General features: G+C 36.0%; 1 protein-coding gene and 1 pseudogene across 4 annotated transcripts; both read right to left on the reverse strand.

The window, feature by feature from the left end:
- Positions 1-21,811: 21,811 nt before the first annotated feature.
- Positions 21,812-39,540, reverse strand: LOC127083459 (uncharacterized). 4 transcript variants are annotated; one of them, XR_007788414.1, is made up of 11 exons: positions 38,865-39,540; positions 37,893-38,010; positions 37,420-37,516; positions 30,375-30,481; positions 29,429-29,551; positions 29,125-29,278; positions 28,513-28,573; positions 28,046-28,419; positions 24,503-26,102; positions 22,593-22,975; positions 21,812-22,263 (listed from the first exon to the last, which is right to left on the reverse strand). XR_007788414.1 is itself a non-coding variant. In XM_051023777.1 (10 exons), the coding sequence occupies exons 1-10, from the start codon at positions 38,990-38,992 to the stop codon at positions 22,729-22,731; spliced, it is 3,009 nt and encodes a 1,002-aa protein (XP_050879734.1). In that variant the 5' UTR covers positions 38,993-39,540; the 3' UTR covers positions 22,348-22,728. The 4 variants fall into 4 exon arrangements, 1 of the variants encoding a protein (XP_050879734.1); XR_007788413.1 differs by having other exon boundaries at positions 21,812-22,439; XR_007788415.1 differs by having other exon boundaries at positions 21,812-22,493.
- An 18,828-nt stretch (positions 39,541-58,368) lies between these two features.
- On the reverse strand, positions 58,369-59,647 carry LOC127079988 (uncharacterized; annotated as a pseudogene).
- Positions 59,648-72,089: the final 12,442 nt, after the last annotated feature.

Genomic DNA, 72,089 nt, shown 5'->3' on the forward strand with positions numbered 1-72,089 from the left:
GAAATTTGGTAGGATAGTTCCTAACACATTAATGTAGCATTTGGCTTTGGTCCTACTGATTTATAATGCACCATTACTGTTTACCATTAGATTGAAGTTGATGCATAATTGTAGGCTTCATTTGATGTTGTTTTTGCATGCCTTGTCATGTTTAATTAATTCCTATTGATCTACTAGTCCAAATGACTTGAAAATTAACATGTGGCTTGCTGAATGTCTTCTGGTTAGAACATAATTTTTGTGGATTTTTTGATGCCATTTTGGCATTTATTTGAATGTGATCTTGCTGGTTGTTTGTATGAGACTCCACATTGCATCTTTTGCCTTCCATGTTGCATAAATAGAGATAGGAGCATAGTTTGAATATGGGGCCAATTGGGATCCCTTTGTTATTGATATTACTTGAATTTGATCATGAATTGGCTGCTGTTTTAGGATTTTTCCATCTCTTTGACCCTAGGCTAGTCCTAGTGGTCATGTTACTTACATTTGAAGTGAATTGTGCCTTTTCAGGTTAAGGAGTTAATGATTAAGGAATTTGCTCCACATTATGGATTGTGTTACTTGACACATATGACTAATGTATTTGTTTTGTAGGATGTTTGGTTCATGTGAGCCTTGTGCTATGCACATCATTATTTGTATAATTGTACTTTGTTAATTGATTCTTATGTTATTATCTGTTTATGAATGGGATGCTGATTTTATTGGATTGTTTCCAGGTACCCTTTAGTCGCTCAGTTCTCTTAAGAACTTGCTTTGCTTTGCTTAAATAGCAACTTGCATTGAGGTATAGAACCTTCTTCTTCATGTAGTCTGGAGACCCGGCCTGTTATGTGGCCGGGCAAATTGTCTGAAGTCCTCCTTAAGAGGCATTGATTGTGTATGTTTATGTTTGTCCCAAGCAGGAAAAGTCCTCATTTGAGGCAATTGGTGGAAGGTAGAGATAAGTAGCCTATCTCCCACTATTCAGTGAGTCTTCTCCTTGCTCCCATTACATGGTTGTAGCATTGAGATCCAAACCCAAGATCTATCGAGTCTAATCGGGGAAAGAGTTCCATCTTTCTGAACTCCCCCACATTCTTATATTTACATGCTCTCTCGGACATGAGATAGAAGCAATGAGGCACACCCCTCATATCCTTTCATCTGCTTCACCTGAGCCCCTCAATGGCCAGGTTAAGAGCGACACTTACCTCTTACAGTGGACTTTCATAGTCAAACCCTTTTGCTTGAGCCTCATGAATGGTTATAGCGTGTGCTACTTGAATTTATGTGATTGATTACTTGATTCATTTATACATGATTATTTGATGGCCATTGTGAATTTACTATCATTGATCGCCGTTGTGCATTTATCATCTTTGTTTGCCATTAGTGCATGATCATTTCTTTGTCCTTGTGACATTGATGTTTTCCCATTGAGGAACCAGTTATAAGTCCCTGTGAGTTGGCATCTGTTCCCATGACATGGAAGAGATAGAGTGTAAGACCTCACTGGTCACTCATATCTTCTTTGCTCTTTGTTTGAGCATTGTTGTTGTATGTGAGGATTCATTGTAAGTCCCTGTGATGTGGCATTTGTATTCCTAGGATCATACTGTGGAGGTTAACATAAGTCCAGATAGATTGGCAGTTGATTTCCCTGTTTTGTTTTTTTGTTTTGTTCTGATGGAGATTAGTGTAAGTCCATAGAGTGGCTTCTGATATCCTTACTTGTTTTAGGAGACAGGTATAAGACCATTGAGTGGCATCCAGTATCCGCCTTTATTTACTTTCATCTGTTACCATGTTCATTGCTCATTTATAGCCTATTCCTAAGGACCCACTTGAATCATCTCCTATATGATTTCAAGAGGTGGACCCTTCTAAGAAGTTTTACATTACATTATTCCATCATTCACCCCATTGTGTCCTACCTTTTCACACATGTTTTAAAACTTGAAATAAGTGTTGTGCAAACATTCTCACCTTCTTTCTAAATTAGAAACTTGGACCATAAGTCCATGATTTTCCAAACTCCATTTTTGTAAATACTTCATTTTGAATTGACTTTAATCATACTTTGACCTTTTTGTAAATAATCCAAATAACTTCACCCATTCAAATGATTTTGTGGCTTTGTCCATGTTTGTTAAGCTTTCATACATTAGCTATAGGTTTGATTTACCCTAGTTGGTTGATATTAATCTCACCTATTTGTCCTTAGTAGATGAATTGTAAGCCTTCCTTGCCTATTATAGGGTTAACCCCTCTCTGGCAAGTTGAAGCCTTTCTCACATGGTGGACTAGTTGTTATATAAGGTTGAGTTTTCTCCCATGGGCAACGTAAGACCTTAGAGCTCGTGTTTTAAAATTGAACTCACAAATGTTTTGAAAATTTTTAGCCGAACTACGGCGTTTTGATCCTTACCTTTGATGGAAGGTACGTAGGCAACGGGTTCATCCGTTCGAACACAAAAATAACTAATTTGTACATTCTTTCCTCACCATCCCAATCGTGTTTGCACAATGCTTATGTCATAACAAAATAATAATTTTCAAACAACAAAGTGTGAAAAGGGCTCCCTAGGAGTACCTAGGACGCATTGGGTGCCTAACACCTTCCCTTTGCGTAATTTACCCCTTACCCCGATCTCTGATCTTTTTATTAGTTTTCTACGTGTAAAACTTCTTAGGTTTTTGTTCGCTTTTTAACCAATCCTTAGGATAAATAAAAGTGCGGTGGCGACTCTATGTTTATTGTATGCTTTGCTTATGATTTAATCAATAAATCATATAGTAACGAATACACCGCTACAGAAAAGTGGCGACTCTGCTGGGGAACACATCACCCATTCCTGGTGGTACTGCCTACTTTTCACCATTGTTGTGTGATATATTATTATTGTTATTTGACATATTTTTGTACAATTTGGGATAACTGTATTGATTGTAATGTTTGAATTGCTTGATATACAAATGCTGTTTGCTTTGGTGATCTCTGTGAGATGAGTTCTATACCCGAACTCGAGTGCACTATAGGATAGGAGAATGGCGTAGTCTTGTCGACTGGTGTGGAGTAGTCCTTAGCCAGTTGACTTGCGAGTCCATTCACTTGGTGGAGGTCATGTTGGATTAATAATGTCACACAAGTTATTTGTGGTTAGGCATTATTCTTTCAATCATGTGCCTTAGAAGCCAAGGACCTTAGTTTACCAAACCCATCTTGGCCTATTTTTAGGACGTAGTGCGGAGGTCGTTCAGATGTAAGTTCTGATGCGATTGTCACGCGATACTACACTCATAAGAGTTTCTCTTGAGAATATTCTTGGAATACGAGTATTCGTTCCTCCGATAATATTCGAAAGATGGAACGATGATTATGGGAACCTCTGATAGAACATGTCTGGCAGGTTTAAACCCTAGTACACTCCCTTTGGGTGGTTCTTAACCAAGACTCCATGCTCGTGACTCTCAGCAAACCCGTGATTCATGGTTGAGTCGTTCAAACATCGTTAATATCAATGGATCCCGGATCAGGTGTAAAACCTAAAATCCACCAAAGCGGCTGGTTGATATTAGGGATGTTGAGCCGGTTCATGTACCGTTAATATCAATGGAACTTGGGTGTCGATAAGGTGAAAACCTAAATCCACCAAAATGGATGATTGATATTAGGGATACAATGAGCTTTCCCACGACCTTTGTTTGGTGTGCTTTGCTTGATCCTTGAGTGTGATTGTTGCATTCATACATTCATGCATTCATCCGCATTCATATCATCAGATAAAAAGAAAATTTTCAAGGAACTCAAAGGAGTTTATTTGCAAAAAAATTCAAAACATGAAAAAACCGGGAAAATTTTTTCACCTGATGTATCTGATGAGATATCCTCATATACAATCAAAATGTCAATATTTCAAAGTTTGCAAATAAAACCCTTGAGTTCCTTTGAAATAAAAAACAAGCATATGCAGAAACACTTCATGCATCATTTGCATAGGCGAGTGTTTTGTTCCGGTCTCCCGTCCTGTGGTCTGACCCTGCGACCTTCATTTATTTTGAAGACGCACCTCGCCGGTATTATACCAGAGCCATTTCTTCGAAATTAATGGATCAGTTTGAACAAGAGAATTGTGAACTCAAGGAGGAATTTTCCCGACAGAGTGCATTTGATGGATAAATCCTGGGCTGGCATTGGCTACTGTTCTGGGGCAAATGATAAGCAACCTGAAGAGGAAGCTGCTGCTATCATTGAAGAAGATGCGGAGGATATGAGCAATTTTGTTATTCCTGGTGGTATCTGCCACAATTGGGTCGCTGTGGATGTTCCTACAGTTATCCATAGATCAGAGTAAATATGCTCACTTTGTTTAAAACCCTTCTCCCATGCCAAAAGGAGAAGTGATGACATTGTTTGGCTCACATAAACAATGATGTTTTCATTCAATTAATGCATTGTTAAGCATTTGTTTTCCATTTGTTTTCACTTTTTGCTTTTTGCATGAAATCAGTGATCACAAAAAACCTGAAGAACAAGAAAATAGCTTTTTCATCTGCATAAATGATTTGCTTGTTTAAATACAAAAGCTTTTCGTTATCCAAAATCATTATGCAGGGATTTCTAAACCCATTGAACATAATGATCCAACGCCATCTCCCAAATTTGAATTCCTTGTATTCGAGGCAAAGGAAGATGATGTTGAAGGGGATTCCTGATGAGATTACCCGCCTTCTTGAGCACCCAAAGAAGCTCATTCAGCTGTATCATGAGAATCAGCAGAACAGTCAAACTGGGGCATTACAAATGTAATGTAAAAAAAAAGGAAAAAAAAGAAAGAGAAGAGGGTGAAAAAGATGAAAAAATCAAAAATCAGGAATTTTTTTTCAAATTTCTTCAAAAGAATAAAAGAAGCCTGATACCCTCAAGTCCCTAGTTGACTAATGCTGAATGGATTCAGAGTCGGTATGACCAACTGAATTTGATTGAAGAGAAGAGATTGACTGCCATGTGTCATGGTCAGTTATATCAGCAGAGAATGAAGAAAGCATTCGATAAGAAGGTCAAGCCTCGTGTGTTCCGAGAAGGTGACCTTGTGCTCAAGAAAGTTTTGTCTTTCGTACCCGATTCCAGGGGCAAGTGGACTCCAAACTACGAGGGTCCATATGTTGTTAAGAGAGCCTTTTCAGGCGGTGCTTTGATGCTTACAACAATGGATGGGGAGGATTTCACTCGTCCTGTGAATTCAGATGCAGTTAAGAGATACTTTGCCTAAAAAAGAAAAAAAGTATATGCAAATGAAAAAACAGAATTGCTCGCTAAGTTGAAAACCCGAAAGGGCAGCTTAGGCAAAAATGAGCGTCTTGGTGGAGAACCCGCAAGGGTAATCCAGGCAAAAATTAGAGACTTGAAAAAGAAGTATATTTGCATCCCGCTAGATTGAGTACCTCACCCTGGGGCAATCTAGGCAAAAATTAGGGATTTGGCAAGTAACTGCATCCTGACGAGACTTTCTGTTTCACCAGCTGTCATTTTCGTCAGAAGATTCTCGAGTCATCGTCAACTGAAGCTTCGAATACATCGAGATTCAAATTGGTAGAGAAAGGATCATTATGTTCAATGTAGCCCTCTTCCAATATATATCACTGATTTCAAATTTGTACAGATCTATGGAGTCTTGCCATTTGCAGACTACCATTCCATCAAATAAATCTGAGCTTTTATCCGATTATTTGCACTCTTATTTGTTTCAATTCAACAAATGTTTTGCATGTTTTAATTGATAAAAATATCATTGTTTTAAAAATAAATTTTTCAAAGATTATTATTTTAAACAAAGTGAACATTCACGATGATAAAAGGATACTCAAAGAATTTCTCAGTGCTCTCCCAAGGGTGGCATGGTTTCCAACAGGTAAGACATTTGTTCATATTCCTGGTTTGGTTTGTATCCTTCTTCTCCAGATGTTGTTGTTGGGGTTGTTCCCCAAGCAGAGATTTGATTGTTGGGGTTGCTCCCTAAGCAGAGCTTCTGTGGATTTTGACTCCCCGAAGCAGAGTGGTGTATTGAAGACTCAGTCTGTTCTCCAGCAGTAGTCTCTCCCCGACTTGATTAATCAGTTGTTCAGAATTTGTGGTTAGTGGGTTGATATCCCCGTATCCCGTATTTTTCCCCAAGTGGGTTGCCAGCATAATTGTAAGTCGAGTTGTTGGTGGGGTTGTTCCCCAAGCAGAGTGTTGTTGAAGACTCAGTGTTCTCCAGCAGCAATTTTCCCTTATCATGGATGCTTTCCTTGTGGAATATTCGGCGGTTGATGGTTTGCCACCTTAGTGCCTCGTCACTTTCTTCAGTGGGTCGCTATGCCCAGACTTTATTGGTCTCCTTGGCACAGTAGAACAGTTATTGATATCCCCATTGCAGTCGCGAGCAGAGTTGTTGTCACTCTCCCCAGCGCAGTTGCCAGCGGATTTATATGTTTTCTCAGCACGGTCGCTTTCCTTTTGGAAGACTCGGTAAGTCAGTGGTTTGATACCCGGTACTTTACCTTTTCCCCGGCAAAGTCGCGAGTGGAGTTGTTTACTTTCCCTCTATCAGAATGGTTGATCTCCTCAGCAGAGCAGGATTTATTTTCCTACTTCGTGGTTGATTGGGTTGATATCCCAGTATTTTCATCCATCTCTCTCCAGCATTTGTCTGCAGAGCGGTTGTTGTGGCAGTATTGCCTGTTAAACCTCTTTCAATCCCTGGTATGGTCGGTTGATGGCTCCTTTATCCAGAGATTGGATTGATTTCCTGATTACTTTTCGATCCTCAGTAGAGCGGATGTTGTTGCAGAATCTGCTGATGTGATCCGTCAGATGTGTGTTCGCCCCGAGTAGAGTGGTTTGTTGCAGAATCTACTTGTTTGGTGCGTTTCCTTCCTCAGTGGGTTGTTCCCCAAGAGAGTAGTTGACAGTATCCCCAGTAGAGTTGCTTGTGCAGCCAAACTCTATCCGGGTGACCTTTGCTCCCTTAGTGGGTTGTTCCCCAATGGAGTTATGTTGGATCCGTTTCCATAGCAGTGTTTGCTAGGATCCCCTGCAGGACTTTGAGATTCTCTTGTTCGCCAACAGATTTGTCTTTGTGGCTCTTTGCCTGTTGTGACTTTCTGTGCCCTAGTTGGGGTGATCGTTGATCCATCACTCAGAGATTTGGTATTCTCTTGATATCTCTGATTCTTTTGCTTCTGCTTCCCAGCAGTACCCGCAGATCTTTGCTTTATAGCATGTGGATCTCCAGCAGAATTGGCTTTCCAGTTGGTTTTCCCTTGGAAGTGTAATACCGGACGTTTGATTCCTGGACCTGTTGTGTTAGAATTGTCTGTTTTGTCAGCATTCATCAAACATAAATCACGCATATTCATGTATATTCATGAAACATTCAGATATTCATGTTGCATTTTTGTCATATATCCCTTGTTTGTTATTCCCTGCTATGGTGATATAGATCTTTATAGATCTTCCTAAGCAGATGTCGGGTGTTAAATCTCTCCATATAGAGTCAGCCCATAAGCAGAAAGTGTCTGTCTGTCCTTCTGCAGTTCCCCACTGAGATATACCCTCGTGGATGACGGTTTCTTCCGTTTCCTCCCAACACATATATTGGGATGGAGTTTTCCTATTGAGTTATATCCTCATAGGACGTGTCTTGATTCGGTCTGTCTTTTCGGAATATTCCCGAATTGGCGTTTTGTCAACTATATCGTGCTTCCCAGTGGGTTGTTCCCCAGCGGAGTTTTCGGGCCTCTACCCTTATACCGGTAGTTGTAAGTCCTATTGTTCCTTGTCCTCTTGGCGGAATTTGTGGTTATATACCTTTCATTCCTCCGCAAGAGTCGATTTTGGCCTCTACCCTTATACCGGTAGTTGTAAGTCCTATTCTCCTGGCTTTCTTGGCAGAACTTGTGGTTATATACCTTTTAGTCCCCAGCCAGAGTTGTTGGTTTTCTACATGATAGTCGGTAGTCGTAAATCCTAATTCCCTGCTCTCCAACAGGGTTTGTGGTCTGTTATAAACCTCATTTTTGGTTTCTCGTGCAGATTCATGATTTATTCTATCCCCACGTAGAGTTTTTGGTTTTCTACCCCGTATTCGGTAGATGTAAACCCTAATTTGTGGTTATTCCCACCAGAGTATGGCTTCTACCCCGTATTCGGTAGTCGTAAGTCCTATCTCTTTTCCCCTAGCAGTGGTAACCTTTGTGGTTTGATCTGGTCGATGGTGGATTTTCTGTTGTTGTGGTGTTATCCCTAACAGAGTTCTGTTCCCGGTGGTGATTTATATCCCCAGTGGATTTTGTGGTCTTCTACCCCGTATTCGGTAGTTGTAAATCCTATGACGCTGTGATTTTTCTCTCCAACGGAGTAGTATCTTATGATACATGTGGATAATTGCCGGTTGCTAGCAATTTTATCCTTAGCTGAGTCTTTGGTTTCTTACCCAGTAGTCGGTATTGTTAAACCCCTTGTTTCCTCAGCTAGATTTTTGGTCTTCTGCCCCGTATTCGGTAGATATAAACCCTAATCTCTCCTTTGTGGTTATCTTCATTCAATATTCGATGATTGATATTCCTTCCTGCTTTGGATAGTTGCTCTTGAGTAAGCACTTGTATTCCCAACAGTCTTCTGGATCATTGCCGGATGCTTGCAATGTTATCCTTTTTGAAGTCGCCAATGGGTCTTTTCACCGTTTGCTAGTGATTTGTTCCCCGGATCATTGATTGTTTATCAAGGTATCCCCAGCTTGTGTGGATAATTGCCGGATGCTTGCAATTAATCCCCAGTAAGTCTTTCATTTACCCGTTTGTTGGTAATGTTGTTACACCCTTTGATTGGTCATCATTATATGCCTGTTTGGTACCCCGATGCCTTTCTTTTCGGTCGATTTATCCTTTATTAACCCTCATACCGGTTGTGGATAATCTTCCATGCGAGTGTATTATTCACGGTCTGCCGGTAATGGATAATATATCTCATGCACTCTTCAGTTGAAGCCTTGTGTGTTTCCCTGGTCGAGTAAGATTCGTTATTTCCCTTTGCGGAGTCGAATATTCCTTGTTGTTGGATGATTGCCGGATGCTTGCAATTTATCCCTTTGAGTTGTCTTTCGTTTACCCGGATGCTTGGTAACGATTGTCTCTCTTTTTGGTTAGTCACCTATTATATACTTCGGTATCTCTGGTGTCCTTTCCTTTCGAGTATATTATTCACGGTCTGCCGGTAATGAATAATATGTCTCATGCGCTCTTTAGTTGGAATCCTTTGTTGATTTTCCCCAGCTGAGCAAGATTCGTATTCTTTGTAGAATCGAATATCCATCCTTTAACCAATTTGTGGATGATGTGTGTTTTGGCATATATACCAATTCACGTTTTCGGTAGATCACCTATTATATACTTCGGTATCTCTGGTGTTTCTTACCATGCGAGTTTATTATCTACGTTCTGACGGTAATAGATAATATGTCTCATGCGAGTATCTTATCCACGGTCTGCCGGTAATGGATATTATATCTCATGTGCTCTTTGGGTTTGTGTCCCCAGTTTGAGTAAGATTCGTTTTCCCGTTGTGGATTCGAATGTCCATCCTCTAAGTTGATTTGCTTTTTCAAGCCCTCCTTTCGGATGATGAGTGTCTTGGCATATATACCAATTCACGTTCTGTCGGTCACCTATTATATACCTCGGTATCCCTGGTGTTCCTTTCTGTCTACTCCCTATTATGACCTTGGTCCCTTGTGGAGTCAGATTTCCTGAGTTTATGTACCTTTCCCAGGTCTTTCTCAGATGTTGGTTGATTGATATCTCTCACCCTTATACCGGTCTTAGATATTCATTCTTCCTGAGTTTGTTACCCTTATACCGGTAACACCTCATTCCTGTTGCTTTTCCCAGGAGAGTCTCTTTGTTAGACAGTCCCCTGCGGAGTTCCTTTGGTGATTTTTACCCTTTGCTATATGGGTGTTTATTCCCCAATGTATGCATCTTCCCGGCAGGGAGGTTCTATGTGAATCTTTTCCTGGTCCGAGTCCGGACTTTTATCCGAAGTATCCTTTTCTGGATAATTGAGTCAGCTTATGTCTTTCCAATGGATTTATTTTCCTCTGGAATTCTTTATTCCCCGGTGTGAGTCCTTTGCTTCCCCAGCAAGTTCTCCAGTCCGATGTCTGTTATCCCCACTCGAAGTCGTGACTTAGCCACGCTGTGTCAGTTTTGTTATCCCCAAGCAAAGTCGTGTCCTGCTCACGCATTCTTTTTCTGTATTATCCCCATAAGAGTCTTATTAGAGTCTCTGTTCTTGGTGAGTGTATTACTCCGATGGATCGTCTTTTCTTCTGTGCGAATCATATATTCCCCACAGAATTTGCTTTTGCATGCATACATCTGCATCATGAGGTCTCTTAGGGACCAAAATTTGTCTCATTACTATTATTTAAGCCCATTCTACCGCGTCGAGATGAAGATTTCTAAACTTCACTTCTCCGGCTAGAATGACCTTAAATAGGGGCATCTGTAAGACCCCAATTTTGGTCCTAAGATCCCTCATGGCCCATAACATATCATATCATAGCCTCAAGGATCATTGCATACCCTAGCTTCCCTTCTAGTGGGTGGGATACCTTGTGAGTGTGTTTCTTGATCACCAAGCATGTATTGCATTTGTATATCATTGCTTTTCATATGTTTGCGAACCAAAAGTACAAAAATATTGTCATTTAACCATGTTGCTTGCAGATGAAGCTGACTAAGTCAACACAGTCAAATCAGGCATTGAGCAATTGATGGTGACCATTCTTGAAGAATTTGGACACCATGATCATTCATTAAGAGTTCATATAACTTGTGATATCATTTGGAACCAAGATCCCATGTGAAAGAGGCTTGGAATTCATCAGAATTTGGCCCAGCCAACCAAAAGTCAACAAAAGTCAATTGTGGTCAACTGTGGATTTAATCAGTGATTTGATGATTGGAATGGGTTAAAAAGACCTCATTCATGTCTATATAAACTTCATTTGGCATTTCAAAGGCCAAGGTTGAAGGAACTGAAGTCAGACAGACAGTTTCCCGAAATGGCAAGTGAACCTGTATTTTCAGCTGCCCAAAATGGAAAGTTTCTCCCCTCAAGACAACTTCATCATACAAGCTTCAAATCAAAATTTGTCCAACATGAAAGTTGAAGATCTTGATCTCACCTTTCCAAAAAGTCCAAGAACTCAAAAATCCAATGTGTGGTTTGCAAGATATGATCAGATGAATTTCAAAAAAGACCCGTAATCGGGAGGGCATAACTACCACATGGATTATCCAAATCGCAAGTTCTTTATATGCACAAACTCCATTTAATGTGTACTTCAAAGTTGCATAATTGGATTTCGTGGAAAAGGCTCAATGCAAAAAGCCATTTTTGAAGTGAATTATTTAGGAAGAGGGGCAAAATCGTCCAAAAAGAGAAATATGAAGAATTGGAAAATATTGCCTATGCAACTAGCTTCCAAATGCTGTTTGTGATGGTTTCCAATTGAAAAATTCTGCAGAATTTGCTTCTAAGTATCAAAGGCACAAAAAGCCAATTCACACATAAACCATTTTCCCACTAATTCATTTTGCTTAATTATATTTAAACCTGGATTAGTGCTTGATATAGATACAAAAAAAAAATCCTAACAAAAATTAACTAATCACTCTCTCACAATCACAATCACAACTTCACATTTATTCTGCACAATCTAACAGAAAATAACAGAAAAAATTCTCCCAAAAATCCTCTCCTTTCTCTAAAAAAAAGTTTCATCACACTCTTGCTCAAATTCATCAAGATCTTGTGAATATTGGTGGAAATTTTCTGTTGATTTCAATTTTGCAGGTGTTGATGAAGTTCTGTTGATGAAGAACAAAGGGAATTGGTGATCGATTCGTGCCGTTGCGAAAACCTGCTCTATTCCATAACAGGGGACGAAAGCGAGTAACTCGAGATTGCTGGAGCTGCAAGAACGACATCGATAGCCTCCTGAAGCGATTGGCTGCATCTGTTTCACATCATCGAGCGTTGGAAGTCACCGAATCCGTCACTGCTCATCAAGAAAAGGTTGGATTTCGCATCGCATAATAGCTTCAATCGAGTTAGGGATTGTGTAGTACGTAGCTCATAGATTACGTGTCCATTTGTGATTTGTAATTTCGTTAAAGATTGAGGGAGAAATTCATGATTTAGGTTTTGTCGCCTTTTTTCTTTTCCTTCGACTCGAGCTGTGTGTTGATTGATTGATGAAATTGATTATGTATTTGCATTCCTGAGGAGAAACCGGTTCGACCGGTATGTGGTTCGTGAATTTCCATGGCCGTTTGTGCGTAACCGAGATTTCCAGCGAAGAACACCGGTGAAGACGATGAACTTCATAGCCTTTTTCTGGAAAATTTCGCTCATTGATCTTCATGACCGCGTTTGCACTTTCGTTTCCGTGTTTGTGGCGCAGATTCAATCTCGACCGTCCATCCAATCTAACTGAAACGGCAGCGTTTAGGCCTTGGCTTAAGTATTTACCATCTGTGCCATTATCATTCAATTAACTTAATAAATCCAAATAAATCTTAAATAAATATTAAATAAATATTAAAAACCTTAAAAAATCATATGTTACTCAATTTTAATCCAAAAAATTCAAGGATTTTTTTGTTGATCTTTATATCTTCTCTACTATTTTATAAGTATAAAAATTAAAATTGTTGCTTGGAAAAAATATTAATTGACATAGAGATACTTTTAATGTGTACATATTTCACATGAGTTACCATTTTAATTATAGAAACCACATGCTATATCCAAATTAATTGAAAATTGAGACATTGATTCTTGACATCCTTCTGGATTTTTTGACATAGGTTTCATAATTTTTGAGCCTATGGTTTATTATATATGATTTATTGAAATTGGATATGAAAAAATGTGACATAGTTTGATAGGCTATACTCCCCTAATTGTTTGCTATGCTTCCCATTGGCCAATGGCCTTGAATTTTTGCATGAAGCTTGTTTAATATGTTAACATCCCCTGTGAATTTTTGTGGATTTTTACAATCCATTTTCGATTTGATTCATATTTTTCCTTGCTGCCTACCATTTTTTGAACCTAGCTAGTGACACATTCTTATTCATGTTGCCATATTCTCATGCCTTGTCCAATGACCATGAAATTTGGTAGGATAGTTCCTAACACATTAATGTAGCATTTGGCTTTGGTCCTACTGATTTATAATGCACCATTACTGTTTACCATTAGATTGAAGTTGATGCATAATTGTAGGCTTCATTTGATGTTGTTTTTGCATGCCTTGTCATGTTTAATTAATTCCTATTGATCTACTAGTCCAAATGACTTGAAAATTAACATGTGGCTTGCTGAATGTCTTCTGGTTAGAACATAATTTTTGTGGATTTTTTGATGCCATTTGGCATTTATTTGAATGTGATCTTGCTGGTTGTTTGTATGAGACTCCACATTGCATCTTTTGCCTTCCATGTTGCATAAATAGAGATAGGAGCATAGTTTGAATATGGGGCCAATTGGGATCCCTTTGTTATTGATATTACTTGAATTTGATCATGAATTGGCTGCTGTTTTAGGATTTTTCCATCTCTTTGACCCTAGGCTAGTCCTAGTGGTCATGTTACTTACATTTGAAGTGAATTGTGCCTTTTCAGGTTAAGGAGTTAATGATTAAGGAATTTGCTCCACATTATGGATTGTGTTACTTGACACATATGACTAATGTATTTGTTTTGTAGGATGTTTGGTTCATGTGAGCCTTGTGCTATGCACATCATTATTTGTATAATTGTACTTTGTTAATTGATTCTTATGTTATTATCTGTTTATGAATGGGATGCTGATTTTATTGGATTGTTTCCAGGTACCCTTTAGTCGCTCAGTTCTCTTAAGAACTTGCTTTGCTTTGCTTAAATAGCAACTTGCATTGAGGTATAGAACCTTCTTCTTCATGTAGTCTGGAGACCCGGCCTGTTATGTGGCCGGGCAAATTGTCTGAAGTCCTCCTTAAGAGGCATTGATTGTGTATGTTTATGTTTGTCCCAAGCAGGAAAAGTCCTCATTTGAGGCAATTGGTGGAAGGTAGAGATAAGTAGCCTATCTCCCACTATTCAGTGAGTCTTCTCCTTGCTCCCATTACATGGTTGTAGCATTGAGATCCAAACCCAAGATCTATCGAGTCTAATCGGGGAAAGAGTTCCATCTTTCTGAACTCCCCCACATTCTTATATTTACATGCTCTCTCGGACATGAGATAGAAGCAATGAGGCACACCCCTCATATCCTTTCATCTGCTTCACCTGAGCCCCTCAATGGCCAGGTTAAGAGCGACACTTACCTCTTACAGTGGACTTTCATAGTCAAACCCTTTTGCTTGAGCCTCATGAATGGTTATAGCGTGTGCTACTTGAATTTATGTGATTGATTACTTGATTCATTTATACATGATTATTTGATGGCCATTGTGCATTTACTATCATTGATCGCCGTTGTGCATTTATCATCTTTGTTTGCCATTAGTGCATGATCATTTCTTTGTCCTTGTGACATTGATGTTTTCCCATTGAGGAACCAGTTATAAGTCCCTGTGAGTTGGCATCTGTTCCCATGACATGGAAGAGATAGAGTGTAAGACCTCACTGGTCACTCATATCTTCTTTGCTCTTTGTTTGAGCATTGTTGTTGTATGTGAGGATTCATTGTAAGTCCCTGTGATGTGGCATTTGTATTCCTAGGATCATACTGTGGAGGTTAACATAAGTCCAGATAGATTGGCAGTTGATTTCCCTGTTTTGTTTTTTTGTTTTGTTCTGATGGAGATTAGTGTAAGTCCATAGAGTGGCTTCTGATATCCTTACTTGTTTTAGGAGACAGGTATAAGACCATTGAGTGGCATCCAGTATCCGCCTTTATTTACTTTCATCTGTTACCATGTTCATTGCTCATTTATAGCCTATTCCTAAGGACCCACTTGAATCATCTCCTATATGATTTCAAGAGGTGGACCCTTCTAAGAAGTTTTACATTACATTATTCCATCATTCACCCCATTGTGTCCTACCTTTTCACACATGTTTTAAAACTTGAAATAAGTGTTGTGCAAACATTCTCACCTTCTTTCTAAATTAGAAACTTGGACCATAAGTCCATGATTTTCCAAACTCCATTTTTGTAAATACTTCATTTTGAATTGACTTTAATCATACTTTGACCTTTTTGTAAATAATCCAAATAACTTCACCCATTCAAATGATTTTGTGGCTTTGTCCATGTTTGTTAAGCTTTCATACATTAGCTATAGGTTTGATTTACCCTAGTTGGTTGATATTAATCTCACCTATTTGTCCTTAGTAGATGAATTGTAAGCCTTCCTTGCCTATTATAGGGTTAACCCCTCTCTGGCAAGTTGAAGCCTTTCTCACATGGTGGACTAGTTGTTATATAAGGTTGAGTTTTCTCCCATGGGCAACGTAAGACCTTAGAGCTCGTGTTTTAAAATTGAACTCACAAATGTTTTGAAAATTTTTAGCCGAACTACGGCGTTTTGATCCTTACCTTTGATGGAAGGTACGTAGGCAACGGGTTCATCCGTTCGAACACAAAAATAACTAATTTGTACATTCTTTCCTCACCATCCCAATCGTGTTTGCACAATGCTTATGTCATAACAAAATAATAATTTTCAAACAACAAAGTGTGAAAAGGGCTCCCTAGGAGTACCTAGGACGCATTGGGTGCCTAACACCTTCCCTTTGCGTAATTTACCCCTTACCCCGATCTCTGATCTTTTTATTAGTTTTCTACGTGTAAAACTTCTTAGGTTTTTGTTCGCTTTTTAACCAATCCTTAGGATAAATAAAAGTGCGGTGGCGACTCTATGTTTATTGTATGCTTTGCTTATGATTTAATCAATAAATCATATAGTAACGAATACACCGCTACAACATCCACATGGACAACTTAAACAAGTTGGTTGTAAGAATCTCGTAGACGGTATGCTAGACTTACATTTTGAAAATAACATATTATTCAATGTGTGCCAAAAGGCAAGCAAGTAAGGGTCTCTTTTAAAGCAAAAAATATTGTTTCCACATATCGACCCTTATAACTGCTTCACATGGATCTTTTTGGCCCATCCAGAACTATAAGTCTTGGTGGAAATGTTTATGCCCCTGTAATTGTGGATGAATACTCTCGCTACACTTGGACATTATTCATATCTCATAAAAGATATGTGTTTTCCTCCTTTCAAAAACTAGCCAAGGTTTATCCATAACGAAAATAGAGTAAACATTACATCCATTAGAAGTGATCATGGTAGAGAATTCAAAATGAGGAATTCAAAACATTATATAACAAAAAATGGTATTCGACACACCTTTTTTACCGTGAGAATGCTTACTTGAGTTTGTGACCTCATCTAATCAACTCGCACATATTTGTACAAAATCACTTCCTAAATGAAGCTTCTTTTTCATAAGAACTGAACTAAGAAGCTTAAATAAATCATGCATGGATTAGTATGCTTATGTGACTTGTCTCATTATTCCTTCCCTTTCCCTAAATGATGTTTTATGATCTTTATGATGTGATTGTTTCTCATCCTTTTCATTTTGACAGAGGGGGAGAAGTATACTCTCTACTCATGTGAGAGGGAGTTTGACCACTCCTAAATTTATCTATCTGTATTTTCTTTTACGACCTCCCTAAGATATTCTTTGTCATCAAAAGGGGGAGAATTTGGATCTATGTGCTTGCATGTATGAAGCTAATGATCCTGTTAAAAACCTTCCTAGCATTTTGATGACGACAACACCAATGATTGTTGAAATTGGTGTTAATAAACTTCTAACTCTTTTATGATGGTGATTAACTTAAATACATCTCAAGCCTCATTAAGTAGGAGAGTCAAGGTTCCATTGAAGTGCTTATATGATCGGTGTATCTAGAAAAATAAATTGAAAGTCTCGTAGTTCTGAAAGAGAGGAAGTGTGAAAGTTCACATGGTCTTGTTTGAGTGATTAGAATCTTGTGAAAGTAGGAGATTAACTCCTAATATACTATGAAAACTCTCACACACTTATAACCTTTTCGAAAACCTCATTTTAACAAACAAACACCTTAAAATATTTTTAAACCTTAACCAGCTAATTAGGATATTGTTAGCTTGATTAGGAGAAATTGTTGAACTACCTAATTAATTAGACCCTAAGGATAATTGATTAGATAAAGAAAAATCGGTATAATCGATTATGATAGCTTCTTAATGACTGTTAGCGACTCTTTATCCAAATTTTTCATATTGGGCACAAATAGTCGATTATTTGAGGTACATAATTGATTAGTTGAGTTAATTGGCCCATGGACCAATTCCTTTTTTAGTCAATTCTTCTCCTATATAAATGAGGTGCCTCTTCACTTCATTTCACAGTAGAATTCGGTATTTCTATAATTCTTCTCAATTTATCCCTTTCTCTCTATATACATAAATATTTTCTTTTCACCAGAGTTGCTTTAGTGCCTTGTGAGTGAGAATTGCTTGTGTGGAAAGAGTTGTATTACCGTCGTGCCATTGTTGTTATTTTCAAAAGTGTGATACTCTTGAAGAATTGAGTTTGGTTCTTTAGATTAATAAGTCTTAAAATCTCTCTTTGGTTCTAGAACTTAGCCTATAAAGGTTTTGTTTGATTATTGAGATCAACTTGTAAAATATCTAATTGTTTCATTAGCTTAGCCTGAAAAAAAGATTTCTTTTAGTTGGAGATAAGCTAGCATAAAGTATCTAGATCTGCTTGTCTTAAAGGTTCGTGGGCATAACCTTTAAAAGCTCAATATTATAGTAAAATCTCAAGAAGATCTTTTGGAGACAGGAGTAGGCCAACGTTCGGCCACACCTGGATAATTCTCTATTGCCTTCTCTCTAATTCTTATCTTTTATTTTCTACTGTTTACCTTAGTGCTTTTACTTTTCGTTGTTTTTTATTTTGATCTTAAAAATACTAACACAAGTTACTTCTAAAGTAACAAAAATTCTAATTTAATCGTAAATTTTGAATACCACAAAATCCCCCCCCCCCCCCTCCCCTCTCTTGTACTTGGAGTCACTTGTCTAATAAGACCAATCAGTAACTCCAACTGAAAACATAGTGGTAGAAAGAGCTCACGTCGAGAGAAGGGTTCCACTACTTCATCTCCGAGAAATCCATATCAAAAGATCTCATGCATTTGAGGCTCTTGCACCCACTCTGATGGATAGGAAATTCAAAAGCCAAAGGTTGCAAACTTAGATCCACTAAAGAAGGAAATAACTTACTTCACAACCTACTATCAAAGGGTCGGATTGAAAATAAAAAACAAACGTTTTACATAGAGACTCTAGGACGTTAGCAGACAATATGTAGTTCTGGAACTTCATAACGAATAATTTTGGGAGGGAGAACTCCTGAACTATCTTTGTTTCCGAACTCTGAGACTCTAGGACGATGTGGTCACAAACGATAATGATAAAACTCCCTCCCACCAAGGAATGGCGAGGGGTCACCGAAGGAACAAAACTCGGTGTCCTTGGGATGAAAGAATCATCCGTTCCTCATCCTCTAAGGACTTTGAAGAAGAAGTCATGTCTATAAATGCCTTCACCATGAGGATCAATGAATACCTTATCCGGTGAGAATTCCCAAAAAACTAGGGATGGGCACTAATGACCGGACAACCGACCCCGATGAGCACATGGACCTTGTTAATATTCTTCTTAAATTTTGAAGTATAAGGGTACAAAAAAATGCAAGATATTCATCCTCATCCAAAAGGCATAGAGCGAATTCTGTGGACATTTTTCTTCATATTTCACGACATCTCGAAGGTAACCCAAGTTTTTGGAAAACTTGGGGCCTATTAGGCAAGATAAGGATGAAATGAAAAAATGCATGATCAGTCTCGTGTTCCAGTCGAGATCCATGTTTGTCGAGAAGATTGGCATCAAAGCCTCTAAAAGCTTCAACAATCTGTTATCCATGGTTGGAAAAATGTATAGTATGAAGAGAAATTAACAACCAACAAGGAAATATAAAGAGGAATACTGAATAAGGGATAAACGAGTAGAATAGGTAACGAGGAGACCCGACAAGGGGCCAAGAAAAAAGGAGAAGTTGGGAAAGAAACCAACGATAATTGAGAAGGAAAATGAGCACCTTCATCGAAGTATAGAGACTACACCCCCTGAACGCTTCGAAGGAGCATATTTAATAGGAATACATCAATTCAAAGTTTAAATATGAGTAGATTGGATCATCAAAGCCTATTTAGAAATGTATAGGAATGTATATATTTATGTAGAGTTGTTTTCACTGGCGCAATGGCCACAATGTCAACGAAGATGTGAATATTAAGGATGTTATTGAGGATGTTGTTAGAAAATGAAGTTTGTTTAGATTCGCTCACTAGGACAAGAGAAGATCTAAGGAGAATTAGGACATAAAATGGAAAACTTGCCCATTTTGATGAATATCGAGGAAGGTTCCCATCACTCGTAGGAGACCCTCCTCATCAAAGAGTAGGTAAACCATAAGGAAGATCAAGTAAACCAACCCTTTCTAGACCAAGAAGCGATAAATACAATAATAATCATTTCGGACGAGTTCTTGATAGGCCACAAGCATAAGGTTCTATCATAATAGTAAAAGAGTATCGTTTCTCTCGAGACTGATTGGGTTACAAAGTTTGTGTATTTCGTAATTAACTAAAATGTTGGTAATTTTGTTTGAAATGATTTTGATTAATTTAATTTTTATAAAAGATATATTCAAGGCTACGATTTTTGTCTATGACTCGCACATGTAAAACTCTCATTTTTTATTATGCTATGAAAATTCATGTTCTTGCATAAATAAAATAGATAAAAATGATCATATCTCCTTTCAAAGTGTATGATCTTGTATTGAATCAATGAACCACTTACTTTTGTAGTGTGATTCATTCGTTCAAGATCCTTTAGGTGAAACTACTTTTTAAAAGAGTTTTATCGGTTAAATTAGAGACACTTTCTCAACCTTGGTTTAAGTGTCTAATATGTTTAGCTCGGATATCAGACGTAGTGTTTCAGTGTATCGATTGATAACTAACGATTGTCTCTACTTTTGTAGAGATATATATACGGTAAGTCCTATAAGACCAGAGCAATCACATTTTTTAATTTGAAATAAAAACCTACATGAGGTTTGTCATTTAGACAACTCTCACCTTATATTATTTTTAGGCATTGGGAATCAACTGACTTTTGAATTGAATAATCGAATAAGATTTACCCAACTTAATAAGTCAAATTATTCATATATTTTTAGTCTTTTGTTCAAGATAAAACAAAGAAATTGAGATAACGATATAATTTTTATAATAAAAAAAACAAACTACATCATTCTTATATCAATCAGAAAGTTTGTTAGAATAAGGATTACCGGTAAAATCTAATCGGAGGATATTAGCTATTAAAATAAGAAAGAGAAAATTCAAATATTAAAAAAAGGTGTATTTAAGAAATTAAAACCACATTCTCATAATTTTTATTAAATTTGTAGTAATGTTTATAACCCGAGGGAGGGTATTAAAATGACGGGAATTATAAGTTAATCTGAGTTCAGTTGTATAAGAAAAAGTATCTTGATATGCAAGTTTTGGGGATGTCTTAATACAAGTGAGGGCTAGAGAATTCTTGCCTTGAGATTGGAGTCTTTGGGTCTTGTAACCTAATAACGTTGGCTTAATAGAGCAACGCTTGCTCTCCTTGAGAGGTGTTTGCCTTGGTGAAATCTAAACCCTCCACTTTTTTTTGCAATGTATTAATTAAATTATGAAATTAAAAACTGAATGACTGATATTGAAACTGGACATGCTCCAGTGAAAACTTCACGGGGGAGAGAAACCAGACCCTTTTGCCTTCTGTGTGTGACCCGCTTCAAGATAAATTCCTAGAGTGCTCATTCCAAATAGATTATCAACCCTCTTTTATTTTTATTCAAAGAACTATATCAATCTTGTTGACAAAATTGAAAATTTGTCTATTGAATTTTATGGTGACAACAGCAAAAAAACTTAAATTAAATTCTATAATGTATAAGCTCTCTCTCATCATTAACGGTACATTTGTGGAATTCTTCTGTTGTTTTAGAGGTGTTAAACAAGAGGTTTTATGTGTGAGCTAGCTTGTCTGCCAAAGTTTTTAATTTCATTCACAAGGGTTCCTCCTCTTTTCAGGATTAATCTCTAAAGATCAATAAAATCAAGGAATGTGTTATTCCTCTCACTATATTAAAGAACTAGTTAGAAATCACTCTACCTCTAGTGAACTCTCTTTCAAAAATGCTTATGTCAAAACTTTGATAATTTGGAAAAAATTTATACAATGTCTTTCCAACGGATGAAAATCTCATAAAGAGGAGTTTTACTATGGCCTCACTCATCATCTTTTTTTAATGCTCTTTTGCTTTACACATTTAGAATTGATTCTGAGCTATTTTTGAGAGACCCTTGGACCTCATTTTGATATATAATCTTCTTACCATAATGAATGGAAATTGGCACTCGCAACTTAAAGATTTAATATTTGCCAACGATTCCAAACATTATTTTATTTGGTTTTTTAAGAACAGAATGTGATTTGACAATGCTCAAAGTGATCTAACTATTATGTTGGATCAAATCAAGCAAAAGATTTTCTAATCTTCAAATTTGTATGAATGACAGATCAAATAAATCTAAAAAGGTAATGTTTATAATATAGGAGGGAGGGAGTGTGTATTATTGTATTCAAAAATTTAAAACTATCAATTTTTTAGTGCTAGTTATCATGCTCCAACTGCTCTCAAATTCACTCAGGTTAACTAGATTGATCCTCCAAAATATTGAATTAAATACAACATTGATGGTGCATCCAGAGGATCCTCTTGTGGACTTATCTCTGATGAAACAACTTTGAAGATAACAACTCCATAAATTCTCCATAAGTCAAACGAATTTTGGGATGATTGAGAGTTCTTTGTGATAGGAGAAGTTGATTTCAACTGTCAAGTAAAAGCTTCTGACGATGACACGTGATCTAAAAGATATCTCAAGCCTCACCAATCATACTATTCAAGAATTGTTGAACGAAGATTACATATTTCCACTTTTTCACAAGTTCACAATTAACTGTTTTGAATCTCCTGGTCAAGTGAAATCCAAAACAAATTAAACCTAATTTATAAACAAGATTGTACTGTATTTTATACCAGGAGATTGCACAAGAATGGATAAAAACTTCGGAACAAAGTAGATAAAAGAAAAATATTTCAGGCAGCTGGTTTGGCATATATCCATAGGGGCATCAACTCATTCACCCCTGATTCAAATAGAAAACCAGGGCCAATAAGCCTCAAGGACAACAGTGATAAATCTGTGACATACTTGGAAGGTTAAACATTGAATGCATTTTACAATCATTAAAATGATGAGATAACATGTAAAATATATGCAAGCAAAAAATGAAACTAACCTTCAATCTGAGCCCAACTTTGTGGGCCAAGCTTGACCAACAAGCTTGAAGATGAAAACAAACTAGCCCTAGCAATCCCTACCATTGCCATGCATGTATAGATATCACAATGCTGTAGTCTATAGCAACTGCAGAACTATTTGATTGCTAAAGATGCCGAGGCAGCTGCTGCTTCTGCTATTAAGGAAATAGGTTGACGTGCCTGGAGGCAGGCAGCTATGTCAAACGGGTGCAACTCAGAACCATCAAAAAGAAGATTTACTCCAGGAAGAATTACTTCTTTGCTATCATTATCATCTGCTTCAGCTTTTATCGTGTTGGCTTGAGTGCCTTCTTCAATGGGCCTTGTGGCAGCTTCGTAAACAGGAGCTAAGGCATAAGATCTGCATGCACCAAAGTACATGGTTGCTGAGAATTGGAATAGTTCGAAACCATAAGGATGGATGGAAAGGATCAATACTAGGTTTTTATTATAATGTTGAGGTTGTATAAAAAAATATTGTCAATATAACTTTTGATCACTACAACCACCTCCAATTAAAAATAAGGATGCCAATCGGAGATCGCATAATAAAACAGTTATAAATACTGGTGGCAGAGGAATCAGTCTCACAGGAACATTAAACACCAGAAATGTATCCCACGCAGTTGGATAGTGGATCCACATAGTTATCAAATCCAGTTTCGAATCCTGAATTGGAAAACCAATTTTTCTAATCGTAAAACACAAATGACATTTTTTAGCAAAAACAAATGACCTAGCAAAAATATAAGCTGATGCATCATATATAAACCCCATAATGATTCTAGATTTTCAATCATAAATCAGTGAGAAAAGAAAGTAGCTTAGGGTTGATATACAAAGTTTGACAAAAATTAGATGACTACACTATGTTTAGGCTGTGATTCATTACAATGGATCGGTATCCATTATAATGCCTTTGATGTTATGACTTCAACTCATGTCCCTTGACCTTCTCAGGAGATCTCCCGGTAACATGGAGACACTAAGACTACGGTTCTTAATATTGATGGTAGTGCTCTTACAAACCTAGGAAAAACCAGCTTTGGAGGTTTGAATATGAACCATGAGGGATCACTCCAATTTGCTTTCAATTGGTGACCACTGGTACGGACAGATTTCATCACTAAGCCGCTAACCTTTTGGCAACCATTCAGGATTATCTAGCGAAAGAAGAGAGCTCATTTGGGGAAGCCTTGTATGCAAGGCTATCTTCTTCATCATAAACCTTTTGTATCTTTTATTTCAATCTCAGTACAGAAATAAGAAATACTTCATCTATTTGAAATCTTTATCTTTATTCACTTGAGTCCGTTTTACACCATTATTCTAGTCTTTTTTTTTTTTGCTCAAAGTTAGGATGGGCAGTTATTTATGATGAAAACCCTATTTCATGTTTGTGAGACATGCTAAAGGAATTCACTTATGATGAAAATCCTTTGGGGAAGCCTTGTGTGCAAGGCTATCTTCATCATAAACCTTTTGCATCTTTTATTTCAATCTCAGTACAGAAATACTTCATCTATTTGAAATCTTTATCTTTATTCACTTGAGTCTGTTTTACACCATTATTCTAGTCTTTTTTTTAGCTCAAAGTTAGGATCCTAACATCAAGTGAATAGGAAATGAGCACTACCATAAATATAAACACATAAGATATTCAAACATTATCTTCATTAAAGCACCGTGCAATCGCAAATTATATACTTCTATAAATTTAGAATGTATAAGAAAATCATCACTAGATTAGATTATAAAAGAAGATGGGCAATTATTTATGATGAAAACCCTATTTCATGTTTGTGAGACATGCTAAAGGAATTCACTTATTTATCTGATAAGAAAATTCAGCAATCTTCAAGAATTGAGGGTTTGGAAGTATACAAACCTAAGAATACTGCCATCAAAGCTTAAAACTTCAGATCTGCATCGTTGTCGATTTGCAAGTTTTAACCTTTGATGCTCACTTGAAGCCCCTGAAATGGGAGACGAAGGGTCCACAAGTGGATTCCATCTTCCACTAGCATAGTTCATAAGCTGTCGTGAGGATTCCTTAAATTGTTCCTTCTGGTAAAGTACCTTAGCAGCAGGCCCTGTTGCTTGGTACTCTGAAGAAATGTCATGTAATTTTCTCCTTAAGCTTTGCACTGCATGATGGTGCTCACCAAATGATCCAGATTGAAGCAATTCAGATGACACCACCCTTCTACATATATCATTACACATCGTTGGGCTAAATAATGGCATCCCAAACTCAACACTCAACGGAACCCAATCATACTTTTCTTCAGGTGAAAACTGCTCAGGCTCTCTATCATTAAATAATCTAAGTAAGCGGATGTATCCAACTGTCCACAGTTCCATCGTGTCTGCCAAATCGCTCAATAGAGACTTCAGCTTTGAACTTTCCTCTTCGGATATTCCTAACTCTTTTTCAACAGGAGCAATTGAGCCATCGGCGTTCTTTAAGGGCAAAGGGATATCCATAGTAACCAATTTTCCAGATTTATCAAGATCAAACTTACTGAGAGGCAGCACCAGCACAGCCGAATGCTTAAGAAGTGAATTTAAACAATGCAAAAGTATACTTCCCTTCACTAAATTTCCTTCAAGCTTCCCTCCTAACCCTCCTACCGTGGAACCATCCCAAGACCATATGAGAGCTTTCTCACAGCCAGCCAATGGAGCAGGAAGGAAGCGCAGACACTGTCCTTTCATCAGAACAACTGACAGAGGCCCACTTTGTACAGTTGAATATAATACCAATTTCATCCAAGGACTCATAGAAGAATACGAGGGAGGACCAAAATGAACAGGACCTCCAGGTCCAGGAAGAACTGATGAATGAGGAAGAGGCAATATGGACACAACTATATCATAGTCACGAAGAAACAAACGATCAAGGGTTGCTGGTGAAAGAGAAGCCAAGCTTTCACAGCGGAGAATATCTACACGATATTTTTTTTTCCTCTTTAGCATGTCTGTTCCAACATATGACCCTTCAACCATTAGTTTCTCGTTGTTTTGGAGATTTTCATCGTTACTGGAATCCAGTATGTCATTGCCATCCAATGCAATAGAACTGGTTCCATCACTAGGAACGACATCATAGGAAACAGAAGCCTCGGCAGACTTCTCCAAATCTAAACTCAATAAATCATCATTATTTATTTCAGCTTCTGTAACCCCAGAGTCTCTTAGTTTTTCAGACAAAGATATTTCAGCTGTAAGAGAGCTTGGTTCACCATTGCTTGGAGTAGCCATATTCATCTTATCATGTCCTTCCTCGACTTTCACATCAGAAGCAACTCCGCCTGATTGTAGACACTCTAATACACAACGCAGGCTGAATGCGTGATTGGCAAATTCCTGCAGTTCTCCCTCAAATTTTGCACCTTCCAGAGTGCTAAGATCCTTGCAAAGATCAGAAATGCTGGCATGACCTAATTTACCCGCTTCATAGAGCGTAACAGCATGAGATTTCAGACCTGACAAAGTTCAGCCAGAAGAATGGTTTAGTTCAGACTATAGACAAATAGAATCAAACAAATCAATGATATAAGCAAGCTAACACATAAATGAATAGACAAAAAGAACAACTATACTGCTTTGGCATAGAACTAAAACACACGGATTTATTAATTGATAAAAAAAAAAAGTTCTAATCCCATAAACTTAAAATTCATGATTGGACTCAATATTTATTGATTGATCTTAGAATTTGGACCTTGTGCATAGTCTCAAACATGAATGCTCAGGTTTCAAAGCTTTGGCAAAAAGGAGGTAAGAACCTTGTTGCCATGGGCGTTTCACACAATCATTTGGTACATTTTTTGGATTAAAATTTAGGAGTGTCTCTCTTTGCTCTCAACTTGAGATAGAGTTTTATAGCTATTCTGGTGTTCAGCTGATGACTATTCCAAGGTGTATTCAGCTGATGACTATTCCAAGGTCTCAGAATTTGGGTTGGGTCTAACTCATCCCTACAAAACCGGCTTGTAAGGAGAGGATTGTCTCACTTATAAACACAACACAGGTCATATCTCTAAGCAATGTGAGACTAAATCCACCCCTTCAAAGCTAACACAATAAAGATGTTAGGGGCTGCAATGAGGCAAGTCAAATTGCCGCAATTTAGGCGACTAGGGGAGGACCGCAATTAAGGTGGAAAGGCCAACACCCACCCTCACGCTTGGGCCTCAATGAACCCAAAGCGTGGACGATGTGGGAAGCCCAACAATAGATCTAGGATAGGCTCTGATACCATCTCAGAATTTGGGTTGAGCCTAACTCATCCCTACAAAACCGACTTGTAAGGTAAGGATTGTCCTCACTTATAAACACAACACAGACTATATCTCTGACTAAATTCACCCCTTCAAAACTAACACAATGAAAGTCTTAGGAGCTGCAATGAGGCAGGCCAAAGTGCCGCAATTAAGACGACTAGGGACGCACCGCAATTAAGGTGACTAGGGACGGACCGCAATTAAGCTGATGATTATTTCAAATCAGCTGATGATTATTTCAACAATGTGTATTCAGCTGATGATTATTTCAACAATGCGTATTCAGCTGATGATTGCTTCAACCGAGTCTCCATTTGGACATGTATTAGCGATTGAGCAACTTTGTTATATTTTTTGTATATTTTCTCATATAATGTCCTTTGATCTCCCAAGCCTCGGGTTTGGAGGTCCCCATTAAGTTGCACACTCCCTCTTATATCTGCTACATTTTATTTTCAAACAAAAAATCAAAAGGCAAACCCGAGCAAAATCTTAAAGATTTTGTCAAGCTGTCTCAATACTGTAATAAAACTATTTCAGATGCTGCCAGACTGTAATATCAAGGCTCATCCGGCTTATTTACTATCTCTTCTAAATAATTCTAGAATTTCAAAAAAAGAACTCACCGCATCATTGTCAGATTAGGTATTGTAATAAACCAACACATTCATTGCTGAACAATTGCATCAAAAAATTAGGCATTGTAATTTAGCTAAGAAATGTTGGAAGCTTAAAGAACATTCATTACTGAACAATTGCATCGAAAAATTTCAAGACTAAGCAAGAGGAGAGGAGAATGTAGAAAAAAAATCAAAAATCACCTGAAGAATGCTAATGGTAACGGTCTGAAAAATATAGGTAGAGATGGAATTCAAAAGGAGTTGCAACAGATTAAAAAGGCGTTATAAAATAAGAATGCCAAGATTACCTATAGATGCTGATTTGTAATTACAAGCATATACATCAAAGATAATTATAAAATACAGCTCGTTCATCCAAACAATCAATAGAAAGATCCAAAAAAAACTTAGTGATGGTTTCATATGACCTTTTATGTCAGCATAACAGACTTTTCAACAATGATACTTTAGCAAATGGATTTAAGAGACAAGAAGTGGGATCATGTAGAGTAAAGTATAAACCTGGTGAAACAGAACCCATCATAAGATAGGATGTTATATTGGCATCAACTATGAAGGCAACACGCATATAGGCCGAACGAGGACCATGGTTGCTTGAACCCGAAGCATCCCCTTGAATATCATTATCAATATGGATATTGTCAAAACCATGACTAGCAAGAGAAACATCTTCATCACTAACTGCACTTCTTGGAGACCCAGGTATACTTGCATCTTGAAGAATAGAGGATGGATCAATGACTTTTGTTGCCCATCCCAATCGACATACAAATGATGCAGCAGCCTGCAGTTGTGACAGGTCAGCCTGTAGGGTTGTTGCCAACTCCGCAACAGATGCATTTTCATTTGAAACAACAAAAACTGCATACAATAACCTGGAAGAAAAAGAAACCATGTTACTTCCAGAAACTTTTTAGCAACAATATTTGGAATAAATGTATGAAAATAAGCTGAGCAAAATGCACTACTCTTCAATAGGATCTTCATAAGACTGCTCCCTGTTGGATACAAAACCTTCAAGCCTTGAAACTGAAACACAATAAATATAAAAAAAATCACTTCAATCATTTAAACATACAGATTTAATTAAAATGTTGAACATATAATATCGTTGGAAAGAAATACCAAAAATCATGAAACATACAGCACCCTTCTATTATATCGACTAAGGAGTGGTGAATCACCTATTTTACTTTCTGTTGACTGTTCCTAGTTTATCATTTCCCACATGATTCTAAGTACTCATCAATTGTACCTTTATCATATGAAATCTGAACAAATTAACTGTATTGAAACTAATCAACTAAAAACCAACACCCGATAATGTTTGGTTTAGTTCAGTTGTGAAACCATAAACAAAACAGTTTAGTTTTAATTTTAGGGGAACCAGTATGGTCAGTTGGCGGTAAAAGTACAGGCACCTCAAAAGTTTAAACAAAAAAAAATGAATTGATCAACACCTCTGATTTGCTGTAATATATTTCCCCCAAGGCATGCCTTCAGATTATAATGCATTAGGGACAACTTAATGGCTTCCTAGAAAGTCAAAATACAGAATTAAACATTAACAGAAAACACACCTTTGAACCGATCCTCGGGATACACTGGAACATCAAAATAGATCAATCCACGTCTATAGAGACCCTTTATAACTTCAGGATCAAACAGGATATACAAATTTGCTTCCTCCTTACATATTTTGTCTATAGTGGCAACTTCCTCTTCAGAGAGTTTCTATAAAAGAAAAGGACAAGGCAAAAAAGATTAAACAAAAATAATTCGCCAAGGGAATACCATAAATTACTTCGCATTGACATTAACACAGTGAACAACATTATTGTAAGTGAACCCGCCTCCATTTAGTAAGGGTGATTCAGGCCTCACCTTAAATTCTTCCAAAGTAAAGTTCACCAGACAAACTCCCCACCAAGATTCAATAGGAAAATCTACAGGTTGTGTAGGCAAGAGTTCTTTTGCAATTGATTTGTTCAGTTTCCACATGATTTTCTGAATATTCAAAAATAGGACATGAAAGGTCAGAGAAAAAAGACATGAAATCAATTTAAAATGACATAAAAACTACCTGTGCTTTAATTGCTTGCGAGTCACTCAGCAGATTTACATTATATACATGGACAAATACAAACATATCCTAGGCATTACATCTAAACTAAATCTTAAGGAAGAAGAATTCTATATGCAATAAGAATATAACTTTATGAAGCTAAAGATATTCACTGATGTTCAAGAAATCATTATCCAGTTTCAGACATGACTAATTCAGGTCAAGTCAACGAAATCAAATTCAAATTTGTCAGGAATGAAAGCCTGGTCAAAGACATGTGATGGTAGTAACAAGGGAACCAATCTTTCTCCTTCAAAACTTTCTCTCTTCTCTACAAAATATCTTCTCTTTAAAAGGTTCAGCTTTTCCCTTTATTACTTCCCTAATCATCCAGATTTCCTATTCCACATCAAATACCGATGAAAAATTACATACAAATGAACCTTCCTAAGTAATGTCTTCGAAATTTGATTTCAAAAATATATGTTGCTTAGCCTACAAACCTTAATGACAGCTTTTGTAGATCATAACAAAGCCAATTTCAGAAGTGTCAAATTAATTAGATGGTCGATAAACGAATTTGGTTTAATATATCTAGAACCAAATTCTTGCTGCCAAGAAAAAATAAACCTTAGAAGGTATTATTGGTACTATGATTTCAACAAGGAATGAAACAAAGACATGCAAATTATCTTATAATTAATTATATAGGAAATTCAAGCCAAAAATATTTTAGGTAAGCCATACAGTCAATTTAACCAGTACCTTAGATCTGCACTTGTTCATTATATCAATAAATTCATTTCTCCCAATTCCTGCAAGTCTTAAAGCATCTGCTGCACTAAAATTTGGGATGCTGTCATAAGGTTGCTCTGCAAATTATAAAAACATGCAGGAAGTGTCATTTATTACACAAGGAAGCCAGTACAAGTAAAAGATCAAGTTCCTTAATAATTATAAATTCCAATAGACTAAGATATTGTGGTGATATAAATACAACAATCAATAGTTAAATAAATTCAAATAAAATAATCATCATCTACACCTCCATTATGTGTAAACTAGCATCAGACTCAATGGCATAAGCTGTTGAAATATGTAAAAACATAATGCCAAATACCACTATCGTCCCTATATATAAGGCCCTTCTATTTTGTAAAATTTATGGGTCCCTTTAATAACCTTCTCCAAACTCTCTTTCGAAGTAGTTTTATTTTACCAAAATACGCTTAATTACTTCATCATCTCGCGTGAGAATTGCGAAAGAGGTGGAATGACAAATCTCAATACAAATTAATTATGTGGATAATTAATTACATGGAGAGTGAGACAATGAGTAGTTGCAAAATGAGTTGGACCATTGAATTTATCTGTTTAACCCGTTTATTGGTAGAGCAGGTTGGGATTGTCAACCCGTTTGACCCACCACATAACCCATTGAAAAAGGGGGCAGAGCGAATAGCTCAAGGGGTTCTTTTTTACTAATCTATTAATTATATGCATTTTTTATATTTTACCTAATTTTTAGACTATTCTTTGCAGGTCAGCCATACTAAAACCCAATGCCTTCCAGATGTTTTTATTGTATTTTTTTTATTCACGGGTTAATCTGCCAACATGTGGCGAAGTGGGATTTTCCACCCACCTTGCTAAGTCAACCTGACCCGTCTATAGCAGGTTGATGGAACGGTGGGCCGAAAGGACCTGATAAGTCACCCCCACCAATAACCATAACGTAAATATCGAAACATAATACAAATTGTTGACAAATTTAAGGTTACAGCCCAAATTAACCATAATTCTTAATTTGTATTAATTTATCAAATGAGTGTTACATGTAGGGTCACAGGTAGTAGTATTACTGCATCATAATATTTAAGAATTATGAGCATCTTAGATGATCTCATACGATTGGTTTCCACATTTTATTATATTTCAATATTTCATTGTTTTTTTAATTTAATTAGGCGTCCTAATATTAGTATAAATAAGGATCAGTACCTTATTCATATTTTATAAAAATGCTTCTAACAACATCAAATCAATATCAATTTCAAATCATTCAGTCCATGTCTTAATTCCGCCCTTCTCCATCTAAAAAACTTATAGTTTCAAGGGGTACCATCCTCAAGAACCCAACTGCACTTGACTCTGAAGTATGGAGTAACATTGTTTCCAGGATTATTCCGTTCCTTCTAGTCATCATCCATCTGGTCACATTCTCCATCTCGCACCTTCTCCCTATCTCCACCACACCTATCCCTCCTGTCATCTCTCTTGTCAATGTGTGTTACACCTCACAGCTCATGCCACTTCCATCAGCAACGGCATGTCTAGATTAACCAGTAAGGAGGTACCAATCATAGCATTTTTGTTAGCTTACCAACACTTGAGGGTGTGTCTCCCCCAACATTTCAGGTCACCATTGCCCCCAACAACTCATCTCATTTCATAACAGAAAGTGAAAGTTACATACAAACAGTCAGGGCACAGCTTATATAGCTGAGACAACTGTGCTGAGTTAGCACAGTTGGATTTACACAAATACCCTCACATTATACTATTATACTCCAATATCTTCCCCTCAAGCCCAAAGTCACCTCTGAAGAGAGGACTTGTCTACCACTGTGAGTTTGTCTCTGAGTTGCAAAAACTTGAGAGGAGTGAGAGGTTTGATGAAGAGATCTGCATATTAATCAAAAGCTGGGATGTGCTTTATCATAAGACTCTTGCTCAACACTTTCTCCCCGAGGAAGAAGATATCTAGTTCCATATGCTTGGTTTTGGCATGAAGAATGGGGTTGTGGGACAAGGCCACTGTGCTAAGATTATCACAGAGCAGAACAGGGGTGGTAAAAGGCATACTTAGCTCACTCAAAAGAGACTGAATCCATAACACTTATGAGGCTGAGTTGGCTAGGCTTTTGTACTCAGCCTCTGTACTAGACCTAACCACCAAAATTTGTTTCCTTGACCACCAAGAAACAGGGTTAGGACCCAAAAATATGCAGGAACCAGAGGTGGACTTTCTGTCATCTGGGTTAGCCCCCAATCTGCATCAAAGAAGATAGGGGAACTTAAGTGTTAGCACCTTACAAATGAAGCCCATGATAGAGAGTCCCTTTGAGATATCTCAGGATTCTCTTTACTGCTACCCAATGACTGTCCAAAGGGTTAGATAGGAACTGGCAAGCTTTATTGACAGCATAGCTGATCTCATGTCTGGTTATGGTTGCATACTGCATTGCACCAACTATGGACCAGTAGTATGTAGCATCCTGAAGCACATCAGTGCCATGTTTGGTGAGTTTGAGACTTGAGATCATAGGTGTAGGAACTCATTTTGCATCATTGAGCTTGGCTTTGGCTAGAAGATCTTTGAGGCATTTGGTTTTGGACAAGAATAAAGATCCATCCTTTTGATGAGACACCTTTATGTCCAAGACATACTCAAGTTCACCCAGCTGTTTGAGAGTAAATTGAGAGTTCAATTTTGTGATCAGTTCCTTAATATGAGAGGGAGAGTTGTCAATGACAATGATGTCATCAACATATACTAACATAATGATAGTGTATGTGGAAGTGACCAAAGTGAACAAAGAAGGATCACACCGGCTTGAGGTAAATCCAAAGTTCCTGAGAGCTAGATTTAACCTTTCAAACCAGGCCCTAGGTGCCTGTTTGAGCCCATAAATAGCCTTGTTGAGCTTGCAAACAAGGTGAGGTGAGTTGCTGCTCTCAAAATCAGGAGGTTGCTTCATGTAGACTTCTTCTTGAAGAAGGCTGATAAGAGTCCCACAACGAACAATATGGCCTGAACATGTGTTTATAAGTGGGGGCAGTCCTCACTCTACTAACCGATTTTGTAGGGTTGAGTTAGACCCAATCACATTTCTTAACATGGTATCAAAGCTTTGTTTAAGATGTGGTGGGCCACCTACTATGGTTTCCGTTATCGGGCCACCCACCATTCATGGCAGCCACCCACTTAGGCTCCTGTAAAGCCAGCTTGTGTGAAGAGGGCTCAAGTTCAGAAACAAGTAGAGTAGGATGTAGCCTAGGTTTGACTATGTCATTCTTCCTTCTAGTGGTCATGACATGGGTGTTTTGAGGATTTAATGGGGGTAGATTCTGAGGAGGATGGCTGCTGGAGCTAGAAGCAGAGGAAGAAAACGGTGAACTGTCATTAGAGGTGTCATTAGAATTAGAGGATACATGAAGAGTTGAGTTGGGAATGTTAGGAAGAGAACCTGAAGGGGATTGTGAGATGGTGTTTGAAGGAGAGATTGAGTGAGAAACTGGCACAGTATGTGAGTCATTTAGGGCCTGAATGGGAGAGCCAGAGGTGTTGCTTGAAAAATGGTTAGAGTTAGCACTATGGGAGGTGGAATTTAGGTCATTGCTAGGTGATGTATTGGAAGTGGGTAGTGATAGAGTAGGTAAGATGGGAAAGGATGCAGAAAGGGTTAAAAAAAGATGTTTGGATAGGATAGAAGGTTGAGAGTTAAGCATAGGATAAGGGAATTTGATTTCATTGAACACAACATCTTTGGAGATGTAAATTCTTCCACTAGGATCAAGGCATTTAAATCCTTTGTGACTTGAGGAATAGCCTAGGATGATGCATTCCTGAGAATGAAAATTGAACTTGTTTGATGAGTAAGGCCTTAGGTGAGGATGATAGGCACAACCAAAGGTCTTAAGATGCTTGTAGTCAGGGACAATACCATAGAGCATGAAGTATGGAGACTTCATGTCTAGTATGGGGGTTAGCATTATGTTGATTAAGTAGGTGGCAATAAGGCAGGCATGGTCCCAAAATAAAATTCTAAAGGAAGACTTCCTTGTGCAAGCAAGGTAAGACCTGTTTCAACCACATGCATATGCTTCCTTTCTACAAACCCTTCTGGTGATATGTGTGAGGACATGCCAGCCTGTGAGCAATGCCTTTTGTAAGAAACAGTGCTCAGAGGCTTGAACTCACCTCCACCATCAGTTTGAACTGTTTTGATTTTAGTGGCAAATTGGACCTCAATGGCAGTGACAAAGTGTGTGAAAGTGAGCATAACATCAGATTTCAATTTCAGTGGAAAACCCCATGAGTATTTTGAGTAGGCATCATCAATTGACTCAAGAACATCCACAATTCGTTGAATTCGCGCGAGATACTCCGTAATCGTCTTCTCACCTTTCGTAATCGACTTTAGCTCAGATCTCAGTTGTCACGATTTCACTTTTGTATGTGCGAACACATACTTGTGAATTTCGTCCCAAATCTGATGTGAGTGCACACAGCAAACGACCCGAGGAAAAACCGATTCATATAGCATTGTGAGAAGCCACGTGAAGAGCAACGAATCTTGCTCCCACTCCACATACGCAAGATTCTCCACATTATTCGTGTGATCTACTTCAGTGAAATAGCATTGAGGAATTATTGGATTCACCAGTAGACGATGCAGCTTGTGCGTTCTGATAATGCCTTCGATTTGTTGCTTCCATGAACGAAAATTGTTTTCGTAAAGTTTCAATGTTAGTTGTTGCGCAAAGGTTTTGAATGCATTTTTTGAGTTGAACAGTACACTCGCTGTTGATACTCTAGTTGTGTTGTCAGAGTTCGAGTTTTACATCGGAAGCCACTATGGATCAGACTAAGCTCTAGATATAATGAGAGAGAGAGAGAGCTATAACTAACTCATCTCATTTCATAACAGAAAGTGAAAGTTACATACAAACAGTTATGACACAACTGAGAGAGAGAGAGAGAGAGAGTTGTAACGAATTCATCTCATCTCATAACAGAAAGTGAAAGTTACATACAAACAGTTAGGACACAGTTTATATAGCTGAGGCTCAACTGTGTTGAGTTAGCACAGTTGGATTTACACAAATACCCTGACATTATTGTTAAGAGTCCCACATCGGATGATATATGGCATGAACATGAGTTTATAAGTGGGGGCAATCTGCACTCTATCAACCGGTTTTGTAGAGTTTAGTTAGGTTCAACCACATTTCTTAACATGGTATCAGAGCCTGATTCCAATCCAGGGACCTGTGGGTTGTGGGTTAGGGACCTGAACATGTGTTTATAAGTGGGGGCAGTCCTCACTCCACCAACCGGTTTTGTAGGGTTGAGTTAGGCCCAACCACATTTCTTAACATGGTATGAGAGCCTCGTTTAGGATCCGGTGGGCTACCTACTATGGTTTTCGTTATCGGGTCACCCACCATTTATTTCCACGCTCCAGTTGTCTAGTCCTGGGTGTGAGGGGATGTGTTAAGAGTCCCACATCGGATAATATAACATGGTATGAGAGCCTCGTTTAGGATCCGGTGGGCTACCTACTATGGTTTTCGTTATCGGGTCACCCACCATTTATTTCCACGCTCCAGTTGTCTAGTCCTGGGTGTGAGGGGATGTGTTAAGAGTCCCACATCGGATAATATACGGCCTGAACATGTGTTTATAAGTGGGAGCAATCCTCACTCTACCAACCGATTTTAACCAATTTTTTACATATTTCTTAACAATTATATTATTAAATTCTAATAGATTCATCGTCTCCTCCTCTATCAAGACCCACTCTCACTTGACTCTATCCGCCATCAATTTTCAAGGACGCTAATTTGGTCCTGATTTACTTTCCTTTATTCATATTACGTTTACATCTTTCTGATATTAACTCTTATTCTTATCCCTATAAATTGAAGATCTTAATTGTAACTACACAAAGCTGAGGATTTAGCCTCTCAAGCAATTGAGATGAATTCATTCTCTATATTTCAAGTGGATCCACATCAGGTTCAATAGATATTGTAGTATATTCTTAACTCTCAAGCATCTAATCACTTACCCAACTTTCGACACACGTGATTTAGCTTTCTGCTGCGGTACTCACTACTGCAGCAACTAATTAAATTCAACCTGTAGCACAAACATTCCCGCCCAAATCCCAATTTACTCTAGGATAAAAAGAATGTTTGTTGTACTGTTGTTGTAAGCGCTGACCTCATTAATAGATATGGTTAGAATATTAGAAAATATCTTATTATATCTTTTATACTATTTTAGAGTATATTAGATCATCTTTTAAGATTAGTTTTTAAATTTCAATTACTTATTGCTATAGTTTGGGCATGTAGGAAGAAGGCAAGTGGATTCTATAGTAAGGAGAGTAGATCAAATGGAAGACAGTCAAACCAATAAAGGTAGAGGAAGACCGGGAAAAACTCTAAGAGAAACTATTAAGAAAGATCTCGAAATTAATGAACTGGACAAAAGTATGGAATTTGATCCATGTCACCGACCTCACTCAGTGGGATAAGACTTGGTTGTGTCTCCGACCTCACCCACGGGGATAAGGTTTGGTTGTTGTATAGTATTGTTATGATCTGTTTCCTAATTTTATTTAGTTAAAATCGAGTCTATGCATTAGTCTTTTGCATCAAGTTTAGTATCAAACTATTATCAATAACATTCAAATTCTTATAATTTCTCTCCTTTTTTATCTAAAATTCCACAATTTCAATAGGCATTTCCTTTAGAAAGTTTTCACAAATCAGCATTACATTAGATATGTCTCACACTCAATCCGTAATTTTTTATTACATAAACAAATTGCAATTCAAGAATAATGTAAATGGCTAGCTAACTCTTCTGGTTACAGCCATTTAAGTTACAGATGAACTCACAGTAAAGAATATTCATACAAATACTATGCAACAAGCAAGTTACCATTAGAGAAACCTGTTTAATAAATCCAGACCAGTATGGTAAATATACATAGAAATGCAACAAGAAACTTACCGTTTCTCATGACTTCAAAAATCATATCACAATAATATCTGAAAGGAGACACCCTCATTACACGGCAAACATACTCCGCCAAATGATAAGGAAACAGCTGCAAGTAAGAAACAAGCACATTAAATGCCTATGCCAAGCAACAAAAATCAAATCATAACGTCACTGCCCAGCATCCAGACAGTGGGTGGTCCTCTAGCAGTTACAAATGTCATTCATTAAGGAAGCAAATTTGCATGAGTTCTTTGTTATAGAAAAAGATAATATTATGGTTAGTTTATTTATTACTTATAAAAACTAATCCTATGGCAAAAGAAAACCAGAGACAAATTTTTAATTCCAACTGTGGTTGTGAAGCATTAAAACTTCAATTTCTCCCAAAAATTTCCTAGCATCAAAGTTTTCTGATCAGTGAATATGTATTTGATATATATGCTCAGAAATAAGAGTCACAGAGCCCTCTCTAAGCGACATACACCAAGATTCCTCCGTAAGTAACGCATCATATCTTCATAATATTCACTTTCTTTACAAACTTTCCGGGCAAAACAGCTATTCCATTGAAGCCTCTTCTTTACACAGCATTCGATTATCCTGCATGTGATTCCCATATCCAGCAAAAAGAAAAAGTGTATTAAGAATGTGTCTAAAACTTATTTCCAAGGCATTAACAAAATAGCCTTGAAATAAACAGAATGTAGAGCAATGTAGATATATACTAAATTATACAAACTAAAATACTATTTCTAATTGAGAATTAGCTCTCAAATGTTATCATTTCTTAAATTTTCTTGTTGAATACATTATAGCCTCTCAATTAAATTAAATTAAGTGTGATTGAAATTTTATATGATCAACGATCGTGTTATTCTTTCAATTAAAAAAAAAAACTCAATTATATAACAAAATATATAGTAGTAGCCCTCAAGGGTTGTGCGTAATACACTAACTCTATTGCATGTCATTCTGCAAGAAAAGCTTATTTTTTAGTAGCTAGCTCAGTACTTTAGTTGCATTGATATACCATGCAAAGCCAAGTGTAACAGTAATACCACCTAACAACTGTGCACATAAACGATGAAAAGAGCCCAGTAACAATGAGTTGCACTTTTGAACAATGTATTTAAACATCTTACAGAAAATAACAGTATACACAAGTACAGTTTATGTAATATAAGACAAGACGACAGCAACAACAAATTACTACAAAAAATACACAAGTCACTACAAAAACCTCTCCGGTCTATTTGAACAACATAGAAATGCTATCTCAATAGCTACGGAAGCTCTAAACTCAAACCAGTATCATTCTTCATTTTCCACTACAACTCATTGGAACAAATAGTGTTCACTCCTCAAACATCTTCAACTTAATTTGGATAACTACTACTTACTAAAACTCAATCATTAACAATAATTTGCTTAAAAGAATTGGAAGCGACGCTAACCTTCGGTGCCATTCGTCTTTGGTAGAAAGAGTAGCTTGAATCCGCTTCGGTAGATTCTCCCATGGACACTCTTCGTTAATCGCTTTTTGCAACAACTGTTCCTCAACAGTAACTGGAGCACGCTGCATTTCTCACTTCTCAAACAACTAACTCGCGAATTTCTTCAAACAGCATGAAAGTCAACTAAAACCTCGCAACCGATCACACTGCGAAATCGAAGCCAAATGTGGAAACAGATCGATCAGGATGAGGAACGAAGTACCGCGTTTACTGTGACAGCTGAAGAGGACGCTCGGAAAATGCAAGAAACTGTATCCGGTGATTGGAACCTGATATCGGACGGGAACGTTGGATTCTAGGGTTTTGGAATCGGAGTTTGGATAAACAGTTGTGCTCGTTCTTCTTCGGAAAATTAGGCTATCAGAGAACGAGCGAGATCTGACGAAGAGTGAGAATTGTCAGAGATCGTGGTTCCGTTATGGCGGTCGGTGCTGCCCGTTTTCATAATTCATATGACGTTTCCGTTGGTTTTTTTCGCGACCCGGTTCGGACCCTTTTTTTTGTGGGTTTGGGAAAGAGGGTTTATTTGGGGAAATTTGTAATTTATCTTAAGTTAAGGGTTCTTATTTAAGTGGGTTCTTATGTAACTCGCTATCCGGTTTCTCCAAGAATATTGGAGTTTGTAGTGTTTTTTTTTATGCGGAAACGTGGGTTGTGTTTGAGGGTTTTAAACTTGTGTTTGAAAAGAATACTTGAAAGTGGAGTTACAAACAGATAATAAAACCATTATTGATGTCATTAATAAGAGGTACACAAGAGTAAATGAAGGTAGTGGATTGTTTAACGAGATTAAGAATGGTTTGAATGAGAAAGTGGGAGGTCAAATCATGAATTAGGATTCAGGGTGTATGAAGATTGCCATGACGATTTTATTGTGCTCATTTCGAATGATATTGTTGGGTTTCCACCCCCGTTTTGTTTTAGAGTAGTTGATTTTTTATTTTTGTTTACGCCCTCCTGATTCAAAAAAAAGGTTAAGGGTCAGCTTATTTTAGTTTTTTTTTAAATGATTTTTATAATATTACATATTTTTATTGAAAAAATTTACAAAGAATTTTTTAATAAAAGTTTCAAATGAAAAATTGATTTTAATATTTATTCTTAAAATGTTATTTTATATATCTCATCATTTTATTGTGAAGATGTGTTCACCCTTTTTATCTTGTGTTTGATGGAGACAAAAATTTATCTTAGAAGAAAGATCAAAGAAAAAAAAAGATGGAATCAAAGTTTTAAATTTGCATAGGTTTTTGGATTTGAATTTACGTGCTCAAGAAATAATCTTTAACTTTAATACATGCTCTCAGAATTTGGGTTGGACCTAACTCATCCCTACAAAATCGGCTTGTAAGGTGAGGATTGGTCCCCACTTATAAACACAACAAAGGTCATATCTCTAAGCAATATGGGACTAAATTCACCTCTTCAAACCCAACACAATAAAGGTGTTAGAGGCTGCAATGAAGGCAAGTCGAAGTGTCACAATTAAGGCGACTAGGGGCGGACCTCAATTAAGGCAGAAATTTCAACACATGCATCGTTTCAAAATTGCATGTTAACTTAGAAATCAATTAATATGTTAATTAAATCGAAATTTTAATCTTTCTCATAAGAATGTTTAATGTGCATATATATGCCAAGTGAAGATTTGTCTCAGTGGTTGAATGGGTGTGTTAAAGTATTTAAGTGTCGTTGGTTAAATCCTTGAATGTGTCATTTTAACTTCTGTCAGCGAAAATGCATGACAAAAGATTATCATGAGGCTGTAATCAATTGTCGGGGTATGTGCAACCAATTGTCATAATGTTAATTTGCATGTTTTTTCTGATTTTCTAATAGGCATTTAGTTTGTTATAAATAGAAAGTTTTTTTCAAATTCAAAATTCAAAATTATGTTCTATAGGGGACATATGTTGGACCAGATGACTGGGACAACAAGAACTAATGGTTTACTATAGATTACAACTTCTAGGGACGAATGTCAGACACGATGTCTAGAACATTGTAAATCAGAACCAGAAAAACCAAATTGCAGTCAAGATATGACAGTTTACCTTTTACAAGATGATGAAGTCACTACTAGAAAATATGTCTTCGGTGACACAATATTACAACGGTCATTTTTCCATCATAGTTATATGACATTTTTTTACTGTAATACCCCAAAATTTACCCTTCATTTTTCCTGGAAGCATACGCTTTACACCTCATGCATGCATTCATTTTTAGGTCATTTAACATTAGATATATTGCATTTCATCATGTCAATCAGAATTAGATCCAAGAAAAAAAAACGAAAAAAACGAAATAAAAAAAACGAAAAAAAAATGAAAAAAAAAAACGAAAAAAAAAAGTTAAAAATAAATAAATAAAATTAATTAAATAAATAAATAAAATATAACAAATTTTTTTGGACTTGGGTCTCCCTCATTTGAGCCCACTACCCACGAAAATCAGTCTATAAATACTGAAGTTTCAGTAGAGGAAAAGACACTTGGAGTTACACTGGGAGTTACACTGGGAGATTCACTGGAGAAAGATTTTGAGAGAAGGAAACCTAGGAACTACTCTGCAGCGACCTTCAGGCAGCCCTGAGAAGTTCACTCCGCCTCACACAAACCCTAGTATTACTTTGCAGATCCGGCCGTACCATTCAATCTTAATCAATCTCTCCAATCAGGTTTGCCATATATCCATCATCTTTATGCCTTTAATTTGAATGCTCTAAATGTATGAGGTATTATGGGTGAATTTGATACCCTTTTGATGCATGTGTTTGACAAGAGGTTTAGGCCTCCTACCCTTGATTGCTTTTTGTGAGCTTTTTGTGAATTTTGATGGAATTATTCATGTGGTTACATTTTGATTTAGGGGCAACTCTTGGTTACCCTATTTTGTTTCTCTAGCATGTCTTTGTGTTGCCATGGCATTGTTTTCCCTGGATTTCACCTTGTTTGTCTAACCTTTCTGTTGAGTTTTCGTGAGGGCTCACATACTCGTGCAGGGATACCATCCGGAGGTTTATCCTGATTAATCGTATTGACTGATTTTCTTTGATGGTCTAGCTGGAGAGATCTCAGGGTTGCTAATCCTTTAATTGTTGTAACTTCGGATCTTTATCCGTGTGGTAATTTTTTCCTTTTCTCGTACTTTATCGCTTTCTTAGCTGGAAGACCTCGATAGGAGGCAATGTTTGAGCCCCTTGGTGGCATTTTACTTTGAGATACATGTTTTGTGTTTTGTATTCATATCCCCACATGTAGCGCGGTTCCTTCGTCAAGGACTGCCTGTTTGCCCTCGAGCATCCCAAACCCTAAAACCCAAAGCAACACGTTATCTCCTTCTACTACAGGCGAGTAAGTCTCCAAAGGTAGAGCATCCGGTAGATTGCGTAGTGACATCGTTCGTCCAAAACCCAATCCACAACCCCGTAGTTAGCCGAACTACGGCTTGCTCTGATTCTCATTCCAGATGAGATACGTAGGCATAAGACGCGATGTCTTAGCGAGCACACATCCCCCAACCCATAGGTCAGCCGAGCTACGAAGACTCTGATTCTCATATTCAGATGAGATACGTATGCAGTGGATGCGACATCCGCGCGAGTCATTTCTCTTAAACCTTTTTAGTAAATAAACACATTAGGTAAACCCACACCCTTTAGACGAAAACCACAAAAGTGGATCCCGTAGAGTACTACGGATGCGTAGGGGTGCTAATACCTTCCCTTCGCATAACCGACTCCCGAACCCAAGATTTGGTTGCGAGACCCCGTCTTGTCCTTTCCTTTTTCAGGTTTACTTCGAGCGTTTCCTTTCCCTCCTTTGGGATGAATAATGCACGGTGGCGACGCTCCTGTCTTTTTCTTTCGCAGGTTGTTTTTTCGCGCACTGTATTTTTCAGGTTGCGACATTTACGCGAATGTTTATTTTTGTTAAGAAACTTTTCATCATGATTCATAAAAATAAATGTTGTCATAGAATTTAGATGACAAGCTTCAATAAAAATAAGCGTGTGTCTATTCACATTTATTCTTATTTAAAAAATAAAGGTATAACAATTACGGTTGTTTCATTCAACCGTGGTTATATCTTTCATATTTCACTACGGTTGAAGCTTGTAATCATTGTAAAATTATTTCTCACAAAATTAAAACATAACATGTATTTCATTTCGTTCATAACACACAAGGATACCCTAGTGAACGAGACGACAACGATAGCGAAATCTTCACCATCTTCATTCATTTCTGGAAACGAAATCGTCATCCTCTTCGAATCATGGTACGTTATTGCTCTCTCTCTCTCTCTCTCTCTCTCTCTCTCTCTCTCTCTCTCTGATACTTCTGAATATTTATGTTCTTCGTTAGGGTTATTTACCATTCTCTCTCTCTCTCTCTGACGCTTCTAAATGTTTATGTTCTTCGCTAGGGTTATTGGTTTATTTTTAACAAATAAGTGATATGATGATGTCGTGTGTATGGACATTGTCATGTGTATTATTCATGTTGCCATGTTCATGTTTTATTCAGATTTTGTGAATATGCTTTAGGTTTTGGTGTTGGATATGCATATGCATGTAATCATATTAGGATGTTGTATATGTAGCATTAGTGTGTCATTTACATTAGCCTTTTGATATAAATTTCATAATTTGTTATGGATCATAGTTAGATGAAAGTCGATATATTAGGTTCGGTGTATGAGAAAGGAGTTCTTGAATTTCTTGAATTCTCCAAAAAAATTGTTCTCGATAATAATGGTATTTTTTATTGTCCTTGTGTTGTTTTTAGGAATATCAAAAAATGGTCAAAGAAAGAAATATCAAATATGTTATGATGGAATATGTCAAAATTATACAATATGGATGTGGCATGGAGAAGTGGATAATAATTGAAATGTGACATCTTAAATGGATGAAGATGATGAAGATATAGATGATCGACTAGAAGATATGATATGTGATATTGGAGAATTGTCTTATATAAAAGCCCATATATATGATACTTTATGTAACGACAAAGATGCGCCTTTATATAAGAGGTGCACCAGTTTTACATGATTGTTTGTGTTGTTAACATTGTTTAATCTGGAGGCAAAAGGTGGGTGATCGGATAAAAGTTTCACATAATTGCTTGATTTGTTGAAACAAATGCTACTAGACGATAATAATTTATCGGATCGTTGTTATGAGGCCAAGAAGATATTGTGTTCAATGGGTTTGGAGTATGTTAAAATACATGCATACTCTAATGATTGCATATTATATAGGAAAGTGTATGAAAATTTGGATCAATGTCCAAAATATGGTGAGTCGCACTACAAGTTAAAAAATAATAATGGTGATGACAATGACAGTGTTAGTAAGGAGCATCCTCCTGCTAAAGTGTTATGGTACTTGCCAATAATTTTAAGGTTAAAGAGACGTTTTGCTAATGCAGATGACACAAAGAATATTAGATGGCATGTAGATGACGCAAAGAATATTAGATGGCATGCAGATGAAAGAAAATATGATGGAAACATTCGCCATGTTGCTGGTTCTTTATAATGGAAGAAAATTGATCCATTGTTTCTGGATTTTGGCCTTGAGCCAAGAAACCTTAGGCTTGGGCTTGCCACATATGGAATGAACCTCTTTGGTAATCTGAGTGCTAACCAGTTTTAGTGGCCTATTCTTCTCACGATTTACAACATATTTCCTTCGTTGTGCATGAAGTGCAAGTATATGATGTTAAGTATGATGATTTATGGACCAATACAACCTGGAAACAACATAGATGTTTATCTAAGTCCATCAATTAAGGATTTAAAACTTTTGCGGGATAAAGGTATTGACATTGATAATGGATATTCTGGTGAAAGTTTTAAGATGCGTGCAATTTTATTTTGCACAAGAGACAAAACATTATAGGTAAGGATGTTTCTTGGTTCTTTGGGTGAATTCTTTGTCATTCCTGAAAGTCAGTTGTTTTGAAGAAGCATCAACATTGATATCAACTTTGATTTTATATGCTAGGATTGTGAAGAAGATAAGTATGTTTATATCTAATGTATCATTTCCCTTATATTATTATACTCCTTTGGATTTTACTCTTTTTTTTTATAATTTCAAAACGGGGGAGAAGAGAGATGGTTGTTTTTGTTATTTTTCATGATACCAAAGAGATCATAGTATAGGTTGCACAAGAAAGTGGGAGATATCCAAGAAAGAGGGAGATATACAAGATTGGGGAGAAATCAAGTGTCAAGTAAAAACTTTCCATCTAAATATTTTGTCATCATAAAAAAGGGGGAGAAGATTGTGAAGAAGATGTGTTCATAGACCAAAGTTTGTCTTAGAAGAAAGATCAAAGAAGACAAATAGCTTGGTTTTGATAAATACAAAAGTTTGTCTTAGAAGAAAGATCAAAGAAGACAAATAGGGAATCAAACAAATTTGCATAAGTTTTTGGATTTCAATGGAATTGGATCATAGACCAAGGTACAATGTGCAATTTAGTTGTTATAAGGTTTACGTGCTCAAGAAATAATCTTTAACATTAATACATGCATTGTTTCAAAATTGCGTGTTAACTTAGAAATCAATTAATATTTTAATTAAATCGAGATTGTAATATTTCTCATAAGGATGTTTAATGAGCATATTTTTAACAAGCAAAGATGTGCCTAGTGGTTGAGTGTGTGTGTTAAAGTAATCAAGTGTCATTGATTTGATCCTTGAGTTTGTTATTTTAACTTAGAAAAAATTTAACTTTTTTGGTTGTTACAATCGATTGTCTCTAGGCTGCAATTGATTGTCATATAGCTTTGCCAAGGAAAAACTCCATCGTTAAAGCATGACAATCAATTTTCATGGGGCTGAAATCAATTGTCGGGGTATGTGCAATCAATTGTCATAGTGTTAATTTGCATATTTTTTTAATGTTAATGGAATGAGTAATCGATTGGCGTGATTACAACAATCAATTGTCATCTGTCATATGTAATAACAAGAAAAATGGTTGTCATCTATAATAACATGAAAAATGTTGAACCATTGCATCACCTCATAATCTCTAATGATCATAAAACCTTTTCATAACATTGCAAATGATCATGAGTATTTTCTAACCATTTTTCTGATTTTCTAAGAGGCATTTGTTCATTATAAATAGAAGATTTTTTCAAATTCAAAATCACCTTCTTCATGAATAATATTTTATTTTTCAAGTGTCTGTAATATTTAGCAGAAAAACGTTTTCCTGCTGAATTTTCATTCATATATGAAATTTTTTAGAGAAAACACTTGAGCACTTAAATGTTTATATCATCTTGATTTATTCATTGAATGAGAAGATTTAATTGTCAGTATATCAGAAAAACAGCAAAATCCACCATTGTTGTTGGTGTTTTTATGAAATCAAGGAAGTGGTGTGTTTCTTTGTTGTTGTTAGAAGATTGTAGGAGAAGTCTTGGAGTGAGACTTGTACAAATATCTAACAATACTAGAAATCTCTCACAATGTGTGAGGCAAATATATGTACCCTTGATTGGAAAGGGGAATTAGTATAATTCTTTGTGTTTATTTACTTTATTGCACTTTACTTTTATGTTTCTTATTCATTTGTTTATTCATTAATTCCGAAAACATACAAGAAATCAGAAAAGTACATAAAATCTCTAAAAAGATCATTAAACACAATTCATCTCCTATCCCCTCTTAGGTTGCACTCAATACCTACATTTACTAGAATTTTTTTGGATATCAAAATTTCAAAAAAAATCACTTAAATTTAAAGTTATTTCAAATATCTTTTCATAAAAATCATTTGTTAGATATATCTTTTTGAAAAAATTATGATTTTGACTATGATTTAATCTTCAATAATATATATTTATGTTATAGGATGTCAAAATTAATTATTTTAAATTTATAACAAACTAATTAGAAAAACTTTTAATATTTTTATAAAAAATATTTTTGAAAATACAAAAAAAAAAACCATTTTTTAAAGATAAAACAAATAGGTCCTAGAAAGTTTGTTAAAAATAATTTATATTTACAATTTTTTGGTATGTTATTAAATAAAATTATTAAGTATCTCAACTACCTCCTTGCTGCAAGATACAAGCCCTTAACAAATCTTCAAAAGATTGGATAGTCTTTTATGTCTAACCGTCTGCCTGTGGATGGTAAGTAGAACTCAACCTCAGCTTGGTTCCTAAGGTTTCCTGCAAACTCTCCCAAAATCTTGATGCGAACCTCAGATCTCTAACTCAAACAATACTAGAAGGAATACCATGTAGCTTCACAATCACACTTATGTAAATCTCTGCTAACTTTTGTAATGGATAACTGATCTTTATCAGAATGAAATGCTCTGACCTAGTCAGTCTATCCACGGAAACCTAATTCAAATCATTTCCTTTTGTGTTCCTTGGTAAACCCACCATATTGTCCTTAGAAATTCTATCTCGCGTCGACTCAGGAGTACTCACAGGTTGTATCAATCCATATGGCTTATGATGCTCGATTTTTGACTTATGATAACTCAAACAAGAATAAATAAACTCGGCTACATCATTCTTCATACTTGGACACCAAAACATCTTCTTAATATATTGGTGCATTTTAGTAGTTGTGGGATGAATACTTGAATTGCTCTAGTGACTTTCTTCAAGGATTCTCTTCTTAAGCTCTGGAAAATCTGGCACACAGACTCTGCTTTGGAATCTCATAACTACATTCTCATTTATTTTGAAGTCAATCTTTTTACCTTGATTGATTAACATCAATCGGTCAATCAATCCCAAGTCCAACTTCTGACCTTTTTTGATCTCTTAAAACACACTACAATTAACTTTAGCATACCCAACATCACACCTTACAAACCAAGCTAAGATCTATAAAATGCCCGATCAAATTCATATCTTTAACCATCAGCGCTGATATATGCAATGACTTCCTACCCAAAGCGTCTGCTACCACATTAGCTTTACCAGGATGGTAACTCAACTCGAAATCATAGTCCTTCAAAAATTCGAGTCACTTCTTTTGCCTCATATTCAACTCTTTCTGATCGAACAGATACTTCAAACTCTTATGATCACTGAAAACTTTAACCTCTTATGATAGCTGAAAACTTCAAACTTCAAACCATAGAGATAATGCCTCCAAACTTTAAGCAAAAACACCATTGCTATCAACTCTAAATCATGGGTAGGATAATTCCTTTCATGAATCTTCATCTATCTCGAAGCATATGCAAAAAGCTGACCATTGTGCATAAGCACACCACCTAAGCCCATCTTAGAAACATCACAATACACAACAAAAGACTCTCCCGCATTTGGAAAAGTCAACACTAGCGCCATTGTCAACCTCTTCTTCAGCTCTTGAAAAATTTCTTCGCATTGAACATCCCACACATAAGCTTGTCCTTTCCGGGTTAACTGAGTCAAAGTCAAGGCTAATTTCGAAAAACTTCTATAATTCTTCTGTAGTAACTAGCCAAACCTAGAAAACTTATTATCTCTATAATTGACTTAGGAGTCTTTCACTGTAGCACGACCTCTACCTTGGACGAATCATCTATTATACCACCATTGGAGAATATATAACCAAGGAAACTCATTTCTTGCAACCAGAATTCACACTTGGATAACTTAGCATACAACTTCTTTTCTTGTAAAGTCTGTAACATAACTCGCAGATGTCCTGCATGTTCTTCGCCTGATTTAGAAAACACCAAAATATCATCTTTGAATACCACAACGAACTGATCCAATTAAGGATGGAATATCTTATTCATATACTCCATGAACACACCTGGGGCATTAGATACACCAAACAACATCATCGAGTATTGATAATGATTGTATCGAGTTCTAAACGTAGTCTTTAGAATATCTTCAGCTTTCACTTGAATCTAATGATAGCCTGATCTCAAATCAATATTGTTGAACATACAAGCACCAACCAACTGATCCATAAGGTCGTTAGTTCTAGGAAGCAAGTGCGTGTTCTTGATAGTAACCTTATTCACCTATCCATAATCAACACATAATCTCATGCCACCATCCTTTTTCTTAACCGAACCCATTGGTGCTCCCTACTGATAACATGAAATTATATCATATTTTAGGACTTAATTCAATTAAATTATAATATTATTTATTTCAATTTACTTCATTTTATTAGATATTACGCGGTATTTCCTTTCTATTTGTCTCAGGTGATCTATTTGAAGCAAAAGTAAAAAAGGAAGAAAAGGAGGTGCAAAAAGAAGTGAAAAGAAGCAAATATCAAAGCCCAGCCCAAAGCACAAGAACACAGGCGCTGTGCCTGTGACGAACGTCACAGAGGCTGTGACGAGCGTCACGCCTTGCACGCACCCGTAACGAACGTCACACATGGTGTGACGGACGTCACACCATCCCCCTACATTTTTGCCTTCAGAGACGTTGAGTCCTATATGCACGCTGAATCCTATTTCCACGCCTATACCTCCGTTACGTGAAGACTTTTGACGCGGACTGCTTTTTGGAAACCGTTACAGGAAGTGCTACAAGTATAAATACCAGCTTTGCAAACCTAAAGGAGTTCCACGCTTTTTCCAGATTTTGTTTTACCGTTTTCCATTTTTTTTCTTCTTCTTTCAGCAGCTTAGGCATTATTTCTTTACAGTATTATTCTTGCAATTTTTATTATTTTCTTTTGCAACTCTATTTCCTCTTCAGCATTTAATTAATTTTCACATAATAGTTTCTACACCGGAAACTATTGTGTACCTTTCACCGGATCTAACCTTACGTTAGAATCTAGTTTTTTATTCCTTCGCTTTTATTTTTCTGTCTGATTGAAGAATTCAAGAACAAATCCAACCGGTCTGTGGTGGAGTGTTCAAGACTACTATTTAATTATTCAGGTTCTTTAATTATTTGTTGAATTTATATATGCTTTGTTTTATTATTAATTTATACTGTTTGCTTGCGATGAATTTGTTTATGCATGCTGATTATTTAGATCTATTTAGTATGTCTGGCTAATTTATTTAGGTATCGATATGTAAAGTAAGCGGAATGAAGGAATCAAAACTAAATTGGTTTAATTAAGTTTAAAATTAAAATCACTCTTTTTACGGTCTCAATTTACAGGTTTAATAACAAAGTTTTTGTACGAGAGTAAAAGACATAAAGAAGTTAAATTCAATAGAACGAGAGTTTGAGTTTTTAACTGAACAGTGTAAATTGGACATTAATTCTAGATCAGGACGAGAGCAATTTTTAGAGTTAATTAAATTCTAATCTTTTTCAAAAAGTATTTTTAAAGATTGAATGTGAGGACGAGAGTTAAGCATTTGAATTTAATTATATAACCTAAGTCAACAGAGCGAGAGTTTGAGATAAGGGTGTTTAAACGATTAGTGTTTTCTTAAAAAGAGTTTCTACGGATCCTATTGTTTTCAAAAAGTGGTTTTTGACTTAACTATAAGTGACAGCTACGTTAATATAAAATCATAGTTTATTCAACAGAGCGAGAGTTTGAGATAAGACTTTTAATCAATAGCGTCAACTGAAAAGATTTATTTTAAAACCAAGAAACCAACAAAGAATTGATTCCCTAATTACGACGAACTACATACCGATATCCGCTTATTAGATATTTATTTTAGATCTTATTTTAGTTTTAGTTTTTCCCCCAAACAATCAAAGTATTACCTGCCTTAGCTTTACGAAGTAACCTTAGATAACGGTATATCGATTCATAAGTCCCTGTGGGATCGATATCTTTTAAAACTACGCGATAGAACTGTGCACTTGCAGTTTGTACCCCAAATTCGACTCATAAAGTCGCGATCAAGTTTTTGGCGCCGTTGCCGGGGACTTTATTTAGTCGATATCGTAACTCTTCTGTTACGCTGTAGAGACTAAGGCAATTTTTTCTCTATTACTATGTATCACCCAAACTTTCTCTACGATTATCACTCCCAGTATTTTAAGGAATCGCAAGATTCCTATAAATCCAACCTGGAAATATTGATGGAGGATTTCATTGAGACGCAAACTCACTCAAGGATAGAATCTATGATGGAACGCTTTGTGGCTACACAAGCTCTTCAGAATGAAGAATTTAGAAAACAAAGTCTCTATACCAATGAAACCCTTACGCAACTGAACATTGTGGTCGAGTCCCTCGTCACTCACAACGAGGCATTGGAGACTCAAATCTCCCTACTTGCGCAGACACCTCTAGGACCTTTCCCTGAGAAACATGCGGATATGGTAACAACCACCAGTGAAAGATTTACCGAAAATCCTAAGGATAGTGATGAGGAGGAGGGTTCAGGTGAGAAAAAAGTAGAGATTGAGAAAGTTCCACAAACACCACCCGAAAGGGAGGTTGTCAAAAAGGTAGAGAAGGAAGAGCTATGTGTTGTCCCTCCTCCCTATAAATCACCAATTCTTTCCCCGCAAAGATCTGTGGAAGTTAAGGTAGACCCCAAATCCGAAAGAAATAAGGAGCTATCAGAAAATATCCACACCAATGCACCTTTATTTGCCACCCTGAACAAGAAGAGAGAATTTGAAGCCCATGAAATTAGGGAACTAATTAGTATAAAAAGGGGCAAACCAGACTTTGAGGTGGTGTTTTCAAAAATTGAACCTAAACCTGAAAAGCTAGCTCCCATAATAGAGCCAGAACCACCACCACAAGTTCAGGAGGATAAACTACCTCGCAGAAGAAAAAGAAGAAAAAGTGACGGTTATGAGAGATGGATTGATAAGTGGCCATGAAAATCAAGGATAATTAAAAGTTTGACCGAGGATTCATCCTCGAAAGAACCACCATGAGTACTTACACTCCTGAGTCGCCGCGCTATCTACGTAAAACATAGCGAATATTTCCAGTTCTATTAATGTCAATTTTTCTCTCTATCCATTTTTTTTTCCTTCCCTTTCATAAAGTCAATCCGTATTTTTCTTTAATAACCATTACTGACTTAATGCCAGTATCTACTTGAATTCATCGAGCTACTAACTTTCATCATGTAACCAGTAGATACCATTTTCAGAGGCAGTGTTCAGAGAAGGCGGTATGATTATCTAGCCCAGAAGGATATGGCACTGACCATATATTATGATGGACCGACCATGGATAAATTAGGCATCTGAGATATCATTCCTGTTTATGTTTAACCAGCTTGGGTGGGAAAAGGCAGCCATTAAGAGACGGTTTGTCACGTACCGTGAGCTAACCTTAGAACTCCTGATTTCCCTTGTATACATCCCTGAACATGGTTACGGACTTAACAAAGGGTTAATATCCTTTAGGTTATTTAGCATGGACTTCACCTACACCCGTCGAGACCTTGCTGACCTCTTAGGATTCCCTAGCGGCCCTTTCATCTTTAATACCCGCCAGGAGGACCTTATTGATGACATTGATCTCAATGACTTCTGGGGTTGCATATCCGGAGAACCCAACCCAAACCCGAATGAGATGCACTCACAAAAGATCCATAACCCTGCTATCCGATATTTTCATAAAATACTAGCCCACACCTTATTTGGTAAGGAAGAGAATAACACCTTAGTGGCCCGACTATTTACCTTGCTTAACCATGAGAGAACGAGTGTTCACAACCACAATAGCTGACTTTATGACTTAGATGAACACCCTAATGATCCACCTCCATCCTCCCGACGTCGTCGCAGAAGGAGGCCAGCAACTAATGAGGATATCATGGACGCCATTGATACCATGCAGGCGCAGAATGTCGAAGTGATGCAACTGATGCGCCAGATGCAACAACAACATGAAGCAAGGAATGCAATAACCGACCAGCGGTTCACTGAGTTACTTAGCAGGTTTGACGACTTAGGAGTACGTCAACGATCACCAGGTCCCAGAACACGAGGCGGAAGGCAGCATTGACTTTTTCTTTCATTTTTCTATTCATTTTCTTTTGTTTTCTTTGAAACATTAGGGACAATGTTTCATTTAAGTGTGGGGGGGAAAACCTTGTTCTTTCAACCTTCCCTTTTCAAGTATGTTATTTTCCCTTTCATTGTTATTTCCCTTTCTTATTATGAAAAAAAAAATTATTATAATATATATTTATTTTAAGTCAAGTCCCTAGTGTGAAAAATTCTTATTATCTATTCCCCTCAATTTTCTTGAGCCATAACAAAAATTCAACACACTCAGTAAGTATAAAGGTCGCTTATTTTATAAAACTTGAGTGAAATCAAGACAAAAATTATTACCATAACAACGCTCTAAGAACCTCAACATGTTAGATCAGGATAAGTACCTATTATACCAATCCCTTGAACTTTTAGTTTTATAGTAACCCCAAGTAGTTTATACGAGAAGTCAGCACCATCTTAATAGCAAACTACGTGGAGAGCCGATGAATATAAGTGAATGATTCCCATAGTAACATAAAAAAAATATATATATATATATCAGGAAATGCACTAATTAAGTTAGGTGATCCTTACCAGATCATTTAATCTAAAGGTTGCAGATCATACAAAAGCATAAGATGAAAGATCCATTATGAGTTGGTTCAGCAGGTATCTGGTACTGAACTTGGTAGGGCGGACTACGGTCCGATCCCCCACAATTTGCAATGGACTGAATAACGAAGTTATCCGACTTTTGTACCAGAACTTCAAGCTAAAAAGGGAATCAGAATCACTAACTGGTTACTCCACTATGTGCGCGAAAAGATAAAGGGCTTAATGTGATTTCGCTAGAATGAAAACGGGTGAAATAAGAGTAAAGGAACTAGGATAGCTATCATAGTGTACTTGAACTGATTTGCATAAGACAGGGTTATCTAGGTTGTGACGGTGGTTGTTGATGTCAAGATTAAACTCAAGTTACCTCTAAACAAAATCCACTTGCAACCTAATATGAATTGACGTGTGTTTTCATCTGGCTAAAACCCTTAACGAGTTCTATACTGTATTTTGCTTGAGGACAAGCAAAGATCTAAGTATGGGGGAGTTTGATAACATGAAATTATATCATATTTTAGGACTTAATTCAATTAAATTATAATATTATTTATTTCAATTTACTTCATTTTATTAGATATTACGCGGTATTTCCTTTCTATTTGTCTCAGGTGATCTATTTGAAGCAAAAGTAAAAAAGGAAGAAAAGGAGGTGCAAAAAGAAGTGAAAAGAAGCAAATATCAAAGCCCAGCCCAAAGCACAAGAACACAGGCGCTGTGCCTGTGACGAACGTCACAGAGGTTGTGACGAGCGTCACGCCTTGCACACACCCGTAACGAACGTCACACATGGTGTGACGGACGTCACACCATCCCCCTACATTTTTGCCTTCAGAGACGTTGAGTCCTATATGCACGCTGAATCCTATTTCCACGCCTATACCTCCGTTACGTGAAGACTTTTGACGCGGACTGCTTTTTGGAAACCGTTACAGGAAGTGCTACAAGTATAAATACCAGCTTTGCAAACCTAAAGGAGTTCCACGCTTTTTCCAGATTTTGTTTTACCGTTTTCCATTTTTTTTCTTCTTCTTTCAGCAGCTTAGGCATTATCTCTTTACAGTATTATTCTTGCAATTTTTATTATTTTCTTTTGCAACTCTATTTCCTCTTCAGCATTTAATTAATTTTCACATAATAGTTTCTACACCGGAAACTATTGTGTACCTTTCACCGGATCTAACCTTACGTTAGAATCTAGTTTTTTATTCCTTCGCTTTTATTTTTCTGTCTAATTGAAGAATTCAAGAACAAATCCAACCGGTCTGTGGTGGAGTGTTCAAGACTACTATTTAATTATTCAGGTTCTTTAATTATTTGTTGAATTTATATATGCTTTGTTTTATTATTAATTTATACTGTTTGCTTGCGATGAATTTGTTTATGCATGCTGATTATTTAGATCTATTTAGTATGTCTGGCTAATTTATTTAGGTATCGGTATGTAAAGTAAGCGGAATGAAGGAATCAAAACTAAATTGGTTTAATTAAGTTTAAAATTAAAATCACTCTTTTTACGGTCTCAATTTACAGGTTTAATAACAAAGTTTTTGTACGAGAGTAAAAGACATAAAGAAGTTAAATTCAATAGAACGAGAGTTTGAGTTTTTAACTGGACAGTGTAAATTGGACATTAATTCTAGATCAGGGCGAGAGCAATTTTTAGAGTTAATTAAATTCTAATCTTTTTCAAAAAGTATTTTTAAAGATTGAATGTGAGGACGAGAGTTAAGCATTTGAATTTAATTATATAACCTAAGTCAACAGAGCGAGAGTTTGAGATAAGGGTGTTTAAACGATTAGTGTTTTCTTAAAAAGAGTTTCTACGGATCCTATTGTTTTCAAAAAGTGGTTTTTGACTTAACTATAAGTGACAGCTACGTTAATATAAAATCATAGTTTATTCAACAGAGCGAGAGTTTGAGATAAGACTTTTAATCAATAGCGTCAACTGAAAAGATTTATTTTAAAACCAAGAAACCAACAAAGAATTGATTCCCTAATTACGACGAACTACATACCGATATCCGCTTATTAGATATTTATTTTAGATCTTATTTTAGTTTTAGCTTTTCCCCCAAACAATCAAAGTATTACCTGCCTTAGCTTTACGAAGTAACCTTAGATAACGGTATATCGATTCATAAGTCCCTGTGGGATCGATATCTTTTAAAACTACGCGATAGAACTGTGCACTTGCAGTTTGTACCCCAAATTCGACTCATAAAGTCGCGATCACCTACGGTGATACACTAGGTCTAGCGAACTTCTGCTCTAGCAGATCTTTTAACTATTTCTTCAACTCGCCTAACTCTGATGTAGACATTTGATATGGTGTCATCGCCATATGTCTAGTACCAGGTACTAAATTTATGGAAAACTGAACTTCTTTCTATGGAGGTAAGTCATAAATATCCTCAGAAAAAACATCAAGAAACTCACACACCACATGCATAGTACTAGCCACAACATCACTTTCCACTCCCAAGGAAGCGAACATCACGAGTACATGCTCATATTCCCTCAAGGACATCTCTACCTAACTAGTGAACATGAATATTGAATTTGTACTCTCTTTGGGTTCGGGAAACAACACAACCTTGTCCAAAAACTTGCATTCCTATAATCAGCGGCATGTTGAACCAACCTTCCACACCTGAAACATCTCAGAGAAGTAGAAGTTTATCCCCCACTTGTTTCAATCCCGCTCCTGCTGGAAAGTGGTTAGGAAATAAAAATGAGCATCAACAATGTTCACACACATGTCGTATGCCAAGGAAATAAACAAATTCACATAACCTATATCGAATGGACTGACATACTCTAATACCAACTATGTAACACCCTAACCTCAAAACACATATTTGAAAGATCCTGAAAATTATTTATTTTAAAATCATCATAGATTGTCACATTCCTCATAAAGTATCCTCCTTAACTTAAAATTAAGCAACAAAAATTAAAACTTCATCAACTCAACACAAATATCTTATACTTTTATAAAAAAACTTAGTTCCAACACAAGACATAAATTCAACAAATTCTCTAGAAAACATCAAACAATTGAAAACCCAACTTGATGTTTGATGACTTCTCAGCAAATGTATCGATAATGTCTCAGTAGCAAAATAAGATCGAATCCACAGGGATTAGTATTTAACAAGACAAATTATACAATATGTTGAAACTACTAAATGGGGGGAGGTTCGAGTTTTAATTGCAAAAATAAAATAAGTTGTTCTAATAATAAGACGAAAGCAACCAGGTTGTGTATAGAATCCCCTAATTCTCTATTGTTGATGTTCGATGCATTACATGAATGATATTGTCACTATAATTCCACGGCGAATTAACAAAACCGATATACCCAATCCCTTGCGGTATAACTCACAAATCTATACTTGGAGTTTCTTATCCCTATTCCACCAGCGTAAGCAAGATTAGGAAATGCAATAGAGCATTAATTCCTAAGCCACTACTCGGAGTTTTCTATCCCTAGTCTACTAGCGTAAGCACAACAGTATTCCATATGTGCCCAAAATTAGATTAAAAGTGTATCTCACATAAAAAGCATTAAGAACAAAGTGCAATTGAATAAAATTATAGATCAAATTACTCATGCAATATCAAATCAAACATATGTCCTAACAATATCAAAATAGGTTCATCAAACACAACCTAACCTAGAGAGAATTAACTACTCATAGTTTATATTACAATACCAAAATAATAATAAGAGGTTTGCATAAGAATTCCATTGAATAATTGACCTCCAATGACTTCAAATGCTCTCCAGATATGCCTTCCGGTATTGTAAATCGTCACTTTTGGTGTAGAAATTCGTAATCCTCGAAAAAAGTACCAAAATTCCCCTAAAAAGCCTTCATAATGGATTATAACGCGTCAGAAAAGCCGAGAAAAAGGGGCCATCGCGCGCATGATGATCTATATCACGCACGATACAACTTTTACTTCCCATGCACATTTTTGCTCCTTTTTTCACCTGATTTTCACTAAGTCCCTATTTCTCCATAATTAGCTATTTTTTTCTCTTTCTTTGGCCTTTATTCTTCATTTTTTCTCCTCTTTAACTTGTTTTGATCCGTTTCTTCGAACGAAATCATGTAATGGCGGAGTGTCATCACAACCCCAAACTTGAATCGTTGTTTGTCCTCAAGTAACTTGCATGCACTACAAATTCCAAACAGAAAACAAGTTGCATAATAACAATTTAGCATCACCATATAATGTTTTTCTTTACCTGACCATCGTTATAGCTTCCAACTTCCATCCAGAAAATTCGGAAACACCCTCAAACTTTGACAAGTACTCAACTTGTATCTCATCTCATCTTGACTCACTTAATGGATAAGGTAGTCTCTCAATTAAAATGCAAAATAGTTTATACTTAGTTTGACCATGTTTTAATATAACTCATAAAAGAAATAAAAACACACACATCTGAGGTCTTTTTCGGATGTATCATGGCTTATGTTCAGGTAAGATATTTTTGGAAAAGTAGGTTTAAACCATTGGAGTTAGGTGCATAGTTCTCCTTTTATTATCATACCCATTTGTTCCTTCTCAATGGTACTAGAGATTCTACTATTTTGGTCTTTATTATGCATTTTGCATTCTTTTCTTTTTTGAAGAAGTTTCTTTTTCCACTTCTTATTTTCTCAAAATTTGGAATCTTAATTGTCTTTCTCTAGTACCCTAAACTCAAACTTAAAACTTTGCTCACTTCCAAGAGAAACCCCCAAACTTAATCTTTTTTATATCACTTAAGAACTACAATTCTACCTAACTCCCAAGAGAGGGTGGAAAGATAAGATCTTTCAAGTCAGGGACGGAGCCAGAAATTTTGAGTAGTGGGGTCAATATAAATATAACATTTCATTTTAAAAAATATAAATACAAATTATAATTGTTCTCTACGATATGTTCTGAAAATGTTGAACGATTTTTTCATTTTCAACATCAACAAAAATATCTCTCTCAATGTAAGTAACTAAGCAATCATTTAACCAATCATCATCCATGCGATTTCGCATTCGATTCTTGATAATATTCATAGCAGAGAAAGTTTTTTCATTTATTGTAGTTGCCACCAGTAATATCAGAGATAACTTTAAAAGCAAATATATCAACGAGTACACAACATGTTTTTGGTCTCTACGAGCTTGATAGAAAGATCACCAATCCCCTCTAATTCTAAAAATTCACTAGCAGAGTATACATCTAACAAATAGTTTTCAACCTGACAATATAGTGCCAATAATTCAACTTGAGAAAACTCTGAAGGATAAAATTGAGCTAAACGAATCAACCTCTCCTTATCAAATGCAGAAAATGAATCTCTTGGACTTAAATAAGCTACACAAAGGAGCAACTCGATATTCACTTCTGTAAAACGATTGTCCAACTCTTGAAGTTGTCGATCAATCACTTCATAAAACAATCCAACTTGAAAATTATGTAAATTAGATACTTTCTCCCTTTTTCTCTTTGACTTTTTTTGTGCCGGTTGAAAAGTGTCATCCATATCTGGAATGTTAATATCATTATGCTCACAAAATAATGAAACATCATTCAACAAAGAATCCCAACCATTATCTCTTATAGCTTGTAGCCTTATTTTGGACACTTTTACTAACTTCATAGCATTTACGATATCTTGATCACTTCTTTGTAATGCTTGAGATAAATCATGTGTAATTCCTACAACTACTTTCATCAAGTGCAAGATGAAAATAAATTCAAAAGATTGCATATAATTCATCAGCATTAGTGCTTCACCTTTTTTATCTAAATCTATTCCATCTTCCTCAACCATTTCTAGCACATCAATCATAGAAGAGAATAGAGAAACTATACTAAGTAATGTACCATAATGTGAGCTCCATCTTGTTTCCCCCACCTTCTTAATTGTCATTTCTTGATTCAAGCCACGCCCACTAGAGATTTCTCCATGTTCCAATGCTTGTTTCACCTTTGTAGCTTGACTTTCACGAAGAATATCTCGGCACTTACATGATGCTCCAACAACATTATACAAATTAGCAACCAAATTAAAAAATGAAGCAATTTTAGAATGCTTTTTTGCTAATGTCACAAGAGCTAATTAGAGTTGAAGGGCAAAATAATGAATAAAAAATGCAGAACAATTCTCTTTTAAAATTAAGCTTTTAGACCATTGTATTCACCCTGCATATTACTTGCTCTATCATAGCCTTGTCCACGTATTCTTGACAAACTTAATCCATATTTTGCAAATAATGACTCTAAACCTGATTTCAATGCTAGATCACTAGTATTTGAAACATGAACAACACCAAGAAAACGCTCAATAACTTTTCCTTCATTATTTACATAACGTATAACCACAACCATTTGCTCCTTCACTGATATATCACGAGATTCATCAATTAAAATAGAAAATAAATCATCTCCAAGATCATGCAGTATAACTTGAGTAGTGACATTTGCAGCAGCTTTAACAATATCCTTTTGAATATCAGGAGATGTTAACTTAAGATTTCCACGATAATTTTTCCAAACTTTAAAAATATCTTCATTATGGTTAACAAGAAAATTCATAAGTTCAATAAAATTCCCCTTATTTCTTGATGAAATTGACTCATCATTACCATGATAAGCTAAACCTTATACTAATAAATATTGAATGCAATAAATTATACCCGTCAAATGAATTCGATAGTCCTCTTTAACTTGATTGGATTGTTTACACAAGACACCTTCAATGTGTTGCTTTTGTTTCATTAGAGCTTGACAATTTCTCCATGCTTTATTATGAGAGCTATTTACATCTCCAAGATGAACTCGAAACCTTTCACTTTATTTCCTATCTGTAAAGCCTTCTGTTATAAAGGCATCACCGCAACCTTTATGTTCTTCAATATGTGACCTCATAAGATAACAACATAAATAATATGCAACATCCTCACTTTGACTATATTCTAACCAACTATCATATTTTAAATATCAATCCGAATTAAACTTACGAAAGGTATCTCCAAATTTTCTTTGTGGAAAAATAATTTCTTTTGGTTGACAAAGACCCTTTTGCAAATAATATCTTCTAATTTCATCTCTATCACTTGGATGATAATCTGGCACTTTTGGCCTTAAACCGGGATCGTTAGGAAGTTTTTCCAAGTCAAACTCCAGAAACCTTTTTTCCATGGAAGGACCCAGTTTGGGGCTTCGACGTTCATTAGGTGTTTAAGGATTAGGAGTTGATGATTGTTCTGTTGATTTTATTTAGAAATATTTTTCCATTGCTTATTACTAAAAATAAAACAAAAAAACACAATTAAAATCATATTCAGAAAATTCGTAATAATACTATAAAATTGATACAAACACAACAATTTCAAACAAACACTACAAAACTCAACAATTTTTTTTTACCATTAACATAATCTCAAGTTCAATAAGGTAATAATATATTTTTTACTCTTATTACAATAATAAAAGTAAAAAAAAATTCATAACGATTAAAATTAAAAAATTACCTTTTAAAAGATCAACAATGGAGAAGAAGCTAGTCACAGAGAGACACTTTGTATAGAGAGAAAGAAGAATAAGAAAAATAGTTTTTTCTATTTGGAAAGAGTAAAAGAGAATTAATAGGAATATGAAAAGAAATAGGAGTTAAATTTTTTAATTTTATTTAAAGAATTTATTTTATTTTAAATGCAGATGGATGTGTCTGATACTCCGTATCATTTTATTAATTGGGGACCATTATTAAGTTTTGTTCATAATTTTTAGTATATTAAATATATTAATAGATTATTTATATTATTAAATATTAATCAATGATGAATGTGGTGGGGCATGGGCCCACCCTTTCTTACTAGTACATATGTTTCTGTTTCAAGTCATACGACTAAGAATTAAAGCTAAGTCGCCGAAAGAAAGGCTAAGCTCAAAGTGGTTAGCAAGAGATATACATATTACTACAGGGTGGTTAAAAAGGCCCAAAGTTAAAAGAAAACAACTTCATTAATGCATGTTAATAAAACTAGACAAATTTAATTAAAAATAGTTCAAACATGATAAAACAATAATGCATGGATACACTCAATAAAAAAGAATAATGAATAATGGAATATATTTGCCTCAAACCTTACTAGTTGAGGTATCTGAAGGTTGAGTACAAGTCCTTTGATTCTTTTCTCATCATTTGCATTCAAGTTGTAAGTTGCTTTCCTGATGATCAAGTTTCCTTTTGGTTCAAATTGTTCCCTGTTATAGTTGTAAACTTTGTAAATCTGAAAGAAACAATAGCTACAAATTTGTTCATTGTAGATAAACACAAATTGTGATGGGAAGGCATGCTCGAATGACTAATTCTTCTAATTGAACTTCACTGCTAACATAACGTATTGCAAAACAAAAGACTAGTTATAAAATATGGGTTGCCTCCCATGAAGCGCTTCTTTAAGGTCATAAGCTTGACCTTTAGATTTTTGTGTTAGGACAATATATATGACACGAAAACACATCTTCCTTCTTCTTCCTTTTGTTTGCTAGGAAATCCATCACTTTTGGGAATTGAAGGTTTTTCTTTCATACTCTTTTCAACTTGATAGTATCGAACAATGAATAAATCTCATCAAATACTTCATTTACTTATCCTCTTTTATCATCCTTGTTACTAGGTGTAGGACTATTTTTTTATTGAAGATCTTGTTGTTGGACATCTACGTCTAAATGAATGATTGAATTTGGAGCTTCATCCAAAACTATATAATCCTCATATTGCGTTCTTATTCTTTTCCCACATATATTTTCCACCTCCACTTTTTCTATTCTTGCTTTTATTTCTTCATCAAATAGTATACATTTTTCTTCTTCTTTCTTTTTTTCAACTCCTTCTTCATCGACTACCTCACATTCATGTTTGACTTATCTTTCAATTTCCTTATCTCTGGGACTATCTAAAGTTTTCCCATCAAACTCCCAACTAGATCTCAGTTTTAATGCTAATTGGCTATATACTAGATCAAGTTGCATAGATAAGTTCTACAAGGATGCTTCCATGTCCCTTTGTAAAGTTTTAGTGCCTGTTGATTTTCCGGAAATTGATTTAGGTAATTTTTATGAAATGAGTAAAGGTTTCTTCAACTCCTTCTTCATCGAATACATCACATTCTTGTTTGGCTTCTCTTTCAAATTCCGCATCTCTAGAACTGTCTAATATATTTTCATCGAAATCCCCATTAGATCTCAGCTTTAATGCTAATTGGCTAGATATTTGACCAAGTTGCATCTCTAAATTCTTGAAGGATGTTTCCAAGTTACTTCGCACGATTTCTTTATGCTTGTTGATTTTCTTGAAATTGAGTTGAGTCGTATTTATAAACTAAGTCAAGGTTTCTTCAAGTTGAAATGATGAACCCTCCTCCCATGAATGATCAGTGTAAGACTCTGGCTCTGAATAATTTCTCGCATTTTGTTGGATTAGAATTTTTGCTACAAGTTCTTTTGAATAAGCTTCAAACTTTTCCAAGGTAGCATAAATGTCATCTTGCATGATTGACTTCACCTTGCCTACCACATAAAAAGAAGAATACCTTAGTAGCACTACACTTGATAAAAAATTATTAAACAAGAATAAAACTAAAAAGAAAAATAGAAAATAAAATTTAAGAAGAAACAAAAATTATCAATTACAAAAAAAATATATTTATAATTGAAAAAAAAACAAAATTAAACGTTGCACAAGCGTCACCTTGTTAAAATTATCAACAGTCCCGACAACGACGTCAAAATCTTGATAACTTCTCGGAAAGTGTACTGATAATATCACAGTAATAAAATAAGATCGAATCCATTAACAAGAAAAAATTGTACAATGCATAGAAAGTATTAAATGGAGGGGGGGAGGGGAGGTTTGAGTTTTAATTGCGAAAAGAAAAGAAGTTGTTATGATAATAAGACAAAACCAGTTAGGTTGTGTATAGAATCCCATATTTCTCTATTGTTGATGTTCGATGTACTACATGAATAATATCGTCACTATAATTTCATGATGAATTAACAAAACCACTATACCCAATCCATAACGATATGGCTCACTAATCTATACTTGGAGTTTCCCATCCCTAGTCTACCAACATAAGCAAGATTAGGAAATGTAATAGAGTGTTAATTCCTAAGCCACTACTCAATGTTTTCTATCCCTAGTCCACCAACGTAAGCACAACAATTGCCCTAGGTCCAACACATAGACTAATGGTCAGTATTTCCTATATGCCCAAAATCAGATTAAAAGAGTATTTCACATAAAAAACATTAAGAATAAGGTGTAGTTGAATAGAATTGTAGATCAAATTACTCATGTAATATCAAATCAAACATATGCCCCAATAATATCATAATAGGTTCATCAAACACAACCTAACCTATAGAGAATTAACTACTCATAATTTAGATTACAATACCAAAATAATAATAAGAGGTTTGCATGAGAATTCCCTTAAAGAGTTGGCCTCTAATGGCTTCAAATGCTCTATAAATATTTCTTTTAGTGATGTAAATCGTCACTTTTGCTGTAGAAATTTGTAACCCTCGAAAAAGTACCAAAATGGTAAGATCAAGATCTGGTTTTGTATATGGCCTATAGTTTTGATGATAATAATGCATTATTTCTTATAGAACAATTTTTTACACTAATTGTTTTTATCTACTGTGTAGCTTTTGCTAACAGGTTCTGACTCTGAAGCTTTGACGTGTGACGTCATCCGATTATAGAATCAACAGACTATGCTTTGAAGAGATATAAGTGATTTATAAGATGTTGTCAAGTTCTAGAAAGCTTTTGGACAACGGTTCTAATGAACCTTTATGCTAATGCTTCTGATTGCGACTCTGATTGAAGAGCTTTTGAAGGATTGTCAGTCTTCAAGATTCTGTGCTCAAGTTCTGAAGATTTTGAAGTAGAAGATCTAAAGACTCCAAAGACCAGGTTCTGAGGATTTGTGTCAAAACTCTGAAGATCGAGTTTCTGAAGATTCTCTCAACTAGTCTCCTGATCCTTCTAAGCATTCTTTAACATCATTTCATCAGAAGCCTCTGAAGATTAGAAGATAAGATCAAAAGGATTTGCATTAGAAAAATAGTACAAAATACAAGATCTCCCTTCTTTTCACTACGCTGATTTTGTAGGCTAAAGATAGTACTATTTAACCATTTTGTCTCCTATATGTAAACCGTTATACAAAGAGATGCTGCAATTTTCTATTCTTATTACCCTCAAGCGAATCTTTTAACTGTCTATATAAAGGAGACTTGGAAGACTATAAGAAGTTGCTAATGATATACTACACTCATGCTATTGAACATACACACGCTTTTGCTAAAGTATATATTTTTTGTGTATAGTCTTTGTAAACACACATAAAGTTGTTGCACGTTATTGTGTGAAGAAATTCATTGTATTTAGCTTGTGTTAATCTGCTTTCTTAGAAGCAATACTTGTAAACACATACTTGTAAATCTCAAAGTTGTTTGAGTGGTTTCCTTGAGTGACTAGGTTTTAGTCAGATAGACTCAAGAAGACAAAGTCGATTTGTGTTTGTGGTGTCTGTAATAAGTTTCAGTTATAGTGGATTAAGTCCTTGTTGAGAAGGAAAAAATAGTTTGGTAGGGTTGACTGGAGGTAGCTTCGTTAACAACGAACGTTTAAAAATAACCTTATCATTTTTATTATTCGTGTTATTGTTTGATTGAGTTGGTTTTAAAAAAACTTTCATTCTTAGAAACCCAATTCAAACCCCCCTTTCTTGTGTTTCTTGCCAACTTAAATTGGAATCAGAGCTGCGGTTTTGGTCTTGATAAGTTTGTCAAACACTTAACAATGTCAGATAAAGATCAGGTGTGAAACATAAATGGATGCCCTTCCACCACCAATTGCTCAAATAAATGATAGAGATTGTTTTAATGCTAAACCTCATATTTTTGATGGAGATAGATTTGACTATTTGAAGAATTGAGTTCATACCTTATTTCTAGGTTAGGATGTTGATCTATGGGATATGGTAGTTGATGGCTATGTACACCTAGTAGATGCAAGTGGCAATAAAGTTGAAAGAAAAGTCATGGCAAATTAACAGACAAAATATTATAAGAATAATCACAAAGCAATAATCATCTTGCTAAATATTATTTCATACAATGAATATGAAAAGATCACCAACAGAGATACTGCTAAATCTATATTTGATTCTCTAAGGATGACACATGAAGGGAAAGCACAAGTCAAAGAAACCAAGGCTCTTGGCTTAATTTAAAAATATGAAGCGTTCAAGATGGAGGACGAGGAAACTGTTGAGAACAGGTTCTCAAGGATCCAAAATATTGTTGCATGACTTAAGGTTCTAGACAAAGGGTATTATACTACTGATCATGTTAAGAAGATCACCAGGAATCTACCTAAGCATTGGAGACCTATGGTAACTGTTCTGAAGTTTTCAAAGGATCTGAATAACACTTCTCTTAAAGAACTGATTTGTTCTTTAAGAAGTCATGAGATTGAGCTCGAGGAAGATAAGCCCAAGAGAAATATAAAATATTTTTCTCTGAAGTCTTCAGGAAGATTTGAGAAGACAAAAGCTCTTCAAGCATAAATAGATGAAGAGTCTTAAGAGGAACCAGAAGAAGAAGATGAATCATCTCTTATGTCTAGATGCATAAATTAACTTTGGAAGAAAAGGCAAGGCAAATTCAGAGGACAAATAATGATAGGTGGTCGTTCTGAGTCCACTTCTGGATTCAGCAAAGCTAAAACTGGAAAATAACTCATGTGCTTTGAATGCAATGAGTCTGACCACTTCAAGAATGAATGTCCCAAGTTAAAGAAAAACAAACCTAAAAAGAACTTCATAGGAAAGAAGAAGGGTCTGATGGCAATATGGGATGATTCAGAGTCCTTAGAAAATGAATCTGAGGAAGATTAGGCTAACGTGGCGCTGATGGCCTTGCACAAAAGGTCATGCATAAAGTATTCAATCAGAATCATAATTTGATTCAGATTCTGAAAAGGTATTTTTTGAACTTTCTCGTTCTGAACTTGAATCTAGTTTATCTGAAGTTCTAGATAAGTATCAGAATCTTCTGGACAAATATAAGGATTTGAAGAAGACCCATGTATCTGAATCAAAAACTCATTGTAAGCTTCAAAAATAGTTCTCAAGTTTGAGTGAAGAAAATCTTATTTTGAAAAACAATAACTATGTGCCTCAAAGCAAGAGTCTCAAACGTAAGAAGAAAATTCTTTCAAAATCCTCTACAAGTAATGGTGATATCATAAAGAAATATGACAAATCTTTCTAGAAATTTATTACTAGAAGTCTGAATAGAAGCTTCATGGCTTCCATGATTTATGACATTAGCATAAATGAAACAAGGGGTATTGGTTATGATTCTGATGAAGAATCTGATTCTGAACAAGATAGGAAACTAAATACTATTCAGTACCATTTTGTCCCTTATAGGAGACAAAATGGAGGTATGTCTGAAGGTAGAATTGCTTCTAAATCTAAGGCTAAAGCAAAACCTCATTCCCATTTCAATCATGCATTCATGTATAGATATCCTGCACAAAAACTCAAGTTTGTTAAGAACTCTGGGAAAACTGACCCCAAAGTACCCATAAAGATGTGGGTACCTAAGGATAAAATATTATACATTGCAGATATCCTTAGCAGTGGAGTTAAGACACCAGTCATAGTACCTAGACTCTAGATGCTTGTGGAACATGACAAGAAGAAGGCATATGATCCAAAGCCTATAACTTAGGCCTGGAGGCACCATTGGTTTCAGAGGTGATCAGAAAGGAAATGTCATTGGCTCTGAAATAGTATGGAACAATGTGGAGATCACTTATTCAGGTTCTGAAGGAAAGACTTCAGAAGCCAAAGAAGCTGAAGCAAAAGACTCCGAAGCTCCTCAAATTGAAGTTGTTGAAGCTCAGACTACTTTAAGAAGTCACAGACATAGATATTCACATTCTAAAGAGTTGATTATGGGAGACAGATCTGAACCCATCAGAACCATATCCTCTTTCAAACCTTCTAAAGAGACTCTTATAGCTTTGGTGTCTCTGATAGAGCCTACATCAATTGATGAGGCGGTTATGGATACATAATGGATTATGGCTATGCAAGAGGAGCTCAATCAATTCTCCATAAACGACGTGTGGGGTCTGGTGCCAAGACCCAAAGGAACTCACATTATTGGAATAAAGTGGATCTTCAAAAACAAGTTAAATGAATAAAGAGAGGTAGTAAGAAACAATGCTCGATTGATAACACAAGGCTATAATCAGCAAGAGGGGATTGACTTTACATAAACCTTTGCACCAGTTACCAAGTTAGAGTTTATTCGTCTCTTAATTTATTTTGTTATTAATCATAACATCATCTTATATCAGATGGATGTTAAGAGTGAATTTTTGAATGGTTATATTATCGAAGAAGTGTATGTACACCAACCCCCTGGTTTTGAAAATCCTAAAAATCCAAATTTTGTTTTCAAACTTAAGAAATATTTGTATGGTCTGAAACAAGCTCCCAGAGTATAGTATGAAAGACTAAGCAATTTTCTTTTAGAAAATGATTTCATTAGAGGGAAGGGTGATACAACTTTATTATGTAAGTAATTCAAAAATGATATCCTTGTTCTTCAAATTTACGTTGATGATATCATATTTGGTTCTTCTAATGCTACTTTATGCAAGGAATTTTCTAAGTCTATGCAGACAGAGTTTGAGATGAGTCTGATGGGAGAACTCAAGTTCTTTCTGGGGATTCAGATTAATCAAAGTCCAAAAGGAACGTACATCCATTAGAGTAAGTATACCAAAGAATTTCTGAAGAAGTTTTACATGTCATAATGTAAGATGTCAAAGACTCATATGCATTATACATGTATCCTTGAGAAGGATGAGGTAAATGTTAAGGTAGAATAGAAGGTATGCAGAGGTATGATTGGTTCTCTCTTATATTTGACTGCTTCTAAACCTGACAATTTGTTTAGTGTATGTTTGTATGCTCGCTTCCAATCAGATCATAAAGAGTCCCACTTAATAGCTGTTAAGAGGATCTTCTCGTATTTGAAAGGTATGATTAACCTTGGCTTGTGTTATAGAAAATCTAGTGGGTTATTGTGATGCTGATAATGTTGGAGACAGACTTGAGAGGAAAAACACTTCTAGAAGTTGTCAGCTTCTGAGAGATAACCCGATCTCATGGTCCAACAAAATGCAATCAATAATATCACTTTTAACTCCTGAAGTTGAATAAATTGCAACTTCTGGATGCAACCCTCATATGCTCTAGATGAAAAGTCAACTAGAAGATTTCCAGATATATGAGAGTAACATTCCTATACTATGTGATAATACTTCTATTATTTGTCTATCTAAGAATCCCATTTTCCATTCTAGAGCAAAACATATTCAGATAAAACATCACTTTATTTGTGACTATATTCAGAAGGGAATTCTAAATCTAAAATTTATTGATACAAACCAGCAATGGGTTGATATCTTTACAAAACCCGTTGCTGAAGATAAAACTGTTTTTATTCTGTATTTTTTTGAAAATGGACTTATGCCCAGAATGAAAAAGATGTTTTTCTCAAAATGTTAATCTCTCAGAATTGTCAAATGAGACTCTGAGATTTATTTCTGGTTCTGAACATGTGAGTCTTCTAAAGTGAGAAGGCTTCATAAGTTCAGATATATCCGGTCAGAACTTGTTTGGTTAAAAAAATATGCTTTATGGATACTAAACAGTTTTGCATTTAATAGTTGTCAATTAGTCTCGATTAGTGGAACAGTTTTAAGACAGTTGTCTTAGAAAACTGAATTGTTTCTGATATGCTAATATGACACGTTGAGTGAATAAATCTTGGGATCAAGTCATGTCTTCACGCTTTACCCCCTTGTCAAATTTTTGCACTATTCAAATTTTTTTCATGATTTCAAAAACTTCTATTTAAACCCACTTCACTCACTTCACACACTTTCACTACTATCATAACCTACACTTTCTCTCTTTGAGCTTAAAACTTTTAGCAAACCCTAAAACCCTTTCTTTGTCAATAATGGCTTCTTCACAATAATATGTAGAACAAGTTCAAAAACAACAACAACAACAAGAGCAAGTTCTAGAAGGAATTCAAGAGCTTACACTCTCTAATCTAGTTGAAAAGTTAAAGGTTCTTTGTGAGTTTTTTTGTGGATTTTGATAATCTCAAAGCTAATGGGTATAATCTGCTTGGAACTGTTATAACTCAAGGATGGAAAGGTTACTTTAAACTTCTTAAAGGATGGGATTGTGAAGCAATTCTGGATTTTGGCCGATGCTATGAATCTTCAGGTGACACTATATGTGTTATGTCACAAGATTTCCATCTCTGAGAAGTCTATTGCTACACTTATGGGTCATGATGGTTCTGGAAAGCGGTGTTCTAGTATGCTTGCGAAAATAGAAAGATGGAAGAAATTGCAGAAGTTATCTTCACGGATGGAAATCCCTCTTCCAATCCTAATAATCTTCATGAAAATATTATGATTTGGTTTAAGATTATTCTTGGGTGCATTCATCCCAGACCTTCTTCCAACTTCCAAGGTTACATTAACACTGATCAGAAGTACGTGTTGTACTATTTTCAAGCAACGACAAGATGAATTCGCCCTAAATCCTCTTCAAGTATCTGAGGGTAATGGTCAAGGAAATAAGAAATGAATCTAATAAGATGAGAAAACAGGTACCCATGGGTATGTTGATTTTTGACATCTTATTTGAAAGCCATTCGGTGAAGAAGCTTATAGATGCATGAATGACCAAGGAAGTTGAATTTGTTATTGGGAGGAACTTCAATGGACACGCTCTGAAGAACACATCCTTGATTACAAATGTTGTTAATCCTTCAAAGCATCTAAACAAGGCGTATGTTGCTTCTAGAAGGATTCCAGTGGATGATTATCCTCCCTTCTTAAAGGAAGAATCTACAGAGGTCTTGGAAATTTACATTACTAACTACCTGGCATCGGGTATTGATCCTGGTGTGTTATCTCATGAAGAACTTTCAGATCATTCAGTTGACGTGTACTCTCATAATAGAAAAAAGGAAGTCTAAATCTTTTGGTGAATGACCTTCTGGATCTTCCAGAACCCCTACCAAAGTTCATAGAACTTTTGGACTCTACATTCTGAAAGACACAATGAGACTAGAAGCAGAGTCTGTCCATTTTTAGACTGCTAGGTCTTCTGAAGTAACTCCTTCTAGGAATCATGAAAATTCACCTACGACTGAGACTCCTTTTCACTCTGCTAGTTCTGTTATGACTACTTCATTTATTCCTCCTCAAACTTCTCCACCACCATATATTCCTTTTGGAACCATAACCACTCCTCTTACCAAATTCTCAAGTGTTTCGGAAACTATCACCATATCTAGACTATCCATTTCTATAACACTTTCCATACCCAATCTAACACTTGCTGAATCAACCACCACCACGACCATTTCACCACCAACCTTAAATACTTATACCACTTCTAAAACTACCCTTAAACCTTTTGATACAGAAAGTCATCCCTCTGACTCTAACTTTTCCACTCCCACTTTAATCACCCTAACCATGCCAGAAGCTTGTGCCTTTCCAGAAAGCACACCCTCCTCACCAACTCCTCCTCACCAACCTCTCATTAATGAACATGTCTTTGATATATTCATGGAACGACTTAAAAATAATGAACCCCTTATTCTTCTGAAAAAACCATTGTTATTTCCTAACCTAATCCTAACCTTAAGAAATTGGATAATTTAGTCAGACAATTTGAATAAGATGTTGAGGTTATTACAGTCTCAGACAAAATCTCTTATCTCTATTCTCTTCAAACTTTTGTTCAAACCAACATTCACCCTACACCTCTGGGTGAATTATTTACTTAGTTTAAAGGTGAGGTTGTTTCTAGACTGAGCATTCTTTCTAAGGTTTGCGCCTCTAATGAAAACTTCTCTAAAGTGTGTGCTCTAACCAACAACTTCTAAAGTTGGTTATAAGTCAACTCTGAAGAGTTGGAGGTCATGTGCCTGAAGGAAGATAAAAATAACTTTCATGTCAGACTCTCTAGTATAGCTTAACCTCTACTTCATAAGGTTACTCAAACGTTTCTTCTTCCTGCTCCAGAAGCTACTCCACATCCTTCTCCTGTCCAACCTACTTTGATTGCTTTTGAGACAAGTCTTGTAGCTGGAAGCGGTTATGGAGTTAAGAAGACTATGATTTCTAAGGAAGTCATCATGAATACTTTGGAGCACCTGGCGACTGAGAATTCTGAAGTTAAAGAGAGACTCAAGCAACAAGATGAGAAGACATCAAAGATTGAAGGGATGCTTAGATTGATCTTATCAAGACTGCCACCCCCTTCTTAAACCCTAGTTTTTTTTAAACTTCGTATTATCTTTGCTTTTCATTTATGTACTTGGTTATCTTTTTAATGAAATGAAATTTTATTCTGGTTTACTTTGTCTTTATTTTTTTTAATGATGACAAAGAGGGAGAAATATTGACTGATTTTGATATATCTAATTCAAATTCTGAAACCCA

The sequence above is a fragment of the Lathyrus oleraceus genome, chromosome 5 (genome assembly GCF_024323335.1).
Source record: "Lathyrus oleraceus cultivar Zhongwan6 chromosome 5, CAAS_Psat_ZW6_1.0, whole genome shotgun sequence".
Taxonomy (NCBI): domain Eukaryota; kingdom Viridiplantae; phylum Streptophyta; class Magnoliopsida; order Fabales; family Fabaceae; genus Lathyrus; species Lathyrus oleraceus.

Excerpts from the sequence above, each read along its gene's own strand:
- LOC127083459 (XM_051023777.1), bottom strand. The coding sequence starts at position 38,992 with ATGCAGCGTGCTCCAGTTACTGTTGAGGAACAGTTGTTGCAAAAAGCG. Across the intron at positions 29,552-30,374 it reads TGAACAAGTGCAGATCTAAG|AAAATCATGTGGAAACTGAA; the intron begins GTACTGGTTAAA and ends TTGAATATTCAG. Across the intron at positions 26,103-28,045 it reads GATGGGTTCTGTTTCACCAG|GTCTGAAATCTCATGCTGTT; the intron begins GTTTATACTTTA and ends GAACTTTGTCAG.